Raw genomic sequence first — 72089 nt, 5'->3', positions numbered from 1 at the left:
GTCCACCGTCTACCTGCAGCTCTTTTTAGCTGATCGCTCCGAACATGCTGACTTCTTGCCCATCTACACAGATGGCTCGAGGTCAGAAATGTCTGTTGGATCTGCAGCTGTTTTCCCAGATGCCACGGTATCTGAGCAGATCTCCAACGAATGCAGTGTTTTCACTGCAGAGCTGCATGCGGTTGAGCTAGCCTTAGATCGCATACGAACCACCCACCACAAAAAACATATTATATATACCGATTCTCTGAGTTCATTGCAGGCTTTATCATCGATGAGGTATAACCCTCATCCTGTCCTCACTCGGATACAGCAGAAGCTGTACTTCCTTGTACAATCTCGATTTGATGTTCGTTTCTGCTGGATCCCAGGCCACATTGGGATCTCAGGAAATGATCTGGCAGACACTGCAGCCAAATCAGCAAACCTATTTAACTCTTGCCTGTTAGTCCCCTATACAGACTACAGGTCGGTAATTCGAAAGAAACTTGTATCCCAATGGCAACACTCATGGCATGGACAGATTACAAACAAGTTATATGAGATTAAGCCTGTAATTGAACATTGGCAGTCTAGTCTGCGCAGGAACCGAAAAGAGGAAGTTGTTCTATCTCGACTCCGCATAGGACATTGTCACTTGACACACTGCTATTTGCTGAGGGCAGACGATCGTCCTATGTGCAGAAATTGTGACACCATTTTAACAGTCCGTCATATTTTAATTGAATGTCCGTCCTTTTATAATGACCGCCGTTTATGTTTTAGCCATCTGTCTGAACCTTATACACTCAGACAGGTTTTATCGGACAATGACAACGTGTCAGCTATTTTTAAGTTTTTACAACTTATTAATCTAAATAATTCTATCTAAAATATTTTTATCGTTTTATGCTATATGAACGATTTATGTCGTATATTATTTTACAATAATATACAAATAATTTTAATATTATAGTTTTATATTCTACAACCTTTTGACTTGGCGCATTATAGCCTTAGATGCTAATGCGCCATAAAACCCTAAAACAAACAAACAAACAAACAAACTAAGGGGTCATCTCCCTCAGATAATTCAGAATTTCCTGCGCCACCGCTCTTTTCAGGTCCGTTATCAGAATGTACTGTCTACACCCCATATTCAGGAAGAAGGAGTACCACAGGGATCTATACTCAGCGCAACATTATTTGCAATTCGAGTCAGCAGCATAACTAGAGACATCCCCAAAACTGTGGAGGCTTATATGTACGCGGATGACCTCGCCATCTCCTGCCAATCTCAAAGCATGAACACCATTGAGCGTCAACTCCAACTTGCCATTAACAGAATTGAATCCTGGACGTCACGCAACGGATATCGACTAGCTGAACAAAAGTCTACCACCACTCACTTTTGTAAGAAACGTGCTGTCCACCACCATCCTGAATTACGGCTAAACAATTGTCCAATACCAGTAGTAAACAGCATCAGATTTCTCGGTCTGATATTAGATAGTAAGCTTAACTTCCAAGCACATATCACATATCTACGAACTACTTGTCTAAAACAGTTGAACATGCTTCGATCAGTCTCATCCATGTCGTGGGGAGCTCATCGGTACTCAGAGAGAGAGAGAGATAATCTTTAATGCCCTTCACGGCCAAAAAGCCAGGGGTTTACATTTTTACAACCTCCCGAAACTTCCGGGAAAATAGAACAATTAATTTACAAAAGCAGGTAATTTTACAAAAGAAAACATATTTTATACAAAGGAGAGAACTCCTTACGAGAGTTAGGTCTGATTGAGCTGACTTAACATCGAGATAAGAGCACCAGCTCAATCAGACAGGAACAGATGCAAGGTACACATGTCAATGCTGATTAGTCCTACTAGACATAATTTTTTTCCTGTAAGTCCAGTCAATAGCGAATTTGTTCAGGTCGGCGTCAAGTGCCTGGGTTTGCTTGAACATCTGCTGAGGGAGGAACCTGTCCGAGAGATGGAGTCGCGCTGAATGCGAGTAGAGCTCGGGATTGGCCCTAAGGGCAGCAGGGGGAATCCTCCAGCCACAGGTATCCCAGAATGAAAGTGTTGCGATTATGCCTGTTATCATCTTGACTGTTGCTAGGAGGCGTTGGTCTTCGACTAAGGTGGGAAGCCGTGGAATCCCGAGAGAGTTGGCAAGCTGCGTGGTGTGAATCAGAGCTGGAAGGTTGTGCTTCCTGTTGGCCCACTTTAGGAGCCAGAATTCTGTGGCAAAGAGTGGTTTCTTTATTGATGGTGCCGCTGACGCCCAAATTTCAGCAGCATAGAGTAAAGGTGGAAAGATGATTGCTCTTATGTACCTCACGGTTGTCTTTTTATCTCTGATATGAAGGAGATGCTGTTTTGCTATCCACCGGAGTCTTGAAGCACGTGTGAGGAGCATGTCTATGTGGGCGTTGAATCGAAGTTTGGAGTCGAATACAACGCCCAGATCACGATGGCTGGATGCAATTGGGATGAGGGTGTTGCCGACCGAAGGCTGGAGAGAAGAAGGAGTTTGCTTCAATGAATACACCATGAATTCGGACTTAGCAGGATTGATCTTGAGCCCGAACTGGCAGAGGTAAGATGTGACTGCAGTGAGAGTGTTGTTAATTTCGGTTTTTACCAGATCAAGGTCTTGACCAGTGATGATGGGAGTCAGTATCTTGATATCATCTGCATAGCTCAGTAGACATCGAGAATGTGCAACCAGTGGGAAGATAATAGATGAGAACAGAAGGCCGGAAAGGACCCCTCCTTGTGGGACTCCTGCGGTGACGGATCTAGTAAGGGTGCGATCTCCTGTATGAAGCTTTATAACTCTGTTATTCAGAAGAGAGGAGAGAAAGCATAATATGTTCCCTGTGATCTGGAAGTGGCATTCCAGGAGAGTGAGTAGTTGGTTTACTTGGACGGCATCAAATGCAGCCTCAATGTCTAAGTAAGTAACAGCTAGTTCGTGCCTTTTCTCGAATGCTGACAAGATAGTATTCGTTGTGGCTAGCAGATTTGTGATCGTTGATCTGTTTGGAAGGGAGTAGTGAATTTGGGCTGGATTACTGGGCATGATCTGCTTGGTGAGGATCGGGAGTAAGGTCTTCTCCAGGAGCTTCAGCAGGCTGGAGGAGTTGGAGATGGGTCGGAAATGTTTAGGTTTCGATGGCGACTGAACTTTGGCTAAAGGTTTGATAAGATAGTTTTCCCATTGCTGTGGGAAAATCTGGTTCGAGAGTAACTGGTTGAAGATATTAAAAGTGGCTGAATAATGTACGGACTTAGGCATTTGAGCATGAATTGGGGAACTCCATCATCACCAGCGGTTGACGAGGCAGGTAGAGAATTGATGGCGACGATCAGCTGTTGTTTTGTTATCTGAATGGTGCTCAACACTTCTTGCTGGGTGGGCTCTGTTAGTAGAGCCAGATCTGAGTTTAGCATAGGATTACGATTAAATCTTGTGACGAAATCGAGCCACACTTCAGCATCAAATTGCAGAGGAAAATGAAGGTTCACTTTCTTGTATGGAATTTTTCCTTTAGCCAGATCTCGGTTAACGTATAATTTGATTGCCTCAGATTTCATGCGATTAAATTGAGCCCGTGCCCTAGAATAAACGATGCGATCATTGACATTTTGCGACTGTTTCCATGTGCGATGGAGCTGTTGCTTCAGCTGGAAACTCATTTTGAGTTCTGAATTCCACCAAAGTCTTGTATATGGACTGATTGTGATTTTTTAGAGGCAGCATATTTGGCAACCGTGTTGATCCAGTTTGTGAGAATGTTCACAGCTATTTCTGGGTCACAAGTCTCTAAGGCCACCCAGGGAATGAGAGAGGCGGCTCTGATGCACTTATTTACGTCAAGTAAGTTGGGGCTAGTGATGTCAACCTTTTTTGTTGTCCTTCTGGTTTCTAATTTGGGGGCTGGCAGATATGCAGTCACATGTATTGGGACATGATCAGAGTCGAATGACGTTTCTGCAATGTAATCAAGGGTGCAAGGGATAGAGGCTAGAACTAGATCTAAGAGGTTATTCCCCCTGGTTGGAGCTTCATTAATAAGTTGTAGATCAGCACATCTCAAGTGTGCCAGAAGATCCTTTTTCATATTAGATAGCTGAGGAGGTAAATTGAAATCACCACAAACTACGTGAGAAGCTGTGGGATGCAGCTGATTGATTATCCAGTTGGAAACTTCAAGGATGATTTGCGGGGAAGGCGTTGGAGGTATGTACACCACACAGAGGTCAAACGTCACGAAGTTGTATCTTAACGTAACGAGGATTGCTTCATAGTTAGGGGAGTTACTGGATTTATTATCCAATAGCTTGAAAGTGGATTTCTTGTAAAATATTGCGACGCCTCCACCCTTGCGTGCAATCCGAGATGTGAATACGACCCCATAATCAGCTGGGGCAGCTGCTGCTAGGAATTCTTCATCGTCATTGAGCCAGGTTTCGGTGATGGCGAGCAGGTCAAAATATCCGGGGAGCAGAATTTGCTCCATAGTGTCAAGCTTGTTCCTAAGACTACGCACATTCTGATAAAATATGGTGCAGGCAGGTACTGTAGGTACTTTGATACGGACGGGTGGTCTCTGACATAGCATGACTCGATTCAGCGGGGTGTGTCTAGGACTGATGAGCACAGGGATCGGCATATTGGTGTTCCGTGTCTGTGGTTCTAGTTGCGGTAACGAGATCTGGGATTGTTATGAATCAGGGTACCATTGGTGGGAGTCCTTTCCATTACTTCTATATCGCTGCCCTTTATGCCCGAGAGATGGCATAACAAGAGCTCCAGCAGGCCAGATTTCAGGATTGAAGAGTGCTTCAAAATCTGCATCAGCCACATCGATCTTAAAGGAGGCGTAGGTGGGATATTTTGTGGATAGCTTGGTGACTCTACCATTCATTTTGAAAGCAGCAAGAAGGTGTTCCACATCATCAGCTGTGGTAGCAGGGGAGAGCCTACTAATGAAGACATTACGGATCCGCTTGCTCATCATTCCAGTGTTCGCAATTTGCATCTTGCTGAAGTGCAAATTGGTTCCTATAACTTTAAGATTGGGGCTCAGTTCCTTAACAGTTGGATTACGGGTCAGTGTTTGTTCTTTTGTTCGTTGGCTTGCAATCATTGCATACGTTGTAGTGTCTCTATGGGTCTTTACATTAGATGCAATCGTAGTCCCTGCATAATGGTTACCTCTCACGTTGTTTGAAGTGGAACTACAATTGCGATGTACTTCAGCAGCCAAAGCATTATCCGGATTTGAGCGCGAGGACCCCATATGTGAGTTTTGTGATCGCGAATAGGTGCGATTTGGCAGATTCTGCTCCTGATGAATTCTTTGGGTCTTCTGTGAGGCAGTATTTCCTGAGTATCCGTTGGCATCTGCTGTGATTTCAATGTATACTGGTCTAGTGCTACGTTCAGGGCACACAACTTCAGACTCACATGTTGTAAGAATGGGGGCTGGAGAGGGGTCATGTGGTAATAAAGATGGGGTGGTTTGGGTAGGAGCTCTCGGTTTCGCGTGAAAGTGTTCGTCCGGAGGCTGCTGCTCATGATGGTTAGTTTGAACAGCAAGATCACAAACCGATTGCTTCAGGTCCTCAAAATTTTTCCGCAACACCTCCAATGTTTTGTGTATGCATTCATTGTGTTCTCGTAGTCGCTTGTTTTCTAGCAGTAGGTCTGCGAGGATATTATGAATTGGCGACAGCTTTATACATAGAGTTGTCTCAATATTTGTGAGGAGCGAGACCAGGAGTGGACTGTGTTCGAGTGATGTTTGATTAATTATTGCGGAGATCTCTGTTGATAGGGTGTTATCCTGTTGGGAGCTACTAGATTTTTGCATGATGAGATCTGAATGGTCATTTTGTTCTTCCTGTAATGATTCGGGTGTCAATTCCACATGTGCATCTGGCGATGTCAATTTTTCCGTGTCTACCTCAGGTTCGGGTTGGGTCCTGTGCTCAGGTGAATCCGAAATTTGGTTAACGTCGTTAAACGTTTCACCAGTTGTTCCGAGTGAATGCATATAATTTTCTCCCTTACAGGGGGGACACTGCCAAACTTTCCGTCGCTGCTTTCCGAGCCTCTTTAGGTCCAACGCGAGACATTCGCTTCCGTATGTCTTGAGACAGGAAGTACATTTTATAGCTACGTCCGGAACAATTCCACAAATTACACAGCTTTCATTATTTGGGTGATCTTGCTTTAAAGGCATTTACTTCACCTCTACAAATCTCTGATCCGTTCACGCTTAGATTATGGTTCTCCCGTATATGACTCAGCGGCCCCGAGTGCCAAGCGATAGTGTCCAAGCGATTTTCCAAAGCGATATATAGTGCTCTTTCCCAATGATTTTGTTATATTTTCTTTCCAGTGCTTTTCTCATACTCATTTCTTTGTAAGTGGTTCTGTACTTAACAGATCCTAAGTAAGAACCCAGAAAGGAAAATTACCTTTCTTTTCCTAGTATATTTATTAATTTTTTGCACTAACAAACTAACCTCTCCAACCGCTTGGCCACTAGGTGGCACCGCTCCTGCCTCCACGTGGCGGGGCTGGAAGTCTGGGAGGAAAAGCGCTCACTCCCAGGGCTAAAAGGAGCAACAATGGACTGTGATACATGTCCACCACTAGAGCCGACAGGCTCTCAACATACTGAGACTCGAAGAATGGAAGACGATCCCAATCTGGCAAAAAGAATGAAAAAAGACTGTAACAAATCAGAACCACCAGCTTTTCTGATTGTACATTCTTTATCGACACAGCCGCTAAGCAGACTCTCTCCCTTTGTCATCCAGAGATGTCTGGAGAATGCAGCAGGTACACCGAAAATGGTGAAAAGGCTCCAATCAAGAGATCTCTTAATTGAGACCACTCAAGCAAAGCATTCAGAATTTTTATTAAAAATGACATCTATAAGCGGAATCCCAATCAAAGTCTCACCACATAACACCTTGAACTCCTCAAAAGGCCCCTCGACGTGGGCACCTGTACGTGGTGAGGGGACCTCCCAGTGACGCTGCTGGACTTCCAGACTAGCATCACTGGGATCCAACGCCCACAGCCTAGGTTCCGGGCTTACATCAATGGAATCCGGCGTGTTTGCCGTGCGCTGTGACCCGTGGAAATTCGGAAAGGGGGATCCTGGTGGTTGAGGGGCCCAGCTTCAATACACCACTTTGGCCCCTGCTTCGACAAGACGGGTGGTCCTGGAAGGCCCGGCTAGGATCAATCGGCTAGTAGGTTCGCCTGCGAGGGTCAACCGGGTCAATGCCACGCCCCTACCCTCATGGTCCGAGGGACAGGATTCAGGCTGGCGGCGGTGCGGGTATAGTGTCTGGGTAGCCCTGGCGTCCCACTCCCGAGCGCATTTATTGCATGCCGGGTAGTGGGCGTCCCTTTGGGCTCCGTGGTGGGTGGGGAGCCCGGGCACTGAACAACTAAATAACCTTCATGAATCCTGAGAAACTTACTTCTTCAGGGGCCCCAACCCGGTCCCTATCTGAAAATATAGACGGAGAGGCAGATATTATTGCAACAAAGAGGCAGCGAACTGAAACATCATCATAAGGGCCTGTCCCAAGATTCCTAATTATTCATTCCACCAGTGAAAAACCGATTGGTAAAATGTCGCCCTTTTTTATTCAAAAAGGGTTAGATGGGTTAGTAGGTTCTCCCAAATCAGTTAAGAGGCTCCGGTCTGGAGACCTCTTAATTGAAACAAAAAATGACAGGCAATCCGAACATCTACTCCGAGTAACATCAATCGGAGGAATCCCTATAACAGTGACACCACACAGAACACTCAATTATTCTAGAGGTGTCATTTCGGAGTGGGACCTTCTTGACGTATACGAGGAGGAAATCTGCTCCGAATTAAAACCACAGGGAGTCATTGCTGTCAAGAGAATCACTGCGCGAAGGGATGGAAAAATTGTTAAAACCAGGAGCGTAATCCTGACTTTTAACACTCCTAAACCTCCTGACGAGATTAAAGCTGGATACATCAACTGTTCAGTGCGTCCATACGTTCCGAACCCTTTACGGTGCTTTAAGTGCCAGAAGTATGGACATTCTCAAATGGCCTGCCGTGGAGTCCTTGCATGCGCTCGATGCGGTGCAAAGGACCACGAAACAACAGCTTGTTCAGCCGCAAAACCCACCTGTGTTAACTGTGAGGGCGGACATCCGGCCTACTCACGAGCATGCCAGAGGTGGAAAGAAGAAAAAGAAATTCAACGGCTGAAGGCAGAGCTAAATATATCATATCAGGAGGCAAGGAAATCGGTCAAACCCCTGAATATCAACAGACCTACCTACGCCCAGAAGGTAGCAGGGAGATGTTCCGTCGGAACTCAGACGGACATGACCATTCCTCCAAAGGAGTCTTTCACTCCCATCGCGCGGTATCTCTTAAGTTCGCAAAAACCTACACAGAAGGACCAATCAGCTGCCACTCCTATATCGGTACCTCCTAATGCTCCACAAATTACAAAGGTAGTTATGAAAGAAAAGAATAAGAAAGGGGAAGTCCCCCCTAGTACCCAAGAAAAGATGGATGTCGAGCAGAAGGAGGTACCCGAAGAGTCAGTCTTGGAACTCTTTGCGGAGGAGGAAATGGACACGGGACAGCGTCCTTTCTTCCCCAAAAAAGATAAATCCAAGACTGACAAAAGTAAGCCCTCAGCACCTCGGAAGCCGCCTGATGGACCCACCAAGCCAAAATAATGGCTAAATTCCTACAATGGAATTGTTGTGGATTCCGGCGAAATATAGATGACATCAAGGCCCTCCTGCAAAAGCACGAGCCAGTTTGCTTTTGCTTGCAGGAGACATATCTAAAGGCAAATGATGATCCCACCATGCACAACATCACAGTTTTTCGAAAGGATAGAATTGCGGACGGCTCTGTACATGGGGGAGTGGCTATCCTTGTGGTAACCATACCCCAGTGCAGCCCTTGCTAATTACAACCAGCATAGAGGCTGTTGCAATTCGCCTTTCAGTGGGATTCTTATTAACTGTATGCTCTATTTATTTGCCACCTGGGACTGACATCTCCCAGGCAGACCTTGATGATATTCTAACGCAGTTGCCTCCCCCTTTATTACTTCTCGGGGATATGAATGAACATAACACCCTGTGGGGTAGTGCTAGCATCAACGGAAGGGGACGAGTCATAGAGCGTATGCTCAATGACAATGACCTTTCCCTTCTAAATACTGGAACAAACACCTTTTTCCACATGCCTACCCGTACATTTTCTGCCATTGATCTCTCTATCTGCTCCCCTTCTCTGCTCCCTTCACTCACTTGGGAAGTGGAGGAGAATCCATACGGAAGTGATCACTTCCCTGTGATAACCTTGTTACACAGTGGGAGACCATGTCTTCCCTTCAGGTTACCACGGTGGAAGTTTGATCAGGCTGACTGGACTGCCTTCCAACATCAGGCAAATTTTAATCTTAGTACAGTCAGTCAAGAGCCTATCAATGATGCAGTTAAGTACATCACAGAAAATATTGTCCAAGCAGCTGCGAATACTGTTCCAAAAACATCTGCCCGGTTTCCACCATTTCCCAAACCCTGGTGGAATTCACAATGCACAGCAGCAAAAAAGGCTCAAAACAAAGCGTGGGGGATATTCCGCCGATATCCTACCACGACCAACCTTATAGCCTTTAAACGTGCACGAGCCAAAGCACGCTACATCCGTCGTCAGAGTCAAAAGGAATCGTGGATCCGTTTTACATCATCTATTAACCAGTCTACCAACTCTAAGGTAGTCTGGGATAAAATCCGGAAAATGAAGGGAAAATACACAGCGCACCCCTCATCGGTCCTTGAATATAATGGATGTACTAATGCAGACTTTACTGCAATAGCGAATGCTCTTGGGGAAACTTTTTCTAAAATCTCCGCAACATCATCTTACTCCCCAGAGTTTCTGGTCCTAAAGCGCAACGCTGAAAAACAGGCCCTTAAATTCACATCGAAGGGATCCCACCCATACAATGGGCCATTTAATATCCATGAGCTGAAAACAGCACTCGCCCGTACAAAGGCTACCGCTGTTGGACCAGATAACATCCATTATGAAATGATCAAACATCTTTCACCAGATTCCATGGACCGTCTGCTCCTCCTGTACAACAGAATCTTCCTCGAGGAGCACTTTCCGGAAACCTGGCGCAAGGCAACTATTCTTGCTTTTGCTAAGCCAGGAAAGGATCCTAAATATCCAAAAAACTAGCGTCCTATTGCTCTGACCAGCTGTCTGTGCAAAATATTGGAGAGAATGGTCAATGCTCGGCTCTTATGGTATTTAGAGTCGAATGACCTTCTCTCCCGCTTTCAGTGCGGCTTCCGAAGAAATAGGTCCACATTGGACCACTTAGTTAGACTGGAAACATCTATCCGAGATGCTTTCCTAAAAAGAGAACATTTGGTGTCGGTGTTCTTTGACATGGAAAAAGCGTACGACACAACTTGGAGATTTGGTATTTTAAGAGACCTATACAATCTCGGTCTGAGAGGCCACCTTCCCATTTTTATTAAAAATTTTTTATCCTGCCGTTATTTCCAAGTTCGTGTAGGATCCTCCCTTTCGCGGCCTTTTTGCCAAGAGGAGGGGGTACCACAAGGATCTGTCTTAAGTGTTACGCTTTTTGCCATTAAAATAAATTCTATTTCGGAACAACTTCCTCCAACTGTAAACAGTGCACTCTATGTCGATGACTTCAGCATATTCCCTCAATCATGCAATATGAGGGTTATTGAGAGACAACTGCAACAAGCTATTGACCGTGTTAACATCTGGGCCACGGCCAGTGGTTTCAGGTTCTCACCGGAGAAGACCGTTTGCGTCCATTTTTGTCGCAAACGTAACCTCCACCCTGAGCCTGAATTACGACTTGGACAAAGCACCATCCCAGTCGTATCAGAGGCAAAATCCTTGGGACTCATTTTTGACAAAAAGTTGACATTTGTTCAACACATTCGTCAGCTACGTACGAAGTGTACGAGAGGGCTTAACATCCTCCGCTCTCTCTCTTCTACCTCTTGGGGTGCAGACCGATGCACTCTACTACGTCTGTACCGTGCACTTGTACGCTCAAAATTAGATTATGGGTCTCAGGTGTATGCATCTGCCAGAAATAGCGCCGTTCGTTGGCTTGACCCCATCCATCACCAAGCCATTCGTATCGCTACTGGTGCATTCCGAACATCACCTGTCCAAAGTCTGTATGTCGAAGCAAATGAACCATCGTTGTCGCTTCGACGAATGCAGTTGTCTCTACAATATGCCTTCAAGCTGAAGTCCCTGCCGGACCATCCCACGTGGACATCCGTTTTCGAGCCACGATGGGAAAATCTTTATAACACACGGAGGACCGCCAATCGCCCATTCGGCATTCGTGTTCAAGAGCTACTCAATGAGCTTAACATCTCGGTAGACAAGGTCGCTCGATCACCAAAGGAGCCCCTTCCACCCTGGCATGCACAAACACCAGCATGTGACTTCTCGCTCAAACTTGCGACGAAGTCTAATACTCCAGCCTCTGTCTACCTTCAGCTCTATTCACAACACCGTGCAGAACATTCTGACTTCTTGCCAGTTTACACAGACGGCTCGAAGTCAGAATCGTATGTGGGATCTGCTGCTGTCTTTCCAAATAATACCGTATCAGAGCAGATACCCCGTGACTGCAGCATTTACACTGCAGAGCTGCATGCGATAGAGTTAGCTCTAGATCACATAAGAAAACACCGTTACCAACGGAGTATTATATATGCCGACTCAATGAGTGCACTACAGGCTTTACAGCGATGTCACGGCCCCGGGTGCCAAGCGTTTCCGTGGCCAAGCGATTCTTGCGTGTGTATAAAGCGATTTTCCTCCAAGTGACAGAGTTTTCCTTGTTTTTCTCTTAGAATTAAAATTTTCTGTTAAGTAGCTCTACTTACTTAAAAACACTAAGAAGAGAGCCCAGAAGAAGGCAAGTACCTTTTTCTTTAATTTAGCTAGCCGTACTAACTTACTAACTCTACGCTTGGCCACCAAGCGGCACTGCTCCTGCCTCCCCGTGGCGGGGCCGGTAACCTGGGTGGTAAAGGCAAACCCCCAGGGCAAAAAGGAGCGATCATGAATAAAAATCATTATCCAAACTTAGAGCCTTTGAGCTCAAGAGCGGAAGATTCTAAACCTGACCATGACTCAAGTCAACCTAAAAGACTGCGAAGAGAAGCAGAATGTCATGACGATTGCCCAAACTTCCTGGTGATCCATTCCCTATCTGCCCAACCTGTGGGAAAGTTGTCACCATTCTTAATTCAGAAAATCTTGGAGTCAATTGCTGGATCACCAAAAATGGTTAAAAGACTGCAATCCGGAGACCTTCTGATTGAAACAGCCACCTCCAAACATTCTGAGCGGCTGTTAAAAACAACAACATTTGGTGGGTTGACAGTAGAAATTACTCCCCACAAAACTCTAAATTCATCAAAAGGTGTCATCAACGAGTGGGACCTAATTACAGTCTCCGAAGAAGAACTACTCCAAGAACTCAGCAGTCAGAAAGTAGTAAATGTAAAACGGATCATGACGAAAAAAGATGGAAATCTTATTCCAACAAGATCCATCATTCTGACATTTAGCACTCCAGACTTACCATCCTGTATTAAAGCTGGTTATTTAAACTGCCGGATTCGACCATACATCCCGAATCCTGTTCGTTGCTTTAAATGTCAGAAATACGGCCATTCCCAGCAGGCTTGTCGCGGGGAAGCCACATGTCCCATCTGTGGCTCTAAAGATCACACCCAAGCGGATTGTTCAGTCAAAACTCCTGTTTGTCCAAATTGCAAAGGAAGCCATCCAGCCTTTTCCAAAACTTGTGAGCTATGGATAACAGGAAAGAAAATACAAAAATACAAAATTGAAAATAAAGTCACGTTTCCTGAGGCACGTAGACAAGTTATGTCGACCATGCCTAGTGGTCGTTCTTATGCAGCTCGAACTAGAAACTTTGTTTCTACTGCAGCTCAAACGGATGTATCAGTTCCGCCTAATACCTCTCTAGCGAATTGGCTTAAAGTTACACTTTCAACCTCTAAAAAAGATAATCCTCCGAAAAAAACTAGCGAAGCCACAAATACTCCAATCAGTATTCCTACTCATACCCCATTAGTCTCAGTTGAAAAAGAACAATTAAAATCTCACTCAGTCTCAAAAAAAATGGAATCGCCTACCAATAATATGGATGTAGATGAGCTGCTACGTAATGAGGAGCCCATTCTAGAACTCCATGCAGATGACACCATGGATATTGGACGCCCCACATTCCCAAAAAAAGACCGGAAGAAATGTCCCACGAACAAAAAACAGTCAGACGAATCATCCTCAGCTAAATCTAAATAATGAATAACATCATACAATGGAACTGCAGAGGACTAAGTAGTCATTCTGATGACTTAAGGGATTTACTAGCTCAATTCAATCCCATAGGTGTATGCCTACAGGAAACTTTCTTGTCACCCCAAATTTCACCAAAATTTTCAAATTATGTGATGTACAGACGAGATAGGAGTTCAAACTCTCCTGCTCGTGGCGGAGTAGCTATTCTTGTTAACTCCGACATTCCATCCAGGCCGATCCAATTGAGAACCACTCTAGAAGTTGTCGCAGCTCGTATTGCAGTTGGTATTTCAGTTACCCTTGTTTCCATCTATATTTCACCATCTCTACCATTTCCGCATTCAGAACTTGACAGCCTGATTTCACAACTCCCAACTCCAATTTGTCTCTTTGGTGACTTTAATGGACATCATCCATTGTGGGGGTCTACTACAATGGATAGAAGAGGCAAATTGATGGAGGAATTCATGAACAATAATGATCTTAATTTATTAAATTCTGGATCTCCTACTTACATACACCTAGCAACAGGATCTGTTTCTGCAATAGACTTGTCAATTTGTTCACCATCTATCTTTCCAATCATGACATGGTCAGTTTTAACCGATCCCTTTAACAGTGATCACTTTCCAATTATTTGCTCACTACAAACAAGAGTAACTCCGAATCCTGTTCAACGATCCAACTGGCAGTTTAAAAAGGCAAACTGGGGAGGGTATTCTGCAAAAATACTCTTAGACAGATGTTATGTTCAAAGGCAACATATTGATGAAGTAAATACTTATATAATCAATCAGATTCTCACTGCAGCTAATGGTTCCATTCCAAAATCCACGCCTTATCACAAACACAGAAATAACTGGTGGAATACAGAGTGTTCAATTGCCAAACAGGAAAAAAACCGTGCTTGGAATAATTTCCGTAAGTATCCCACCACTAGTAACCTAATTGCTTATAAAAAACTCAAAGCGAAAGCTAGACAAGTTAGGCGGAAAGCGAAACGGGATTCTTGGATTGCTTTTGCCTCAACCATTACCAAAGACACGGATACACGAGTCATCTGGAAAAGAATAGAGGCATTAAATGGCAAATTTACTCGGCTGCCCTCTCCGATACTTCATTGGAGAGGGAAAGACATTTCTACTCCTGAAGAAGTTGCAAATGCATTAGCAGAATCATTTGCAAAAGTATCAGCTTCTGCCACCTATGCGTCCACCTTCCAGAACATCAAAGCAGGTGCGGAACGATATAAAATCAACTTCTTCACGCGCCGCTCACTGCCGTACAACCAACCGTTTACATTAATAGAACTTCAAGAATCATTAAACAGATCTTCCAATAGCGCTGCAGGTCCAGATGGAGTTCATTACATTATGCTAAAGCATTTACTTGATGAAGACTTGAGAACTCTATTAATTTTTTATAATCGGATCTTCACCGAAAATGCCTATCCTTCTTCATGGCGTCATTCGGTCGTTATTGCCTTACCAAAACCAGGAAAAGATCCTTCCTGTGTTGAAAATTACAGGCCAATGTCTCTTACGAGCTGCATGGGAAAAATTTTCGAAAGGATGGTTCATACTAGGCTCACCTACATCCTGGAGTCAGAGAATCTTCTTCCAGAACAACAATATGGCTTTCGGAAAAATAGATCAACACTGGACGTGCTTATCAAAGCCGAATCTCATATCCGCAATGCCTTTGTCATGAAACAACATCTAGTCATGGTCAATTTAGATCTTGAAAAGGCATTTGATACAACATGGCGTCATGGTATTATTAGGGACCTTTACCATCTGGGGCTTCGGGGCCATTTGCCGAAAACAATTCAAAATTTCCTGCAATTGCGCTCTTTTCAAGTCCGATACAAAAACGTCCTCTCTACATCTCACATACAGGAAGAGGGAGTTCCGCAGGGATCAATACTCAGTCCAACACTGTTTTCAATCCGAGTTAGCACAATGACACGAGATATCCCAAAAACTGTTCAAACTTATATGTATGCAGATGATCTTACCATTTCCTGTCAATCTCAAAGTATGAATACCATTGAACGGCAGCTACAACTAGCCATAACCAAAATAGAGGCCTGGACTTCACGGAACGGTTACAGATTGTTAGAAAAGAAATGCACTGTCACTCACTTTTGTAAGAAGCGAGCTCTCCATCCGGAACCTGAATTACAAATAAACAATACTCCAATCCCAATTGTTAATACCGTTAAATTTCTTGGACTATTACTAGACCGGAAACTAAATTTCCAAGCTCACATCAGTTATTTGAGAACTTCTTGTTTAAAGCATTTAAATATACTTCGTTCGGTCTCATCTATGTCATGGGGAGCTGATCGCTGTACTTTGTTGCATCTTTATAGAAGTTTAATCCGTTCACGATTAGATTATGGTTGTCCAGTGTACGACTCTGCCAGGAGCACTACTTTAAAACGGCTAAATATGATCCACCACAGTGCTCTGAGGACTGCGCTGGGAGCTTTCAGGACTTCTCCTATCCAAAGTCTATATATTGAAGCGCATGATTCCCCATTACATCTGCGTAGAAAAACACTATTGCTTCGCTACGCTGCTAAGATCCAGAGTCTACCATCGCACCCAAGTTGGGAGTATCTCTATAATACTCATTGGGACGCCTTCTATGAGAGCAAACCAAATGAAAATAGACCCGCATCTATCAGGATAAAAGAGATTGTTCAGACTTGGAATATCAATTTAAATGAAATTTTCCAAGACACAACTACACCTGTTGCTCCTTGGACATATGTGTCTGTCTCTCAAGATACATCCTTCCTACAGTGGGGGAAAAATATACCTTCCTGCAATATCAGACAGTTACATTCAGCTCATGCTATGAACAACCATGCCTGTAAAATTTATACGGATGGTTCCAAAACTGAGAGTACGGTAGGTGCTGCTGCAGTTTTCCCTTTATGTACAATTTCAGCCACACTACCGCTTGCCTGCAGCGTCTTCACAGCCGAATTATATGCCATTAAGTTAGCGCTTAGTAAGATAATTGAGCTTTCCATCTCATCTGCCATAATTTACACAGATTCTTCTTAGTGCTGTTTCTGCCATAAGGAAGAATTCCTCCATTTCTCACCCTACATTGCAACAGATTCATTCCCAGCTATTCGTTTGCAGTGTGTCCAATCAGTCAGTCAGATTTTGCTGGATCCCTGGCCACTCAGGCATTCCGGGAAATGAAAGTGCTGACTTTGCCGCTAAACATCCGGAAACCGCTTTCTCACAACATCCTCAGGTTCCTTTCTCTGATTTTAAGTCTGTCATACGCAAAGCCTGCTACAATAAATGGTCACAGACCTGGAAAAGTGACAAAAACAATAAACTATACCAAATAAAAGAAGACCCAAAGCTGTGGCTGTCTGGCTTCCGAAGAAACAGACGAGAGGAAGTAGTACTGGCAAGACTGAGAATTGGACACACTCACCATACTCATCTCTTCCTATTATTGGGAGAAAGTCCACCACAGTGCTCATCCTGTCAGACGCAACTTACAGTCCGTCATTTTCTGGTTGATTGTCCCTTGCATTCAACCATCCGGTCAAACACTTTTCAGTCTCTCTCTTAATTGAATATATCACCTGATTTATCTCGCATCTTAGGAAATGAAGCAAATATTGAAGAACTTTTATTATATCTAAAACATATTGGTTTGTACAGAAGTATATAATTTAATCTCTCTAGCAATACGTTTTTTGTAAATTAACGATTAGGAGACACAATTTGGCCGTAGTAGCCCTTGTGTCGTTAAACCGAACAACAACAACAACAACAACAACAACAGCGATGTCACACACTAATCATCCAACCCTGTCCCGAATCCAGCAGATAATATACAGCCTCTTTGTAAGTGGATTCGATATCCGATTCTGCTGGATCCCCAGTCACATCGGGATTAGGGGAAATGATTTGGCTGACACTGCAGCCAAATCGGCAGCCCTGACGGATAATCTTGACCTGTTAGTCCCCTATACAGACTACAGGCAAGTGATCCGTAGTAACCTACAATCTCAGTGGCAGGATTCGTGGCATCGACTGATTACTACAAACAAACTATGTCGAATTAAGCCTATGATCCATCCATGGCGGGCCAGCTTACGCAGGGATCGCAAAGAGGAAGTTGTTCTTGCTCGGCTCCGCATAGGACACTGTCATCTAACACACTCCTTTTTGCTGAGGGCTGATGACCCTCCTATGTGCGAGCAGTGCGACACCATTTTATCCATCAAACATATTTTATGTGACTGTACCAATTTTAGAAATGCTCGTTATACCGCTTTTAACCATCTGACTGAGCCATATACACTCAGTCAGATTTTATCCGACAATGACCATGTGTCTGCTATTTTTAGTTTCCTAAAAACAGTAAACCTTTTTACTCGTATTTAAAAAAAAAAAAAAATCTTATTATTTTAAGGTTTACTATTGTTACTCGTTTACAGATATTTGTCTTTTACAGTTTACAATTGTTTTTATACTCTGACTTAGTGACCTAATTCATTAGGTCACTGAATGTTTTACTAATTTTGTTGACAAAGTTTTGGCGCATTATAGCCTAAGTTGCTGATGCGCCAATAAAACTCAACTAACTAACTAACTCCTCAAAAGGAGTAATAAGTGAGTGGGATTTGTTGAACGTAACTGAAGAGGAGATAGTCGTGGAATTAGCAGAACAGAAAGTAACTCAAGCAAGAAGAATTATGATAAAGAAGGATGACAAACTGGTTCCCACACGTAATATTATACTGACCTTTAGTTAGCCTTGGATCACATTCGAACTTCTCAATGCCAAAGGTCAATAATATACTCTGATTCTTTGAGTGTATTACAGGCTTTATTATCTTTGAGACGCAATTGTCATCCAGTTCTCTCTCGGGTTCAGCAGAAGATATATTCTCTTCATAAATATAAATTTGATATCCGGTTCTGCTGGATTCCTAGCCACATTGGGATAAAGGGAAATGATTTGGCTGACACTGCAGCCAAATCAGCAGCTCCCACTAACAATCGTTGCCTGTCAGTCCCCTATACAGACTAAAGGCAAATAATACACCAAAAGATATATTCCCAATGGCAAGAATTATGGCATAGAGAGAGAACAAATAAATTATACCAAATAAAGCCTCTAATACAAACATGGCAGTCCGGTCTGCGCAGGAATCGGAGCGAGGAAGTTGTTCTTGCCCGACTCCGCATAGGACACAGTCATCTGACACATTCGTTTCTGTTGAGGGCGGATGATCCTCCTATGTGCGAGCAATGCGACATCATTTTATCCGTTAAACATATTTTATGTCACTGTTCCAGTTTTAGTAATGCTCGTTTTATCGCTTTTAACCATCTGACTGAGCCTTATACACTCAGTCAGATTTTATCTGACAATGACCACGTGTCTGCTATTTTTAGTTTCCTGAAATCAGTAAACCTTTTTAATCATATTTAAAAAATCTTATTTTTACCTTGCTTACTGATATTCGTCTTTTACAATTTATATGTGGCTTTTATACCCTGACTTAGTGACCTAATTCGTTAGGTCACTGAAGGATTTTTACCATTTTCATGACAAGGTTTTGGCGCATTATAGCCTTAGTTGCTGATGCGCCAATAAAACTAAACCAACCAACCAACCAACTGACCTTTAGTACACCAAATTTGCCAACCTCAGTTAAAGCAGGCTACCTAAACTGCCGTATCCGCCCATACATTCCTAACCCTTTAAGATGTTTCAAGTGCCAAAAGTTTGGTCACTCCCAAACAACATGTAGAGGCGAAAATACTTGTCCTAACTGCGGGTCAAAAAACCATTCACAAACAGAGTGCACTGCAAAGGCTCCGGAATGTCCAAATTGCAAGAATGACCATCCAGCATACTCAAAATCATGCGAACTCTGGAAAATTGAAAAAAGAATACAAAAGTACAAGACTGAGAATAAGGTCACATATCAAGAAGCAAGAAAGCAAATAAAGTCAACTATCCCAAAAACCACGTACGCTACCATTACACTAAAATGCCAAGCTGTTTCAACCCAAACTGATGTATCAATTCCGCCCAATACATCCATTGCAGAATGGGCACGATCTGTGCTATCAACACCTCAACCTACCAGCAAACTCGTTGTAGTTGATGAAATAAGCAATACCCCTATCACAGTTCCGCCTAAAATAAAATCATGTGATAAAATGTGAAATAAATCACGAAGGCAACAAGCCACTGAATCACAAAAGGCAAACTCAAATAGAATGGACTCTGAAAATATAACTACACACGATGAAACAGTACTTGATCTTCATGCAGAAGATGATATGGAGACTGGATTTTCATCAGGTCAAACTGATGACGTAGAAGAGGGTACAGATTCCGGACGTCCCAATTTTCCTAGAAAAGATAAAATGAAAAACGACCGTCAAAAGCAACCCACTCACAAGAAACAGACAGACTCTCCTTCCCTCCTCAAACCCCGATAATGCAGAACATTGTTCAATGGAATTGTAGAGGTTTACGCAGCAATACCGATGACATCTATGATTTAATCTCCCGATATGGTCCTATAGCCGTTTGCATACAAGAGACTAATCTAACTCCACAAGTCACTCCATCAATCAGGGCCCCGGGTGCCAAGCGTTCCGTGGCCAAGCGATTCTAGTGCGTCTGTAAAAGCGTTTTTTCCTAAAGAGATTTTCAGCGAATAGATTCTATTTTTGTTTCAACAACCGTTTTTCTTGATTTCTCGATTAAAGTAGCTCTTTCGCACTACAAGAAGTAGGCAAAGGCCCAGGAAGGAAAACCACCTTTCTGTTTCTCTTTATATTAATACTAACTTCCTAACCCAGCCGCTTGGTCACCTTGTGGCACTGCTCCTGCCTCCCCGTGGCGGGGCCGGAAACCTGGGTGGTAAAGCAAACCCCCAGGGCCAAAAGGAGCAAAACATGGACTTTGAAAACTTTCCCCCGATTCAGACAGCAAATCCAAATTCAAAGGATTTGCACCAACCTAATGATGACAAAACCAACCGAAAGAGACTGAAGACGGATGATTCCCTAATAGAACATCCGAGTTTCCTGATCCTGCATTCCTTAGCGAACCAGGCCCTAGGCAATCTATCGCCATTCCTCATACAAAAGTGTCTGGAAAATGTAGCAGGTTCCCCCAAAATGGTGCGCCGTCTCAAATCTGGTGACCTGTTGGTTGAGACTACAAGCCCTAAACACTCAGAGTACCTTCTCAAGCTCACAACATTCAATGGAATCCCTGTTAAGGTGTCACCACACGCAACACTCAATACCTCCAAGGGTGTTATCTCAGAATGGGACCTAATGAATGTTTCAGAAGAGGAAATTGTCAACGAATTGCAGGATCAGAAGGTCATACAAGCGAAGAGAATCATGATTAAGAAAGATGGCGAACTTATTCCAACTCGCAGTATCATACTGACATTTAGCTCACCCAACCTACCATCATCAGTAAAAGCCGGGTATTTGAACTGCCGCATTCGCCCGTATATCCCAAACCCGCTAAGGTGTTATAAATGTCAAAAATTTGGACATTCCCAAACTGTCTGTAGAGGCGATGCCGTATGCCCTAACTGTGGATCGAAGGAACATGCCCAAGCTGATTGTAAATCGCAGTCCTCACTTTGCCCTAATTGTAAAGGCAATCACCCAGCTTTCTCAAAAACATGCGATCAGTGGAAATACGAGAAGAAAATTCAAAAATACAAGATAGAAAAGAAAGTCTCATTTTCCGAAGCCAGAAAACAATTACAGCAACTAATACCGATGCCAAAACGTACATATGCCGACGCTGCTCAAAAATTTCACTCAATATCAGTTCAAACAGATACATCAATCCCGCCAAGCATCTCTATTTCTGAATGGGCTCGAACTTTACTCTCTACTGTACCTCAGTCCTCAAAGCAACAGACTTCTAATAGATCTAATAACACACCAGTCACGATACCTCCTGTTACTCTTACAACTCCTGTAAGATCTAGTCAAACAGAAAACTCTGATCCCGGTAACAAGCAGCATGCTGAATCTTTCTTCATGGACACGAATGAGACTTGCTCTCATGAAGAAACGGAAACCATTCTGGAAATTCATCCAGAAGATGTAATAGACGCCAGACCAATATTTTCAAAGAGAGACAAAATAAAAATTGACCGACAGAAACAGACTTCCAAAAAGCAGACAGACACAGCTTCCTCATTTAAATCCAAACAATGAAAAACATCATCCAATGGAACTGTAGAGGCTTTCGCAGCAATATCGACGACATCCATGAGATAATTAAGCGTTATAAACCAATTGGAATCTGTTTACAAGAGACATATTTAACACCTCAGGTGTCTACTTCGATAAAAAATTACACTCTCTTTCGGCAAGACAGACCTGCTACTAATAATGCTCACGGAGGGGTAGCGATACTTATAGATGGAAGAGTACCCTGCAAACGCATTCAGTTACAAACCAATGTTGAAATTGTTGCCACACGAATAGCCATTGGCGTTACCCTAACACTTGCTTCAATCTACCTGCCACCCAGTCGCCCTTGTACCATACATGAACTTGAAGATCTCATTCAGCAGTTGCCAACCCCTTTCTGCTTATTGGGTGACTTCAATGGACACCATCCATTGTGGGGTTCTTCCAATACAGACGGACGGGGAAAAATCATCGAAATGCTTATTGAAAGACGGAATCTAACCATATTAAATACTGGTTCGCCAACTTACCTCCACCTCCCAACAGGAACAGTCTCTTCAATAGATCTCTCTATCTGCTCTCCAATCCTTTTCCCTAGTATCCAGTGGACAGCTCTGGATGATCCACTCAATAGTGACCACTACCCTATAATATGTAAAATTGAAACTTCACACTGCATACCTTCAGAAACTCACACAAAATGGAAATTTTCCAAGGCAGACTGGGCAAAGTATACCACTAACGTATCCTTCGACAATCAGATCATCAAATCTCATCCGATTGACACAGTTGCCGACCATATTACAAAACAGATTCTAGCAGCTGCATCCACCGCCATTCCGCAATCAAAGTCAAGCATTCGTAGAAACAGAAATTATTGGTGGAACGAGGATTGTAAGAATATAAAAAAAGACAAAAACCGTGCATGGAATTTATTCCGCAAACATCCTACCACCACTAATCTTATAAATTACAAGAAAATTAGAGCTAAAGCCCGTCATATTAGAAAGAAAGCAAAAAGAGACTCTTGGGTTCAATTCGCAACTACAATTAATAAAAATACTGATGTAAGAATTATTTGGAGGAAAATAAGACAATTAAATGGTAAATTTCCCCCTTTGTCGTCCCCACTTTTCACCGTGAATGGACAGGAGCTATCTACTCCTGCAGAGATTGCAAATGCTCTAGGGACGGTATTTTCACAGTTGTCTGACTCTACGGCATATGATCCATCATTTCAAAAGATTAAAGCTGTAGCAGAAAAATCCCATCCGAATTTTAGAACTACATCCTCTTTCCAATACAATACACCACTTACTTTGGTAGAACTTCAAGAAGCTTTATCCACCGCTAAAAACAGTGCTGCTGGCCCGGATGGAATATACTACATAATGTTACAACATCTAGACAATAAATCATTATCTTCGCTACTGACCTTCTACAATCGCATATTTATGGAGCATTCCTTCCCCAGCCTCTGGCGTCATGCTTTTGTACTGGCGATACCCAAACCAGGGAAAGATCATTCTATTCCGAACAATTACAGACCCATTTCGCTCACAAGCTGCCTAAGTAAAACCATAGAAAAAATGATACACCGTCGACTAACGTGGTATCTTGATTCCCAAAATATTATCTCTGACAATCAATTTGGTTTCCGAAAACACCGATCATCTCTAGATCTCATGATCAAAGCGGAAACAGACATCAGGAATGCGTTTATCAAAAACAAACATCTAGTAATGGTATGTCTCGACATAGAGAAGGCTTTTGACACCACTTGGCGGTTTGGTATCCTGAAAGATCTTCATTCCCTGGACCTGAGAGGACACTTACCGTACTTCATACAGAATTTCCTACAACACAGGACATTTCAAGTTCGCTATCGGCAAGTACTTTCGCAAACATTCATACAAGAAGAAGGAGTCCCGCAGGGCTCTGTACTCAGTGCAACCTTATTTGCAATTAGAATAAATCAGATGACAAAAAATATTCCAAAAGCTGTAAACTCTTACCTCTATGCTGATGATTTGACTGTGTCTTGCAGCTCGCAAAACATGAGCTTTATCGAAAGGCAGCTGCAAACATCTATAAATAACATTGAGTTATGGATGATACACAATGGTTACCGATTATCCTATCAGAAATCTAGAGTCATTCACTTTTGTAATAAACGAAAGATGCATCCAGATCCAGAGATACAACTAACAAATCATCCCATCACAGTGGTGAATAGCATTCGTCTCCTTGGTTTAATTTTTGATAATAAACTGAACTTCTTAGAATATATCACACATCTAAGGACTGCTTGCCAGAAAAAAATGAATTTATTAAGAATTATCTCTTCTACATCATGGGGTGCAGATCGGTACACCTTACTTCACTTGTACAGAGCCCTGATCAGATCTCGCCTTGATTATGGCGCCCCGGTGTATGATTCAGCTAGGGAAAGCGTGCTAGCACGTCTTGCCCCCATTCAACATTCTGCCCTCAGAATTGCTGTAGGCGCCTATAGAACATCGCCAGTGCAAAGTCTTTATGTCGAAGCCCATGAACCTCCGCTCAGCCTCAGGAGAAAGATGTTACTTTTGAACTATGCAGCCAAAATTCAAAGTCTGCCTTCTCACCCCAATTGGCCAATACTTAACAACCCACAGTTCTCAATGTACTACAGAAATAAACCTAGAGCAGTTCGACCTGCTGGCATCAGATTACAGGAACTATCACAAAATTGGAATATACATCTGGACAAAATCCTTCATGATCTGACCAGTTCAGATCCTCCATGGTCCTATATTAAAGCATCCTGTGACAGCTATTTCTTAAACTGGGGAAAACATTCGCTTGCAAATACCAATATACAGCAACTGCATGCCGCTCACACACAAAATTACCAAAATTTTACGCAAGTATACACTGATGGATCAAAGTCTGGTAGTAAAGTCGGTGCTGCAGCTGTCTTTCCCTTTAACACTATCTCTGTTTCACTTCCCATCGAATGCGGCAGTTATACAGCTGAATTATATGCTATCAAGCTTGCCTTAGAAAACATTCTCCACCTGTCCATCCAAAAAAGTGTAATATATAGTGACTCACAGAGTTCAATCTTGGCCTTGCAAAATTCCTCCTCAACAACACATCCCTTAATAAAATCTATAAAATCTCAACTAATGCATATCCATGATCACCAACAAGTTGTCATATTTTGCTGGATCCCAAGTCACACTGGGATATCAGGGAATGAAAAAGCAGACTATGCAGCCAAACATTCATCCAACATAGCATCACCAGGTTACTATGTCCCATATATGGACTACAGATCCCATATAAGAAATACATGCAAAGAACAATGGACTCTTCTATGGCAATCTCAACTGAATAACAAGCTCCGTGAAATAAAACCTGAACCACAGTTATGGGTTTCCAGTTTTTCTGTAAACAGAAAAGAAGAAGTCATCCTGGCCAGAGCCCGGATCGGGCACAGTCAGCTCACCCATATTTTTCTTCTTACAGGGAATGATCCTCCGCAGTGTATGCACTGCAACTCCGTTCTCACAATAAAGCACATACTCGTTGAATGTACCTTATACACTGATGCCCGAAAAGCTTCATACAGTAATCTCCAACAACCTTTGACACTCCAACAGTTCATAGGTAATGATGCAAATCTCCCGGAATTTTTCCGCTTCTTAAAACGCATAAATCTGTATAATTGTCTCTAACTGTTTTTTACAGACACCGTGAAATCCTCACCTCGTTTATAGGCGCAATATGGCCTAAGTAGCCCTTGCGCCAGAAATAACCATACCAATACCAATACCAATACCATCAATCAGAAATTTTACATTTTACAGAAAAGATAGAAACTCCTCATTATCCGCACGTGGAGGCGTCGCGATTCTAGTTGACTGTAAAATACCATCTAGAAACATTCCGCTTCAAACCCACTTAGAAGCCATTGCCGTACGTGTATCAGTTGGGCAAATTCTAACTCTAGTATCTCTGTACCTTCCACCTAACAAGATATGCACGTTTAAAGAACTAGAAGACCTTATAAGACAGATACCACCACCTTTTTGTATCTTTGGTGATTTCAACGCGCATCATCCATTGTGGGGATCAGACCACATGGACAGTAGAGGACACTTGATCGAGACGATACTAGACCAACTGAATCTAACATTACTGAACACTGGTGAAAATACTTATACTCACCTTCCCACTGGATCTATGTCAGTAATTGATTTAACACTCTGTTCTCCCATATTATACCCCAGTATAGAATGGACAGTATTAAACGACCCACACAACAGTGGTCACTTTTCAATCATATGCAGAATCCAAACGCTTCAAACATCATATCCTGATAATCGCTCAAAATGGAAATTCTCCAGAGCAGACTGGAAAAAGTTTTCAACCCGTCTTTCTTTTGATAGCCAATTGATCAAACTACAATCCATTGATGATGCCACAGAACATATTACCAGACAAATACTGACCACTGCCTCCGAAGCAATACCTCAAGCCTCCACATTTAAACACAAAAACCTTAAACACTGGTGGAATGAAGCTTGTACCAATGCCAAAAAGGAAAAAAATAAAGCTTGGAACCTGTTCCGGAAGTTCCCAACCACCAACAACCTAATTCAGTATAAAAGGCTAAAGTCCAAAGCTAGGCAAGTTAGAAGAAAAGCCAAAAAGGAATCGTGGATACAGTTTGCCTCCACTATAACAAAGGATACTAGCAGTCGTCTCATCTGGAAAAAAATTCGGCAATTAAATGGGAAATATCCACCTCTTCCTTCTCCCATCTTAATCAAAAATGGACAGGAAATTTCTTCTTGTCAAGAAATAGCTAACGTCCTTGCAGAGAACTTTTACCAAACATCTGCCACGTCAGCATATAGCAACTCCTTTCTTAAAATCAAAGCTTCAGCAGAAAGGTACAAAATAAACTTCCATACTTCCCAATATATTGACTATAATCAACCGTTTAACCTATTTGAACTGCAAACAGCATTAAAGAGATCACCTAACAGTACAGCTGGACCTGATGGTATATATTATGTAATGCTGAAACATATAAACAGTACAGCCTTGAACTTATTATTAATGTTCTATAACCGAATTTTTCTTGAGGGTACATATCCATCTTCCTGGCATCATTCCATCATTTTTGCCTTTCCTAAACCAGGAAAAGATCACACATTTCCAGAAAATTACCGACCTATTTCTCTAACTAGCTGCCTAAGTAAAATCCTAGAAAGAATGGTACACAGACGGCTTACCTGGGCTCTTGAAACTAAAGAACTGATGAACAACAATCAATTTGGTTTCCGACAAAACAGATCCACTTTAGCTCTAATGGTGAAAGCCGAGACCAACATCCGCAATGCTTACGTCAAAAATGAACATCTTGTAATGGTAAGTCTCGATATAGAAAAGGCTTTCGACACTACCTGGAGATACGGCATATTGAGAGAGCTTCATTCCATAGGATTGCGAGGGCACTTACCAGAATTAGTTAAAAATTTTCTTCAACATATAATCTTTCAGGTCCGCTATCAATCTGTACTTTCCCGGTCCTACACTCAAGAAGAAGGTATCCCGCAAGGATCAGTACTGAGCTCTACCCTTTTTTCACTCAGACTGAACACCATAACACACAACATCCCAAATACTGTAGAACTATATATGTATGCTGATGATCTGACTATATCTTGCCGTTCCCAAAATATACATACCATTGAAAGACAGCTGCAACTCTCTATAAGACCCACTAGACAGAATTGCATACTCAAGAGCCCGCGCCCAGTTCAATAGAAGCAAATCTGAAGCCATTAAAGCCTATATCGACAAAACAATCAAGATTGGGAAAGCACCGTTTAAGGCAAGGCATGATGAATTCCCTCAACAACTTAATCCAATTGAATGGCTAGACTACATCACAAGATTTAAGCCAAAGTCAGCATCAGACTTTAAAATTCACAACAGTTGTCAGCGAGATGTCCTCGCTTCCATCATCATCACAAAAAGAGAGCTTATCCAGGCCATCAATGATATCCCACCAACGTCTTGCACTGGATATGATGGGGTCCCACAATTCATTCTTAAGAGCGTTAGTGTATTCATCATTGATGCACTCCTAGGTATCTTCAATGGAATCCTCACAACGCAAAGTTTCCCAACAGCCTGGAATCAATATATTGTCCGACCAATCCCCAAAACACAAGGAGCGACATCAATTTCACAATTCAGGCCAATAATGAAAGCCTCATGTCTCCTCAAAGTCATGGAGAAGTGCCTTCTTCCTATCCTAACCAACCAGGTTCTACCATGTGAATCACCGTACATTCACTATGCCTTGAAACGCAGGTCCACCATTACAAACCTACTGCAAACCACCAACACCATTCTGGGGGCTCTACAAGATAGGGCTGAGATGGCAATTGTTTATCTGGATATCCAGTCTGCATTCGACAGTATAGACATCCAGCCCCTCCTGCAACTTTGTGAGGATGGATACCAGATAAAAGGCAATATACTGGAATTCTTGAAGTCGCTACTTACGACCAGGGTCCTTCACTTGAATGTGAATAAAAAATCTTTCACAAGGAAAGTTTGTGTAGGTGTACCCCAGGGCGGAGTTCTCTCAGGGCTCCTCTTTACGGCTGCCATCCACCCATTCCTGTGTCAGCAAACAGAATTTATCAGTTATGCAGACGACTTGAAGCTCCTCTATCGGATCAACGGGACCGCCCGACCCGATTCTGTTTCTGAAAACATTATCAACAGCCTCAAGAATCTGATTACATACTTGGCACAGTTCTCTCTTAAGATAAATCCAAAAAAATCTGCACAAATGGTATTTTCCCTCAAATCAAACCCATCGCAACTAAACCTGGAAATCCACGGAACCCCCATCACCCCAGTCATCAAGCACAAAGATCTCGGCGTTATATTCGACCCTAAACTCAGTTTCAAACACCATGTTGCAGACATTCACATGGCCCCGGGTGCCAAGCGTTCCGTGGCCAAGCGATTTGTAGTGCATTTCTAAAAGCGATTTCTGCAAAGAGTATTTGAGCAAACAGATTCTATTTTTTGTTTCAAAAACCGTTTTCTTGATTTCTTTGTATATCCGAGTAGCACTTTCACTCTATAAGAAGTAGGGAAAGGCCCAGAAAGGGAATCCACCTTTCTGTTTTTTTACTATAAATACTAATTACTAACCCAGCCGCTTAGTCACCTCGTGGCACTGCTCCTGCCTCCCCGTGGCGGGGCCGGTAACCTGGGTGGAAAAGATAATCCCCCAGGTCCAAAAGGAGCCATCATGGATTCTACAAATTTTCCGCCCTTAGAGCCTTCAAGCTCAAGACCAGAATATTGTAATGAAGACAAGGAAAATAGTCAACCCAAAAGGCTTCGAACAGAAACACAGTGTTCAGACATTCCCAATTTTTTGGTGATACACTCTCTGTCTACCCAGCCTGTGGGTAAGTTATCTCCGTTCGTGATTCAAAGACATCTAGAATCTATTGCAGGATCACCAAAAATGGTAAAGCGACTCCAATCCGGAGATCTCCTGATTGAAACAGCCACCACAAAACATTCGGAGTGGCTATTAAAGACAACGACATTTGGTGGGTTGCCAGTATCTGTTACTCCCCACAATACCTTAAATTCATCAAAAGGTGTCATCACAGAATGGGACTTAATTACTGTGTCTGAGGATGAATTAGTACAAGAACTTAGCAACCAAAAGGTAATCAGCGCTAAAAGAATAATGACAAAAAAAGATGGAAATCTCATTCCAACTCGTTCCATCATTTTAACTTTTAGTACTCCTGATTTGCCATCCTCAGTAAAAGCTGGATATTTAAACTGCCGAATTCGTCCATACATCCCAAGTCCTCTTCGCTGTTTTAAATGCCAGAAATATGCCCATTCACAGCAAGCATGCAGAGGTGACGCCATCTGTCCTATTTGTGGAGCAAAAGATCATACGCAGGCAGATTGTCCAGCCGCAATTCCCATCTGCCCCAACTGCAAAGGCAATCACCCCGCATTTTCTAAAACATGTGAAATGTGGAAAACAGGTAGGAATATCCAAAAATATAAAGTAGAACATAAAGTCACATATCCTGAGGCACGCAGACAAATAATGCTGACCATGCCAAGTCCATCTTATGCCTCTCGAACCCGAAGTTTTCATACAACTGCAATTCAAACAGATGTGTCGATACCGCCCAACGTCTCACTAGCTAATTGGGTTAAAGCAACCATATCAACCACAGGAAAAGAAAATTCTAAAACGAAAACCAGCAATGCCACCAACACCCCAATTAGTATCCCAAATGATACTGTGACAGTCTCAAATGACACAGAAAAATTCCCAATTGAGACTCGGACAGTTCCGCATAACAAAGAAAAACTAAAAACTGCTAAAGATAACAATAAACCTGAATCATCAGCCAGTAGTATGGAAGTAGATGTAAACACAGATCATGAAGAACCCATACTAGAACTTCACGCAAATGACACGATGGATACCGGACGCCCTACTTTCCGGAAAAAAGACCGAAAAAAATCCTCTTCAAACAAAAAACAGTCAGATGATTCATCCTCAACTAAACCAAAATGAACCAGAACATCTTACAATGGAATTGCAGAGGCTTTCGTTCCAACACAGACGATATTCAATACCTAATTAACCAATATTCTCCGGTTGCCTTTTGTTTACAGGAAACTTATCTAACCACACAAATTTCTCCTTCGATAAAGAACTATTGCATTTATCGAAGAGATCGAAATACTGCTAACGCTGCCCATGGTGGTGTCGCAATCCTAGTAAATTCAAAGATCCCATCTAAACCTATCCCACTCCAAACTGAAATAGAAGCTGTTGCTGTTCGTATAACTCTCCATGGTACAATAACACTAGTCTCAATCTATCTACCACCAAACTGTACTTACTCTTTAAAAGATCTTGAAGACCTCTTTATACAGATACCTCCACCTTTCTGTATATTAGGGGACTTTAACGGGCACCACCCATTATGGGGCTCTACTAAATTGGATAGACGAGGTAGACTAATTGAAAGTTTTTTGGAGGCACTAAATCTCACTGTACTCAATACAGGTGCACCGACACACGTACAGCTCCCAGCAGGACACACCTCAGCAATAGATCTCTCAATTTGTTCACCAGTACTAGTCCCAACCATAGAGTGGTATGTAATAAACGATCCCATGGGCAGTGACCACTTCCCAATAGTATGCAACTTTCTGAAAGCAAAGACTCCTTCATTTCAACCCTGCAGAAAGTGGAAATTTGTCCGAGCAGACTGGGTAAAATTTCAGTCATCAATCGACCTTGATGAGGAAAAAATCCGCCTCCAGCATATTGATAATGTGACAGAATACATCACGTCGCATCTTCTAAATGTGGCTAAAGACACGATACCACTATCAAATCCGCCGAGCCGAAAGCATTATAATTACTGGTGGAATGACAAATGCACCACAGCAAAGAGAGCAAAAAATAAAGCCTGGAATTTGTTTCGGCAGTGCCCAAGCACAGTCAATCTCATTAATTATAAGAAATTAAGGGCAAAAGCACGCTTTATACAAAAGCAAGCAAAGAAAGAATCCTGGATCCGTTTTGCATCCAGTTTCCACAGAAATACTGATCCCAAAATAATATGGAAAAGAATTAGACAGCTGTCTGGTAAGTTTCCTACCATACCTTCTCCAATCCTCTCCTGGAATGGGCAAGATATATCTAATCCTGTAGATATAGCCAATGCTTTGGGCAATATTTTTGCAGAAATCTCAGCAACATCAGCCTATACTAGCCCATTCCAAAGAATTAAAAACACTAAAGAAAAGCATGGTATTAATTTTGAAACTTCAAGCCTTCTCCCATATAATAAACCTCTGCAATATTCTGAACTGTTACATGTCATTAGAACAGCCCGCAATGGTGCTGCTGGACCAGATGGGATTTATTATGTCATGATACAGCATCTTAATGACAAAGCTTTGCGCCTCCTCCTAGTCTTTTACAATCGTATATTTTTAGAAAATGTTTTTCCAGTTTCTTGGCATCACTCTACAGTTTTGGCATTCCTAAAACCTGGAAAAGATCCATCGAACCCGTATAGCTATAGACCCATATCTCTCTCAAGCTGCCTCAGTAAAATCCTTGAGAAAATTATCCACAGAAGACTCATCTGGATCATTGAGTTGGAAGAGCTAATGAGCCATAGTCAATATGGCTTTCGTCAAAACAGGTCATGCTTAGACCTTATGGTCAAGGCTGAATTTGCCATACGTAATGCTTTTGTCAAACATGAACATCTAGTAATGGTTTCAATAGACATAGAGAAGGCATTTGATACCACCTGGAAGCATGGTATACTTAGTGATCTGTACTTTCTCGGACTACGCGGCAACCTTCCTATATTTATTAAGAACTTTCTACATACTAGATCATTTCAAGTTCGATACCAACATGCCCTCTCTTCAACTTTTATTCAGGAAGAAGGTGTTCCACAGGGATCAGTATTGAGTGCCACACTTTTTGCTATTAGAATTGATTCCATCACCAAACAGCTTCCAAACACAACTGAGACTTATCTATATGCAGATGACCTTTCCATCTCCTGCCATTCCCAAAACATGAGATCTATTGAAAGACAGCTTCAAATTTCACTAAATAAAATACAACAATGGGCCAGCCTCAACGGCTACCGACTCTCTCAGCAGAAAACAACTGCCATCCATTTTTGCAGACAACGAAAACTTCATCCGGATCCTGAACTTCAAATTTCCAATGTCTCCATCCCAATCGCTACTAACATCAGATTTCTAGGATTAATCCTTGACCACAAATTAAACTTCCTGGATCATATTAAAAATGTACGGACTTCCTGTCTGAAAAAGATAAACATACTCAGAGCTTTATCCGCCCGAACGTGGGGTGCAGATCGTACCTCCCTGCTTCGGTTGTACAAGGCATTAATCAGATCCCGTCTCGATTATGGTGCTCCAATCTATGATTCTGCCAGAAAGAGTGCATTACGCTGGCTTGATCCTATTCAACACAGTGCTTTGAGAATTGCAATTGGTGCGTTCAGAACGTCGCCAGCACATAGTCTCTACATAGAAGCTCACGAGCCCCCACTAACTTTACGCAGGAAAACACTGTTATTGAAATATGCTATTAAGATACAAAGTTGTGCCTCTCATCCCGTTCAGTCATACCTTTTAAACCCACCATTAGAAAACCTATACAGAAACAAACCCAGCATAGTTAAACCAGTTGGTCTTCGCCTTCTTGAACTGGCGCAGGTTTGGAATATTTCCATCCGGAAAGTACAGCAGATACCAACCTTTACTCAACCACCATGGGCTCCTCCTCCTCTTCCAACATGTGACACTTACCTCTGCCAATGGAGAAAGAATACTTTGCAAGCAACAAACTTCAAACAAATTCATGATGTTCACATTCAAAGAGATATTGATTTCTACCAAATTTATACAGATGGCTCTAAATCTAATTCAAATGTTGGAGCAGCTGCATTGTTTCCAAATACAGTTGTATCAGTATCCCTTCCATCAGATTTTAGTATATTTTCTGCTGAATTGTATGCAATAAAACTTGCTTTAGAAAATCTCTACTCTGACTGTTCTTTAAAATCTGTTATTTATACTGATTCCCTCAGCTCAATCATGTCGCTAAGTAATTGCGAAGATAAAGTTCACCCTGTTCTAGATGAAATCAGAAGCTTGTTACTACAAATCAAAAAACGTCACCAACTGGTCGCTTTTTGTTGGATTCCAGCCCATTCCGGTATTTTAGGCAATGAACTGGCTGATAAAGCTGCAAAAAATCCAACTACCTTTGATTTAACCAATATCCCTGTTCCAGCATCAGATTGTGTACTAACCGTTCATGCTGCTTGCCTATCACAATGGACAGCACTCTGGCACTCTCAGACTAATAATAAACTCTTTCAGTTTAAACAAGATCCGAAAATTTGGCGTTCCAGTGTCCGTACATCGAGACGAGAAGAAGTAGTCCTTTCAAGGGCAAGAATAGGTCATACTCATCTGACACATCTTTATTTACTCACAGGAGGTGATCCACCTCAGTGTACACATTGCTCTAACAACTTGACTGTTAGACATATTCTCATTGGCTGCCCCTACTATAAACAACACAGAGCTTCATCCTTGATCTCACTGATAAATAATCGTAAACCAATAACTCTTGAAAATCTCATTGGTGATAAGGCAAATATTTCTGAATTTTTTGACTTCCTCAAGCAAACTGGACTTTTTAATAATTTCTGATTTCAAATTTTCTTTTGATTTTATGGAAATTCCTCATCTCTTAAAATAATAAATGAATAGGCACATTATAGCCATAGATGCTTATGTGCCATTAAGCCTCCATAACAACAACAACAACAGGAGACATTCACAACAAGGTCTGCAGAGCAAGATGGCTTGCCAAACAACACCTCCTTCATGTCACAGAGCCTGAGTACACGCTCCAATACATATACCGGTTTCTGCAGCCAGCCATCACCTACGGGTCAGAAATCTGGGCGTCGGCAACGAAAACCATGCTAAAAACCATCGCATCTGATGAGTACTGGCTTATTCGGTGGGTCCTCTTCAAGCATAAACTGCCACCACTCATACATACTTCAGGTTTCCCCCAACTTCTAAATTACAGAAAAGTCTCCAAACGGATATTTGCCCTCCGCTTGCTTGTGTCAATTAAAATGATAGCGGGTGAAGTCAATACGCCAAATTTTTGGCAGATGTGCAATTGGAGGATCCCACCAAAACCCTTAAGAGCCCTCCCCTCTCTGCAGTCTGTGGCGTGGAGGCTCAGAATAGGGGATAGATTCCTGCCCATGGAGATGCTCCACAATGTCCAGGAGATGGATGTGGACTACAAAAAAGTTCATAGAGGACAAACCGTACAGAAGACGCATCATCAGGGACCAGCTTTCGTCTTCAACCGAGTGACTGCCATCCTCTTTTCATCGCTTTTCATGTTTCTTCATTTCACATGTTAATGTTAATTTTATATGTAAAATATGTAATTATACGTTTTATGTCCTAATATATGTTTTAAGTAATTTTTCCTGTATAAGTTATTTAATGTTAAACCCCTAGCATTGTCGCTGTCGTGGGTATTATTGCATCAGGCAATCATGTAACCAATCACTGCCTGCAATAAAGATATATATATAAATAAGTTGGAGGCATGGGCAATGCAAAATGGATATCGTTTATCAGATCAAAAAACAATTGCAGTTCACTTTTGCAAAAAACGTAAGCTACACCCAGAACCAGAACTCAGATTAAAAAACCATTTGATCCCTCTCACCAGTAATTTCCGTTTTTTAGGCCTAATATTGGATACCAAACTGAACTTTGTTTCACATATCACATACCTCCGAACTGTCTGTCTAAAGAAACTTAATATACTTAGGTCCATTTCTGCTATGACATGGGGAGCTGATAGATACACTCTATTACATTTGTATCGTGCTATTATCAGATCTCGTTTAGACTACGGTGCTATTGTATATGATTCAGCTAGGAAAAGCGCATTAATCAGACTTAATACCATCCAACACAGTGCCCTTCGAACTGCTCTGGGCGCATTTAGAACATCCCCTGTTCAGAGTCTGTATGTAGAGGCACACGAACCTCCACTTCACCTTCGAAGGAAAATGTTGCTTCTAAATTATGCAGCTAAAATTCAGAGCCTTCCAGACCATCCCATTCGACCATTCCTTTCCAACAATGAGTGGACAACGTTCTATAACAGTAAACCGAATGAAAATAGACCAACTGGCATGAGATTAAAAGATCTACTTCACACCTGGAATATTGATTTTGATAACATACAAACTTAAAGAGAGCGATATTCCTGATCCACCCTGGTCTGTAAATCTCCCTCACTGTGATACGCACTTTCAGCAATGGGGAAAGAACTCCCTGGCAAATGAAAATATCAAACAACTACATAAAGAATATGCCCTCAACAATATACAAAGCTACCAAATATATACAGATGGCTCAAAAACAGATTCTACAGTTGGTGTCGCAGCTGTCTTTCCATCTTTTACAGTCTCCATATCACTACCAGTTGAATGTAGCAGTTATACTGCTGAGTTATATGCAATTAAACTAGCCATACAGAATATTAACACTATCCACAATACTAGCAGTATAATATACACTGATTCAATGAGTGCAGTGTCTGCTTTGGCTAATCAGTTTTCAATATCACAACCAATCGAAAAACAAATCATTTGCTACTTAAACCACCTACGAAGTAGGAATCATAAAGTGAAATTCTGCTGGATCCCAGGGCATTCTGTTATCTTAGGCAATGAGAGAGCAGATCAAGCAGCCAAAAATCCAAACAGAACAACACCAGCAAATTATAAAGTTCCATATAGAGATTATTTGAAGCATATAAAAAAAGTCAATATGTTTCAGTGGACAGAAATATGGAAGGCACAAAGTAATAACAAGTTGCTCCAAATCAAAAAAGAACCGGCGTTATGGATTTCCAGCTTTAGACAAAACAGACAGGAAGAAGTTGTTCTAGCAAGACTAAGGATTGGACATACTCATCTAACCCATATGTTTCTACTCATGGGGGATGACCCACCTCGATGCACGCACTGTTCACTACCGCTTACAGTCAAGCATATACTTTTAGATTGTCCTCACTATTCTCCTTTCAGAAGAATTTTCCACTCTCAATCACAACTACAAAACCGTTGTCGCTTAACCACATGATTGGCAATAGTGCTGACCTAGCTACACTCTGTACGTTCCTGAAGAAAATACATATATATGAATTCCTATGATGCCAAAATAGAACATATTATATTACCTTAGAATAATAATGTAGGACCTGGCACATTTTGGCCTTAGCTGCCCTTGTGCCTTTAAACAACAACACCAATACCAATATGACTCAGCTAGGAAAAGCACATTAGATCGGCTAAATGTCATCCAGCACAGTGCCCTGAGGACTGCTCTGGGCGCATTCAGGACTTCTCCCATGCAAAGTCTTTATATTGAAGCCCACGAGCCTCCATTACATCTTCGTAGGAAAACATTATTGCTTTTCTATGCTTCTAAGATCCAGAGTCTTCCATCGCACCCCAGTTGGGAGTATCTTTATCACACTCGGTGGGATTCTTTTTATGAGAATAAGCCACATGAAAATCGTCCTGCTTCACTCAGGATCAAAGATCTTATTCAGAGTTGGAATATTAATTTAGCTGATATTTTTCAGAACACAACTGCACCTGTTCCACCCTGGACGTATGTTTGTGCCTCACATGATACATATTTTCTACAGTGGGGGAAGAATGTCATACCTCCCAATAACATAAGACAGTTGCACTCAGCCCATGCTACCCTTAACTCCGATGCATGTAAAATATATACCGATGGGTCAAAAACTGATAGTAAGGTAGGTGCTGCAGCTGTTTTTCCTACATGTACAATTTCAGCCGGCCCCGGGTGCCAAGCGATTATTAGTGTAGCCAAGCGATTTCCAAGCGATCTATATATTGTGTGCAAAGCAAATAGTTTTCTTTAGGTTTTAAACACAGTTTTCCTCATTTATTTGTATTGAGAAACTTTTGCACTACAAAAAGTAGGCAGAGTTCCAGGAAGGAAATTCACCTTTCTGTTTCTTGTTATCTTACTAATCAAACTAACTCAGCCGCTTGGTTACCCTTGTGGCACTGCTCCTGCCTCCCCGTGGCGGGGCCGGTAACCTGGAAAGAAAAGCTATCTTTCCGGGGCTAAAAGGAGCAAAATGATCTCTTCTACAGGACATAAAGATCCTAATATGGCTGCTCATGAGACAGAAGACTAACTCATGCAGTGCTAAACGTCAAAAAACTGACAGTTTACAAAGAAGGCATCCAATGCACCTTGTATTGCATTCTACTCAAGAACAGTCTCTTGGTAGTCTCTCGCCTTTTAAAATTCAGAAATACCTAGAAAATCTAATAGGATCTCCGAAAACAACTAAGCGTCTGAGATCGGGCGACTTGCTCGTTGAGGTCTCAGATGAACGGCAATCACAACGGCTCCAAAAACTGACATCCTTTGGAGGATTACCGATTACTTTCTCCCCTCATGCTACTCTAAACACCTCCAGGGGTGTGATAGCTGAGTGGGATCTCATAAATCTCTCAGAAGAAGAGTTGAAAAACGAATTGCAAGACCAGGGAATTGTGCATGTAAAGCGCATATACACAAAACGAGACAATGCTCTAGTTCCAACACGGAATATAATACTAACATTTGATAGCCCCAAACCTCCAACATCCATCAAAGCAGGTTATCTGAATTGTCAAATAAAATTATACATTCCTAACCCTACACGCTGTTTTAAATGCCAAACATTTGGGCATTCCCAAAACGTGTGTAGAGGTTTAGCCACTTGTGCCAACTGCGGTTCACGCGAGCACAATCACTCTGACTGCAAAGCAGAGCAGCACAAATGCTCAAATTGTAATGGCCCACATACTACCTACTCCAGAGATTGTCCCCTATGGAAAAAGGAAAAAAACATTCAACGGGTCAAAGCCGAAAAAAACATCTCGTACCAAGAAGCTAAAAAATCTGTACAGGCTCAATTTAACACTCGACCCAGCTTTGCTGAAATAGTCCAAAAACCAACTGTGGTAACAAGTACTGTGCAAAGAAGAATAACGACTGGTACTCAAACTGAGGTAACGTTTCCCCCAGACAGATCAATGTCAGATTGGGCTCGGTAAATTTTGGAAGCTGTGCCCCTTTCTGGTAAACAATATAAATCAAACAAGGCTGTTCACACACCAATCACTGTTCCGCATTCTACCAATAATCCAATGTACTCAAAAAGTGTTGATATTTCTAAAACTGATTCGATTGAAATGGAAGGAAACACTGACCGCGAAGATCCCGTTCTCGATCTCTTCCCAGAAGAAGAGATGGAAACAGGAAGACCGTACTTCCCAAAAATAAAATCTGGTCACCATAAGCCAACAGTACCTCGGACAGAAACCGAGGACCACACTTTACCCAAATAATGCCCAGTTTTCTTCAGTGGAATTGTAGAGGGTATCGCACCAACCTTGATGATATTCGGGATCTCCTTCTCCAGTATAACCCAGTTACCCTCTGCCTCCAAGAAACTAACTTAACAGCTTCTTTTGCTACCTCAATTAAACATCATGTTATCTACAGAAAAGATAGAGTTTCTCATTTAAGCAATTCGGCTCATGGAGGGGTTGCACTTGTAGTCAACTCCAATATCCCTTCCCGACCATTAATGTTACAAACAAATCTAGAAGCAGTAGCTGCTCGAATATCTTTTCCTTTTTCTTTTACCATTGTTTCCTTATATCTTTCCCCTAACCAAGACATTTCTTACACTGATCTTGAAACTGTTGTATCTCAGCTCCCTCCTCCCTTTTGCATCATGGGAGATTTTAACGCACATAATCCTCTATGGGGTGATAGAATACATGATAAACGAGGAAAAATACTAGAAAAGCTTTTAGATAAATTTAATCTGACTCTACTGAATACTGGTTTACCCACTTATTTTCATCTACCTTCTGGGTCAAGCTCAGCAATTGATCTCTCCATATGCTCACCAGTCCTTTTTCCGCTATTTGATTGGTCTGTTCATGACAGTCTACTGGGTAGTGACCATTATCCAATAGTCTGCCGTGTAGAATCAAATTCTCCACCTTGTCATAATCAAACTGCCAAATGGAACTTTGCCAAAGCTGATTGGGAAAAATATAGGCAACTAGCCACCCTGCAGAAAACAACTGTTTCAAATATGTCAATAAATAATGCGGTTGATTATGTAACAAATCAAATATTGCTGGCCACAGAAGCAGCAATACCAAGAGAGTGCACAGATCATAGAATAAGACCAAAACCCTGGTGGAACAATGAATGCAATCAAGCTAAACGAGAGAAAAATAAAGCCTGGAATAAATTTCGCAAAAACCCTACCGCTGCTAATCTAGTACACTTTAAGAAAGCCCGAGCCAATGCTAGACGCATTCAGCGTGCAAGTAAAAGAGAGTCATGGAAACGTTTTGCCTCAACTATTACACGGTCCACTAAAACACAAACCATCTGGAAAAATATTAGAAAAATGTATAATAAATATCCTCCTTCGCATCTATCAATACTGAATATAAACGGCAATGATGTTTCACTACCTCAAGACATAGCCAACACTCTCGGAGAATCCTTTGCTGAAACCTCTGCTGTATCCTCATACTCGCCAAACTTTCAGAAATTAAAGTCTCTTGCTGAAAAGCAGACCCTAAATTTTAACACAGACCACCATCAAATGTACAACTGTCCCTTTACCATAATTGAACTACAGCTTGCTCTTAACAGCTCGAAACACAGTGCTGCTGGACCTGACGGAATACACTATGTCATGTTGAAAGAGCTGAGCAAAAAGTCACTTTGTGTCTTACTCCAGCTATATAATCGGGTTTTCACAGAAGATACTTTCCCTGATAACTGGCGACACTCATATGTCATAGCATTATTAAAACCTGGCAAGGATCCAATCAACCCGCGTCACTATCGACCTATTGCCCTCACCAGCTGTATGGGGAAAATAATGGAAAAAATGGTAAATTCTCGACTCACCTGGGTGCTGAGCAAATACAACCTCATCAATTCATCGCAGTGCGGATTTCATACAGGTAGATCAACTTTAGACCTATTGATACAAATGGAAAACCAGATTCGCAATGCATTCTTAAGGAAGGAACATTTGACTACAGTTTATTTAGACGTTGAGAAAGCTTTTGACACAGCTTGGCGATAGGGAATTCTCCGTGATCTACATGCATTAGGTTTCAGAGGTAATATGCCAAGATTTATACAGAACTTTTTGAAGCAGCGATCCTTCCAGGTCCGTATTCAATCCACTCTTTCCCGAAAATTCATCAAAGAAGAAGGTGTTCCACAGGGCTCAGTTTTAAGTGCCACTCTATTCACTATAAAAATCAATTCAATTACCAAGGTCATTCCAGCCACTGTATTTACTACCTTATATGCAGATGATGTCAGTATATCTTGTCACTCACAGAACATGAGAATGATTGAGAGACAACTGCAAGGAGCTCTTAACAAGATTACAACGTGGGCCACAGATAACGGGTTCCGCATATCACCTGAAAAAACTGTTGCAGTTCATTTCTGTAGAAGACGTAATCTCCACCCTGACCCACTTCTAAAGCTGGGGAACCATGATATACCTGTTGTGCCTACCATTCGTTTCCTTGGATTAACTTTAGATAAAAAATTGACCTTTCTTGACCATATTAAAGAACTTAGAACCACCTGTTTCAAGAAACTAAACATTTTGAGAGTATTATCAGCTACAACATGGGGTGCTGACCGTCAAACACTCCTTCATTTATATCATGCTATTGTAAGATCAAGGTTAGACTATGCGTCACCAGTTTACAACTCTGCTAGACCTAGCATTTTGAGGGCTTTGGACCCTATTCACCATAGTGGCCTTCGCATTGCTCTTGGAGCCTACCGCACATCTCCTGTGCAGAGCCTGTACGCTGAAGCTCACGATCCCCCACTCTCTCTACGAAGGCAAATTTTACTGCTAAATTATGCCGTCAAAATAAAAAGCCAACCCCTGCATCCATCGTGGAAACATCTATTTACACCAGATTGGGAGAACTTGTATGCCGTTTATCCATCAATAAATCGACCCGCTGGCATACATCTTTGCTCACTACTTGATAGTTGGCAGCTTGACCTTTCTAAAATAGCCACCACTAGTTTCACGACTCCTCCATGGGCATTTTGCCCTGCCACCTGTGATCTGTCCCTTCAAGAATGGGGGAAAAGTACTCTTTCTTCACAGAATGTAAACCAGCTTCATAAATCTCTACTTGAGAAATATGAATCTTATACCATGATATACACAGACGGTTCCAAAACTGATCACCACGTCGGTGCTGCTGTTGTTCTTCCGTCATCAACAATCTCTAATCAGTTACCCTTAGAATGCAGTATCTTTACTGCTGAACTCCATGCCATTCAGATGGCGCTAGAAACTATAAAGTTGAAGCAGTTTACCCATAGTATTATTTTTACGGACTCTCTGAGTGCCCTTCTCGCTTTACAGCAACCAAGAAAGCATCATAACTACCTACTTGGCAATATTCAAAACTTGCTGGCTCATCTAGCTAAGAACACGAAAGTAATAAAATTTTGTTGGGTCGCTAGCCATGTTGGCATACCTGGCAATGAGAGTGCTGACCATGCAGCCAAATCTACTGTGCAACCAATTCATGACTTTTTCAAAATTCCTTTCACCGATTATAAAAGTCTTATAACAAAGCAAAGTATGATTCACTGGCAAACCATCTGGCAAAACCAAAAAGGCAACAAACTCCTTCGGATTAAACCGAAACTCCAGTCTTGGCCATCTAGTTTCCGCTCGAACCGAAAGGAAGAAGTCACACTTGCAAGATTACGAATAGGACATACACACCTTACTCACCTTTATCTTCTCTCTTCCTCAGACCCGCCTTCTTGTCCGAACTGCCATGCTCAAATCACAGTCCAGCACATCATTGTTGACTGCCCTCTCTATAATGGAGTACGGCAGACCACCTTCTTATCAAACTATGCAGCCCAAACCACACCTACTTTGGAACAAATATTAGGCGACAGATCTGATATTAATGCAGTTTTCACTTTCCTAAAAAGGATAAAATGCTATGGCAGAATATAATGCTTAAATCCTCACATAGTGCACATATCTCACTTTTAATAAAGCCTTTTGCCTCCTACCATTGCTTGGCGCATAATGGCCTATAGCTGCCGTTGCGCCGTAAAACATACAACAACAACAACAACAAGGAGGTACCCGAAGAGTCAGTCTTGGAACTCTTCGCGGAGGAGGAAATGGACACGGGACAGCGTCCATTCTTCCCCAAAAAGGACAAATCCAAGACTGATAAAAGTAAGCCCTCAGCACCTCGGAAGCCGCCTGATGGACCCACCCAGCCAAAATAATGGCTAAATTTCTACAATGGAATTGTCGTGGATTCCGGCGAAACATTGATGACATCAAGGCCCTCCTGCAAAAGCACGAGCCAGTTTGCTTTTGCTTGCAGGAGACATATCTAAAGGCAAATGACGATCCCACGATGCATAACACCACAATTTTTTGTAAGGATAGAATTGCGGATGGCTCTGTACACGGGGGATGGCTATCCTTGTGGGTAACCAGACCCCAGTGCAGCCCTTGCTAATTACAACCAGCATAGAGGCTGTCGCAATTCGCCTTTCAGTGGGATTTTTATTAACTGTGTGCTCCATTTATTTGCCGCCTGGAACTGACATCTCCCAGGCAGACCTTGATGATCTTCTAACGCAGCTGCCTCCCCCTTTCTTACTTCTCGGGGATTTTAACGGACACAATACCCTGTGGGGTAGTGCTAACATCAACGGAAGGGGACGAGTCATTGAGCGTATGCTCAATGACAATGACCTTTCCCTTCTAAATACTGGAACAAACACCTTCTTCCACACGCCTACCCGTACCTTTTCTGCCATTGATCTCTCTGTCTGCTCCCCTTCTCTACTCCCTTCACTCACTTGGGAAGTGGAGGAGAATCCATACGGAAGCGATCACTTCCCTGTGATAACCTTGTTACACAGTGGGAGACCATGTCTTCCTTTTAGGTTACCACGGTGGAAGTTTGATCAGGCTGACTGGACTGCCTTCCAACATCAGGCAAATTTCGGTCTTAGCACAGTCAGCCAAGCGGCGATCAATGATGCAGTAAAGTACATCACAGAAATCATCGTCCAAGCAGCTGCTAATGCTGTCCCAAAAACATCAGCCCGGTTTCCACCATTTCCCAAACCTTGGTGGAATTCACAATGCACAGCAGCAAAAAAGGCTCAAAACAAAGCGTGGGGGTTATTTCGCCGATATCCTACCACGAACAACCTTATAGCCTTCAAACGTGCACGAGCCAAAGCACGCTACATCCGTCGTCAGAGTCAAAAGGAATCGTGGATCCGTTTCACATCATCTATTAACCAGTCTACCAACTCTAAGGTAGTCTGGGATAAAATCCGGAAAATGAAGGGAAAATATACCTCCCACCCTTCTGCAATCCTAGATTATAATGGATGCGCTATTGCAGATCCAACTGCAATAGCCAATGCTCTTGGGGAAACATTCTCTAACATCTCTGCAACATCTTCGTATTCCCCAGAGTTCCTGGTCCTTAAACGTAAACTGGAAAAGGAAGCACTTAATTTTAAGACCAAGGGCCTCTATCCCTACAACGGGGCATTCACTATAGAGGAACTGAAAAGAGCCCTCACTCTCTTTCCAAAGCAAGTGCTGCTGGACCAGATGGCATCCATTATGAAATGATTAAACATCTTTCACCAAAATCTATGGATTGTCTGCTCCTTCTGTATAACAGAATCTTTACTGAGGGGCAGTTTCCGGATTCCTGGCGAAAGGCAATCGTTCTTGCCTTTCCTAAGCCAGGAAAGGATCCAAAAGTCACCACCAATTATCGTCCTATTGCTCTGACCAGCTGTCTGTGCAAAATCCTGGAGAGAATGGTTAATTCTCGTTTAATATGGTATCTCGAATCAAATGACCTTCTCTCCAACACCCAGTCCGGCTTCCGAAGGAACCGGTCCACCTTGGACCATCTTATTAGATTGGAAGCATCCATCCGGGATGCTTTCCTAAAACGCGAACACTTGGTGTCGGTGTTCTTTGACATGGAGAAAGCGTATGACACAACTTGGAGATTTGGCATATTAAAAGATCTGCTTAGCCTAGGCCTTAGGGGGCAACTCCCCATTTTTATTAAAAACTTTTCGGCCAATCGATCTTTCCAAGTTCGTGTGGGATCATCACTCTCTCGTCCCTTCAGCCAAGAGGAGGGAGTACCACAAGGATCAGTATTAAGTGTCACGATTTTTGCCAACAAAGTCAATTCCATCACAGAACAACTTCCTCCAACTGTAAACTGTGCCCTCTATGTTGATGACTTTAGCATATTTTGTCAGTCATGCAACATGAGGGTTATTGAAAGACAACTGCAGAAAGCCATTGATCACCTTAATTCCTGGGCACTTGCTAATGGCTTCAGGTTCTCGCCGGAGAAGGCCGTTTGCGTACACTTTTGTCGCAAGCGTAATCTTCATCCTGAACCTGAATTAAGGCTCGGACAAAATATTATTCCAGTAGTGTCAGACACAAAATTCTTGGGACTTGTGTTTGATAAAAAGCTGACCTTACTCGAACATATTCGTCAGCTTCGTACAAAATGCACGAGGGGACTCAATATTCTCGGCTCTCTCTCCTCAACGCGTTGGGGTTCAGATCGATGCACCCTACTACGGCTTTACCGTGCACTTGTACGACCCAAATTAGACTACGGGTCCCAGGTATACTCCTCAGCTAGAGATAGTGTCCTCCGATGGCTGGACCCACTCCACCATCAGGCTATCCGTATCGCTACTGGAGCTTTTCGAACATCTCCTGTCCAGAGCTTATACGTCGAAGCAAATGAACCATCGTTATCCCTTCGACGTAAGCAGTTGTCTTTAAACTATGCTTTAAAGTTGAAATCCCTGCCAGACCATCCTACGTGGGCATCCGTGTTTGAGCCACGTTGGGAAAACTTATATAATACCCGTCAGACTGCCAACCGACCTTTTGGTATTCGTGTCCAAGAGCTACTCAGAGAGTTTAACATCATGGTAGACAAGGTTGCACAAACACCAAAAGAAACTCTTCCACCATGGCATGCTCATACTCCATCGTGCGACTTTTCCCTTAAGAAATGGGTAAAGTCTGAGACCTCATCATCTGTCTACCAGCAGCTCTTTTCTGCACATCGAGCTGAGAACTCCGACTTCCTGGGCCCCGGGTGCCAAGCGAATGTGATCGAGCGTTTTCTCTGTGCTTAAAAAGTGATTATATAAAAGCGATTTAAAGTTATATTAAGTTACTGCCCTTAAGAAATTTATTTTTTATATCAGCTACTGTCACAAAAAGTACTTGTACAGAGCAAGAAAGAAAAGCTACCTTTCTTTATTTTTCATACTTCTTTTACTAACACTTAATACTCTACGCTTGGTCACACCGGGCACTGCTCCTGCCTCCTCGTGGCGGGGCCGGAAGTCTTGGCAGAAAAGCTCATCTGCCAAGGACTAAAAGGAGCAAACATGGATCAACATGCCTTTCCGCCTCTCGAGCCGACAAGCTCTCGGCCAGAGTTAGACCCTGACCATAATACGTCGCAACCCAAGAGGTTGAAAACCACTTCCTCAGCGACAAATTGTCCTGCATTTCTTATAATGCACTCTCTTGCAGATCAGCCTCTCAGTAAGCTCTCTCCGTTCCTTATCCAGAAACAACTGGAAAGTTTGGCAGGATCTCCTAAGACAGTCAGGAGATTACAATCAGGCGACCTGCTATTGGAAACAGCGAACAGTAGACATTCAGAGAAACTGCTAAAACTTACAAGTTTTGCTGGAATTCCAGTAAAGGTTTCTCCCCATGCCACCCTAAATACATCTAAGGGTGTTATATCCAGCTGGGATCTATTGAATGTCACGGAGGAGGAGTTAACACAAGAGCTTCAAGATCAAAATGTCACTGCTGTGAAAAGAATTATGGTGAAAAGAGAAAATATACTCACACCTACAAGGAATATTATTCTAACTTTTAACACGCCAAATCTACCACCATCGATAAAAGCAGGCTACCTACTCTGCCGCATTAGACCATATATTCCTAACCCATTGAGATGTTTTAAGTGCCAGAAGTATGGCCACTCTCAAACGGCATGCAGAGGAAACCAGGTTTGTCCTAATTGTGGGTCCGCTGACCACACCCAAACTGACTGCTTGGCAAAAGAAATGACTTGTCCCAACTGTAAGGGAAACCATCCTGCCTACTCAAGGACGTGCGATAGATGGAAAACTGAAAAGCAAATCGTTAAATATAAGATTGAAAATAAAGTGAGCTTTCAGGAAGCACGGAAATTAATTGCTCCCAGTATGAATAAACGTACGTACGCCAATATTACGCAAAAATATCAATCAGTAGCCACTCAAACTGATGTTACAGTCCCTTCTACCACCTCAATCTCTGACTGGGCTCGGACTGTTCTCTCTCAGCAACAGTCCAATGTCCCGAAACAGTTGAACCAGGCAAGTAATACTGCACTTACAGTACCAGCTACAACTTCTTCTCCTTCCCCAGTGATTTCTTCTATACCGAATAATCGCAACTCAAATTTAAAAAAGAATATCCAAGAAACGTCTATGGATACTATTGACTCATCCAGACAGGAAGAACCGATCTTAGAAATATATGCGGAAGAAGAAATGGACACCGGTCGACCATTATTCCCAAAAAAAGATAAACCAAGGCCTGAACGTCACAAGACAGTCACATTAAAAAAACAGTCAGAAGCAGCTTCTTCTACTAAACATCAGTAATGCCTTACATTCTACAATGGAATTGTAGAGGATTTCGTAGCAACCTTAACGATATTCAAGTCTTAATTAACCGCTACTCTCCAGTTGGTTTCTGTCTACAGGAAACCTATCTAACTCCGCAAATTTCCACCAACATAAAGAACTATGTAATCTATCGGCACGATCGTAATAATTCAAATACTGCCCGTGGGGGTGTGGCCATCTTAGTCAGCTCAAATATCCCGACCAAGCAAATTTTTTTGCAAACTACAATTGAAGTTGTCGCCGTACGTTTGATAACCCAGATTGCTTTAACACTGGTATCAGTCTATCTCCCACCAAGTCATACCTTCTCTTACCAAGACCTTGAAAACCTGCTAATGCAACTAGAACCCCCTGTCTGTCTCTTGGGTGATTTCAATGGCCACAACCCCTTATGGGGATCGACAAAATTAGATATCCATGGCCGCTTAATTGAAACCTTTCTGGATAAGGAAAACCTTACTGTTCTTAATACTGGTGCACCTACTCACATACAACTACCAACTGGACAAACCTCTGCAATCGATCTATCAATATGTTCCCCGATTCTGTATCCAATTATAGAATGGTCTGTTATAGACGATCCCATGGGCAGCGACCATTTTCCGATTATTTGCGACCTGCTCACTGCACAACCACCATTAATCATACCCTGCAGGAAATGGAAGTTCTCTCAAGCCAACTGGGTCAAATTTCAATCAGTTGTCACCCTGGATGAACAATATATACAAACACAGTCGATAGATGAAGCCACAGAGTATATCACTTCACATATAATATCTGCAGCTAAATGTTCGATTCCATTGTCGAATCCCCAGTCCCGACGGCACCTTAACTATTGGTGGAATCAAGAATGCACAATAGCTAAGAAGTTAAAAAATAAAGCGTGGAATTTATTTCGTAGATCCCCAACCACAGCTAATCTTATCAATTACAAGAAACTAAGAGCAAAAGCACGTCGCACTCAAAGAGAAGCAAAGAAGAATTCTTGGATTCGGTTTGCATCCACCATAAACAGAAACACTAACTCCAGGTTAATATGGAAGAAAATCAGGCAGATTTCTGGAAAATTTCCAACCACCCCTTCACCAATTCTTTCATGGAATGGGCAAGAACTATCTGCTCCTCAAGACATTGCAAATGCCTTGGCTAAAACTTTTGCCGAAGTTTCTGCGGCATCAAATTATTCTCCGGATTTCCAGAAAATAAAGACCCAGACTGAACAACGAGCCATCAACTTTCGAACTTCAGTTTTCTTTCCATATAATCAGCCTCTGCAATATCATGAACTTATACATGTCATTAAAACAACACGCAACAGTGCCGCTGGACCAGATGGAATCTCTTACATTATGTTACAACACCTTGGTGAGAGAAATTTACAAATACTGCTGGTCTATTATAATCGGATATTTATGGAAAACATTTATCCAAGCTCTTGGCATCATGCCACAGTTCTTGCCTTTTTGAAACCCGGTAAAGATCCTACCAGTCCTAACAGTTATAGACCTATTTCTCTATCCAGTTGCCTCGGTAAATTACTTGAAAAAATGATCCATAATCGCCTTGTTTGGATCATCGAAACGCAACAACTAATTAGCAATAATCAGCATGGCTTTCGAAAGAACAGGTCCTCCTTAGATCTCATGATCAAAGCTGAGTTTGCAATCCGTAATGCCTTTGTGAAAAACGAACATCTTGTTATGGTTTCCATAGACATAGAAAAGGCATTTGATACTACCTGGCGTCGTGGCATTCTCAGTGACCTCCATGCTCTAGGTCTACGAGGCAACCTTCCTATATTCATCAGGAACTTTCTCAGGACTCGTTCGTTCCAAGTTCAATACCGCAACTCGCTTTCTATGACATTTTTACAGGAAGAAGGAGTGCCACAAGGGTCCATACTTAGTGCAACCCTGTTTGCCCTAAGAATCGATTCCATCACAAAAGATCTTCCAAATACTGTTGAGACCTACCTTTATGCCGATGATCTCTCTATTTCTTGCCATTCTCTGAATATGAGATCCATTGAACGGCAGCTGCAGATATGTTTAAATAAAGTCCAAAGGTGGGCAGAGTTAAATGGCTATCATCTATCACAGCAGAAAACTGTTGCAATCCACTTTTGTAATCAACGGAAAATGCATACAAATCCCGAACTTCAGATGCAAAACTTTACTGTTCCAGTGACTAACAGCATCAAATTCTTGGGCTTAATCCTTGACAGGAAACTGAATTTCCTTGAGCACATTAAATCTGTGCGTATATCCTGCCTCAAAAAGCTGAACATACTAAGAGCTTTATCTGCCTTGTCTTGGGGAGCAGATCGTACATCTTTGTTGCTCTTATATAGAGCATTGATCAGATCCCGATTGGATTATGGTGCTCCTCTTTATGATTCCGCCCGTAAGAGTACATTGAAATGGCTGGATCCTATACAGCATAGCGCATTGCGGATTGCACTTGGTGCTTTCAGGACATCTCCTACTCATAGCTTGTACATTGAAGCTGATGAGCCCCCCCTTCACCTCCGCAGAAAAACGCTGCTTCTAAAGTATGCAGCCCGAATACAAAATTGTGGTCATCATCCTGTTCAGCCATACCTCTTTAATCCACCACTTCAAAACCTCTATAGAAATAAACCCAGTAAAATAAGACCAGCAGGCTTACGCCTCATTGAGTTAATGCAGAGTTGGAATGTTCAGATTTTCAACAGGCAACATTTAATGAATTACTCCCAACCGCCATGGATTCCGCCTCCTCAGTTATATTTCGATACTTATCTTGACAAATGGGGAAAGAATCGTCTACCAACACTCAATATGAAGCAACTCCATGCAAGCCATATTCAGAAATACGTTGATTTTTTGCCCATATATACTGATGGCTCCAAATCACATTCAGCCGTTGGAGCAGCGGCAGTATTTCCCTCTACTATCATCTCAGCTGCCCTTCCACCTGAGTACAGCAGCTTCTCCGCAGAACTTCATGCAATAAAATTAGCTTTAGAAAACCTGAATCTCAACCCATCTGTAAAATATGTTGTATACACAGACTCTCTCAGCTCAATAACTGCAATGCAAAACTCCTCCTACAAGGCTCATCCTGTGTTAAATCAAATCGGAAGACTCCTATTACAAATTGAAGAACGTCATCAATCAGTGACCTTTTGCTGGATCCCAGCACATTCGGGGATAAAGGGTAACGAACTTGCTGATGAAAATGCTAAAAATCCGTCAACCTTTGATTTAACCTCCAGTCCGGTTCCAGCCTCTGACTACTGTCACATCATACGAACAGCAGGTTTCGCGAAGTGGAAAGAGCTATGGCACACACAAAAGAATAATAAACTCTATCAGTTGAAACAGGATCCAAAGCATTGGCGCTCTAGCACCAAAACAGTGCGAAGAGAAGAAGTGGTTCTTGCACGGGCACGTATTGGACACACATATCTGACCCACCTCCATCTGCTCAGAGGCGAAGATCCCCCTCAATGTCCATACTGTTCAGAAAATTTAACAGTAAAACATATTCTGATAGACTGCCCTCAATATCAACAGGACAGAACATCCGTCCTCTGTTCCCTGAGAAATCTACGAGAACCAATGACATTGCAACATATTATTGGAGATGATGCAAACATCAACGAGTTTTTCTCTTATCTGAAAATAATTGGACTTTATGATAAATTCTAAAGTATCTCTGTAAACGCAACCAAGCTGTTATGCCTAAATTATGTTTTTAGCTATGCTTAAATTTTGTGTTTAGCATTTTCATGTGAATAGGCGCATTATAGCCACAGCAGCTTATGCGCCATTAAACCCCCATAACACACACACACACACCGACTTCCTGCCCGTCTACACAGACGGCTCGAAGTCTGAATCGTTCGTTGGATCTGCTGTTGTGTTTCCGGATACTATAATATCTCAGCAGATTCTTCCCGAATCCAGCATATACACTGCAGAGCTGCTTGCTATAGAATTAGCCTTGGATCACATTCGAACTTGTCAATGCCAAAGGTCAATAATATATTCTGATTCCCTGAGTGTATTACAGGCTTTATTATCTCTGAGACACAACTCTCATCCAGTTCTCTCTCGGGTTCAGCAGAAGATACATTCTCTTCATGAATACAAGTCTGATATTCGATTTTGCTGGATTCCTAGCCACATTGGGATAAAGGGAAATGATTTGGCCGACACTGCAGCCAAATCAACAGCTCACACTAATAATCGTTGCCTGTCAGTCCCCTATACAGACTACAGGCAAATAATACGAGAAAATATATATTCCCAATGGCAAGAACTATGGCATAGAGAGAGAACAAATAAATTATATCAAATAAAGCCTGTAATTGAAACATGGCAGTCCGGTCTGCGCAGGAATCGGAGCGAGGAAGTTGTTCTTGCCCGACTCTGCTTAGGACACACTCATTTGACACATTGTTTTCTGCTGAGGGCGGATGACCCTCGTATGTGCGAGTCTTGCGACACCATTTTAACTGGCCCCGGGTGCCAAGCGATTGTGATCGAGCGTTTTCTCTGTGATTAAAGTGTGATTATTCAAAAGCGATTTAGAGTTATATTAAGTTCCTGCCCTTAAATTTATTTATTTAAAATCAGCTACTGTTACAAAAGTACTTGTACAGAGCGAGAAAGAAAAGTTACCTTTCTTTATTTTTCTTGTATCTTTTACTAACACTTACTACTTTACGCTTGGTCACACCGGGCACTGCTCCTGCCTCCCCGTGGCGGGGCCGGAAATCTTGGCAGAAAAGCTAATCTGCCAAGGGCCAAAAGGAGCAAGCATGGACCAAAATACGTTTCCGCCTCTAGAGCCGACAAGCTCTCGGCCAGAGATAGACATTGACCATAACATGTCGCAACCCAAAAGGTTGAAAACCACTTCCTCAGCGACAATTTATCCTACATTCCTTATAATGCACTCTCTTGCAGATCAACCTCTGAGTAAGCTCTCTCCGTTCCCTATCCAGAAACACCTGGAAAGTCTGGCAGGATCTCCTAAGACAGTCAAGAGGCTACAATCAGGTGACCTTCTATTGGAAACAGTAAATTGTAAACATTCAGAGAAACTGCTAAAACTTACAAGCTTTGCTGGAATTCCAGTAAAAGTTTCTCCCCATGCTACCCTAAATACATCTAAGGGCGTTATATCCAGCTGGGATCTATTGAATGTCACGGAGGAGGAGATAACACAAGAGCTTCAAGATCAAAGTGTCATTGCTGTGAAAAGAATTATGGTGAAAAGAGAAAATATACTCACACCTACAAGGAATATTATTCTAACTTTTAACACGCCAAACCTACCATCATCGATAAAAGCAGGCTACTTACTCTGCCGCATTAGACCATATATTCCTAACCCATTGAGATGTTTTAAGTGCCAGAAGTATGGCCACTCTCAAACGGCGTGCAGAGGAAACCAGGTTTGTCCTAATTGTGGGTCCGCTGACCACACCCAAAGTGACTGCTTGGCAAAAGAAATGACTTGTCCCAACTGTAAAGGAAACCATCCTGCCTACTCAAGGACATGTGACAAATGGAAAACCGAAAAGCAAATCGTAAAATATAAGATAGAAAATAAAGTAAGCTTTCAAGAAGCACGGAAATTACTCACTCCCACTATAAATAAACGTACGTACGCCAATATTGCGCAAAAATATCAATCAGTAGCCACCCAAACTGATGTTACCGTCCCTTCAACCACCTCAATCTCTGACTGGGCTCGGACTGTTCTCTCTCAGCAACAGTCCAATGTCCCGAAACAGTTGAACCAGGCAAGTAATACTGCACTTACAGTACCAGCTACATCTCCTTCTCCTCCCCCAGTGATTTCTTCTATATCGAATAATCGTAACTCAAATTTAAAAAAGAATATCCAAGAAACATCTATGGATACTATTGAATCATCCAGACAAGAAGAACCGATCTTAGAAATATATGCGGAAGAAGAAATGGACACCGGTCGACCATTATTCCCAAAAAAAGACAAACCAAAGCCTGAACGTCACAAGACAGTCACATCAAAAAAACAGTCAGAAGCAGCTTCTTCTACTAAACATCAATAATGCCTTACATTCTACAATGGAATTGTAGAGGATTTCGTAGCAACCTTAACGATATTCAAGTCTTAATTAACCGCTATTCTCCAGTTGGTTTCTGTGTACAGGAAACCTATCTAACTCCGCAAATTTCCACCAACATAAAGAACTATGCCATCTATCGGCACGATCGTAATAATTCAAATGCTGCCCGTGGGGGCGTGGCCATCTTGGTCAGCTCAAAGATCCCTACCAAGCAAATTGTTTTGCAAACTACAATTGAAGTTGTAGCCGTACGCTTAATAACTCAGATTGCGTTAACACTAGCATCAGTCTATCTCCCACCAAGTCATACCTTCTCTTACCAAGATCTGGAAAACCTGCTAATGCAATTACCACCCCCTGTCTGTATGTTGGGTGATTTCAATAGCCACCATCCCTTATGGGGATCAACAAAATTAGATACACATGGCCGCCTAATTGAAACTTTTCTAGACAAGCAAAACCTTACTGTTCTTAATACTGGCGCACCCACTCACATACAATTACCAACTGGACAAATTTCTGCAATTGATCTATCAATATGTTCCCCGAATCTGTTTCCAATCATAGAATGGTCTGTTTTAGATGACCCCTTAAGCAGTGATCATTTTCCGATTATTTGTGATCTGCTCACTGCACAGCCACCAACAGTCAAACCCTGCAGGAAATGGAAGTTCTCTCAAGCCAACTGGGTCAAATTTCAATCAGTAGTCACCCTGGATGAACAATATATACGAACACAGTCAATAGATGAAGCCACAGAGTATATTACTTCACATATAATATCTGCAGCTAAAAGTTCAATTCCATTGTCGAATCCCCAATCCCGACGGCACCTTAACTATTGGTGGAATCAAGAATGCACAATAGCTAAGAAGTTAAAAAATAAAGCATGGAATTTATTCCGTAGATCCCCAACCACAGATAATCTTATCAATTACAAGAAACTAAGAGCGAAAGCACGTCGCACTCAAAGAGAAGCAAAGAAAAATTCTTGGATTCGGTTTGCATCTACCATAAACAGGAACACTAACTCCAGGTTAATATGGAAGAAAATCAGGCAGATTTCCGGAAAATTTCCAACCACCCCTTCACCAATTCTTTCATGGAATGGGCAAGAACTATCTGCTCCTCAAGACATTGCAAATGCCTTGGCAAAAACTTTTGCCGAAGTTTCTGCGGCATCAAATTACTCTCCGGATTTCCAGAAAATAAAGACCAAGACTGAACAACGAGCCATCAACTTTCGAACCTCAGTTTTCTTTCCATATAATCAGCCTCTTCAATATCATGAACTTATACATGTCATTAAAACAACACGCAACAGTGCCGCTGGACCAGATGGAATCTCTTACATTATGTTACAAAACCTTGGTGACAGAAATTTACAAATACTGCTGGTCTATTATAACCGGATATTTATGGAAAACATTTATCCCAGCTCTTGGCATCATGCCACAGTCCTTGCCTTTTTGAAACCTGGAAAAGACCCTACAATTCCATACAATTACCGACCAATTTCCCTCTCCAGTTGCCTCGGAAAATTACTTGAAAAAATTATTCATAATCGACTTGCATGGGCCATCGAAGCACAACATCTAATGAGTAATAATCAGCATGGCTTTCGTAAGAACAGGTCCTCCTTAGATCTCATGATCAAGGCAGAGTCTGCAATTCGCAATGCCTTCGTAAAAAATGAACATCTCGTTTTGGTGTCCATAGACATAGAGAAGGCATTTGACACTACCTGGCGTCATGGCATTCTCAGCGACCTCCATGCCCTTGGTCTACGAGGCAACCTTCCTATTTTCATCAGGAACTTTCTCCAGACTCGTTCGTTCCAAGTTCGATACCACAACTCGCTTTCTATGACATTCTTACAGGAAGAGGGAGTGCCACAAGGTTCAGTATTGAGTGCAACCCTCTTTGCCCTTAAAATTGATTCTATCACAAAGGAACTTCCAAATACAGTTGAGACCTATCTTTATGCGGATGACCTCTCCATATCTTGCCATTCTCAGAATATGAGATCCATTGAGCGGCAACTACAGTTATCCTTGAATAAGGTCCAAAGGTGGGCAGGACTCAATGGCTATCGTCTATCTCAGCAGAAAACTGTTGCAATCCACTTTTGTAATCAACGAAAAATGCATGCAGATCCTGAACTTCAGATGTCAAATTTTACCATTCCAGTGTCCAACAATATCAGATTCTTGGGATTAATCCTTGACAGAAAATTAAATTTCTTAGATCACATTAAATCGCTGCGTACTTCCTGCCTCAAAAAACTGAACATACTCAGAGCTTTATCTGCAATGTCTTGGGGAGCAGACCGTACATCTTTGCTTCTATTATATAGAGCATTGATCAGATCCCGTTTGGATTATGGTGCTCCAATCTACGATTCTGCTCGAAAGAGTACACTACGCTGGTTGGACCCTATACAGCATAGTGCATTGCGGATTGCCCTTGGCGCATTCAGAACATCTCCTACCCACAGTTTATACATTGAAGCACATGAGCCCCCTCTTTGTCTCCGCAGGAAAGCACTACTTCTTAAGTATGCAGCCCGAATACAAAGTTGCTGTCAGCATCCTATTGGGCCATATCTCTTTAATCCACCACTGCAAAACCTTTATAGAAATAAACCCAGTAAAATAAGACCGGCAGGCTTACGCCTAATTGAAGTAACACAGAATTGGAATATTCCTAATGTCAACAGGCTAGATGTAGTGAAATGCCCTCACCCACCTTGGACACCTCCTCCACAATTAACTTGTGATACTTATCTTCAAAAATGGGGAAAGAATCTTCTACCGTCACTCAACGTGAAACAACTCCATGCAAGCCATATTCAGAAATATGCTAATTTATTGCCAATATATACTGATGGCTCCAAATCACATTCAGCCGCTGGAGCCGCAGCAGTATTTCCCTCTACAATCATTTCTGCTTCCCTTCCACCTGAGTATAGCAGCTTCTCTGCAGAACTTCATGCAATAAAGTTAGCTTTAGAAAACCTGAATCGCTACCCATCTCTAAAATATATTGTATATACTGACTCTCTAAGCTCAATTACAGCAATACAAAACTTTTCTTACAAGGTTCATCCTATTTTAAACCAAATCAGAAGCCTCTTATTAAAAATTGAAGAACGTCATCAATCAGTGACCTTTTGTTGGATCCCAGCCCATTCGGGGATAAAAGGGAATGAACTGGCTGACAAAACTGCCAAAAATCCATCAACTTATGATTTAACCCATGCTCCTATTCCAATCTATGACTATAATAATATCATACAAGCAACATGTCTTGCACTGTGGAGAGAGCTATGGCACACCCAAAGCAATAATAAACTTTATCAGTTGAAACAGGATCCACAACTTTGGCGCTCTAGCACCAAAACAGTACGCAGAGAAGAAGTAGTGCTTGCACGAGCGCGGATAGGACATACATATCTGACACACCTTCACCTACTTACAGGAGAGGGTCCTCCTCATTGTCCACACTGTTCCTCACACTTATCAGTCAAACACATTCTCATTGACTGCCCTCACTACGATCAGGACAGAATATCCATCCTCCTTTCCCTAAAAAATCTTCCGGAACCGAAGACATTAAAAAATATTATAGGTGACGATGCAAACATCAACGAATTCTTTTCGTTTTTGAAAAAAATTGGATTGTATGATAAATTCTAAACCATCACTGTAATAAATCATAAATTGATTCTATCAGAAATTTGAATTTTAGCATTTTCCTATGAATAGGCGCACTATAGCCCCAGCAGCTCGTGCGCCATTAAACCCCCATCACAACAACAACAACCATTTTAACTGTAAAGCATATTTTAATAGATTGCGTTAATTTTACCCATGTTCGCAATATATATTTTACCGCTTTTACTCATCCGACTGAGCCTTATACACTCAGTCAGATTTTATCAGACAACGACCACGTGTCAGCAGTTTTTAAGTTTTTACAAGCTGTTAATATAAACAAACATATATAAATTGGATCATTTACTTTTAAACTTATACTGCTCTATATATAGAATAACAATCTGACGAGGTAACCTTTTTAAAGGTTACCAGAATTTATATTTTTTGATCTTTTAATTGATACTTGGCGCAGTATAATCTTAGTCGTTTTTGCGCCAATAAAACTAAAACCAAACCAAACTCAGTCAGATTTTATCCGAAAATGACCATGTGTCTGCTATTTTTAGCTTTTTGAAAGCAATAAACGTTTTTAATCGTATTTAAAATTTATGTTATTATTATTTCGTTTATTGATTTATCTTTGTTATTAGATCTGGACACGGTGGCCTAATTAATTAGGTCACTGAGATGTTAAATTTTTATATATTACCTGGTCTTGGCGCATTATAGCCTTAGATGCTAATGCGCCAATAAAACCAAACCAAACAAACAAACCTATCTTGACTACAAAACTAATATACGAAGAAAATGTCGGGAAGAATGGAAAATTTAATGGCAATCCCAAACGCATAATAAACTTCTCCAAATAAAACATGAACCGCAGTTATGGTCCTCCAGCTTCCGTGTAAACAGAAGGGACGAAGTGATCTTTACCAGAGCGCGGATTGGCCACAATCAACTTACCCACCATTATCTCCTGACGGATAATGACCCTCCGCAATGCATACAGTTCAACTCTCCTCTTACAATGAACCCCTCGACGTGCGCACCTGCACGTGGTGAGGGGACCTCCCAGTGATGCTACTGGTTTCCATATTAGCATTACTGGGATCAAACGCCCATACCTTGGTTCCAGGGTTACACCATTGGAATCCGGCGTGTGCAGCCGTGCGCCGCGACCCGTGGAAGTGGAAAGGGGGATCCTGGTGGTTGAGGGGACCAGCCTTAATACACCACTTTGGCCCTTGCTTCGACAAGACGGGCGGTCCCGGACCGGCTCGACTGGGATCAACCGGCGGGTGGTTTTATACTGCTATGGTCAACTGCGTTCCAATAAGTCTCCCGCCCTTTGGTCCTGGGACGGGATAAAGACTTATTGGTAACGTGGGTATGGTGTCCTATGCGAATTCGGGGTCCCATTCGTGTACGCAGTACCTGCTAGTTCACGAGTGGGCGCCCCCTCGTAGGGCTCCGTGGTGGGTGAGGTACTTAGGCATCAGACATTTTTCTTTACTCTCATGAGTAATTTAAATCCTTTTTCTGGGGCCCCAACAAGGCCCCTAATTAATCGATCAGATGAGAGTGACAGCAATTCTGCAAAAAGAGCCAGAACTGAGGATAAAACACCATCTATAACACCGCTTTTCCTCATTCTCCATTATACCGGGGAGCAGTCAATTGGGAAGATGTCACCCTTCTTTATCCAGAAAGGATTAGAAGGGCTGGCAGGATCACCAAAATCTGTAAAACGGCTGTGTTCTGGCGATCTCTTAATTGAAGCTTCAAATACAAAGCAAGCAAAAAGAATCCTGAATGCAACATCCATAGGGGGAATACCAATCATTGTAACACCCCACAGAACTTTGAACTCTTCACGAGAAATCATTTCAGAGTGGGATCTTCTTCATGTCTCTGAGGAAGAAATCTGCTCTGAACTAAAAGACCAAGGAGTGACGGCTGTCAAGAGAATATCAATGCGGAAGGATGGGAATCTCGTCCCTACTCGAGTTCTCATCATAACCTTAACACCCCATGGCCTCCATGTTCCATCAAGGCAGGCTATTTAAACTGCCCAGTGAGGCTTTACATCTCAAACCCACTGAGGTGTTTTAAATGCCAAAAATACGGCCATTCACAAACGGCTTGTCGTGGTAACCCTGCCTGTGCTCGATGTGGTTCGAAAGATCACGAGAGCAAGGAATGTTCAGCTTCCAAACCGATCTGTATAAATTGCCAAGGAGAGCACCCTGCCTACTCCAGAGCATGCAAGCGGTGGAAGGATGAAAAAGAGACCCAAAAACTAAAAACAGAGCTGAATATCTCCTACCCAGAGGCTAGAAGACGCATGCAACCAATAAATAGCGGGAAACCTTCATATACCCAGAAGGTTTCAGCGAAGTGCACTATCGGTACACAAACAGAGATGACTTTACCACCAAAAGAGTCATTCACTCCGATTGCACGCTATTTATTGAGTTCACAAAAGCCAACCAAAAAAACGCAGTCAGCTGCCACTCCTATATCCGTACCTCCTAGTGCTCCACCACTACCAAAACCAAATGGTAAAGAGCTAACAGATAAAACAGAAACAATGGATGTCGAGCACAAGGAGGTACCGGATGAATCAATCTTGGAACTCTTTGCGGAGGAAGAAATGGACACGGGACAGCGTCCATTCTTCCCCAAAAAAGATAAAGCCAAGACTGATAAAAGTAAGCCCTCAGCACCTCGGAAGCCGCCTGATGGCCCACCAAGCCAAAATAATGGATAAATTCCTACAATCGAATTGTCGTGGATTCCGGCGAAATACTGACGACATCAAGGCCCTCCTGCAAAAGCAGAGGCAGTTTGCTTTTGCTTGCAGGAGACTTATCTAAAAGCAAATTATGATCCCACCATTTATAACATCACAATCTTTCGGAAGGATAGAATTGCGGATGGTCCTGCTCATCGAGGATTCGATATCCTTGTGAGTAATCAGACCCCAGTTCAGCCGTTGCTAATTACAACCAGCATAGAATCTGTTGCAATTCGCCTTACAGTGGGATTTCTATTAACGGTCTGCTCTATTTATTTGCCACCTGGGACTGACATCTCCGAGGAAGACCTTGATGATCTTCTTGCGCGGTTGCTTCCCCCTTTTTTACTTCTCGGGGATTTTAATGGACGTAACACCCTGTGGGGTAGTGCTAACATGAATGGAAGGGGACGGGCCATAGAGCTTATGCTCAATGACAATGACCTTTCCATTCTAAATTCTGGAACAAACACCTTCTCCCACATGCCTACCCGTACTTTTTCTGCCATTGATCTCTCTATCTGCTCCCCTTCTCTACTCCCTTCACTCACTTGGGAAGTGGAGGAGAATCCATACGGAAGTGATCACTTCCCTGTGATAATCTTTTTACACAGTGGGAGACCGTGTCTTCCTGGCCCCGAGTGCCAAGCGAGTGATCTAGCGATTTACAAAGCGAATTTGAAAGCGTTTTTCTAAAGAGAAGTTGTTAAAGAGATTTTCAAAGGCTTTAGTTTCAAAGTTATTTATTTTCTGGCTCTTGTTAAATAAAGAAGGAAGCCTCCTACAAGAAAGGAAAGACACCTTTCTTTTGTATATATAATACTTTTCTAACACACTAACCACTAACCTTTATCGCTTGGTCACTGGTGGCACCGCTCCTGCCTCCACGTGGCGGGGCCGGTAACCTGGGGGATAAATCAACCCTCGGGGCTAAAAGGAGCAGTAATGGAAACGAATGAATTTCCACGTATAGAGCCCAAGAGTGCTCAATATGACAATCATGAACCCGACCATGACTTCTCTACCACGAAGAGAATGAAAAAAGATGCAGGCAGACAGGAATCACCAGGCTTCCTAATTATCCATTCTCTGTCGGCACAGCCTGTTAGTAAGCTCTCCCCTTTCATAATCCAACGATGTCTGGAACATGCAGCAGCATCACCAAAAATGGTGAAACGTCTCCAATCCGGGGACTTGCTAATAGAGACTTCTCTCCCAAGACATTCTGAACAACTATTGAAACTCACCACTTTAAGCGGAATTCCAATACAAGTAACTCCACATAACACCCTGAATTCGTCCAAGGGAGTGAATACTGAGTGGGATCTACTGAACGTGTCCGAAGAAGAAATAGTACAGAACTAAAGACACAAAATGTAACTCAAGCAAAAAAGAATCATGATACGAAAAGATGGTACCTTAGTCCCAACACGTAACATAATTCTAACATTCAATTCACCGAATCTACCAGCATCAGTCAAAGCAGGTTACCTAAATTGCCGTGTTCGGCCCTTTATCCCAAACCCCTTAAGATGCTACAAATGCCAGAAATTTGGACACTCCCAAACAGCAAGGCCCTGGGTGCCAAGCGTTCCGTGGCCAAGCGATTCTAGTGCGTTTTCCAAAGCGTTTTTCTACAGAGAACATTTGAGCGAACAGTTTCTATTTTAGTTTGAAAAACCGTTTTCTTGATTTCTATTGCATAGTAGCTCTCTCGCACTACAAGAAGTAGGCAGAAGCCCAGAAAGGGAAACCACCTTTCTGTTTTTTTCTATTAGTACTAACTTACTAACTCAGCCGCTTGGTCACCTCGTGGCACTGCTCCTGCCTCCCCGTGGCGGGGCCGGAAACCGGGGCGGTAAAGATAAACCCCCAGGGCCAAAAGGAGCTATCATGGATTCAAACAATTTTCCACCCTTAGAGCCTTCAAGCTCAAGACATGAATCCTCTCATGATATTAATCAACCAAAAAGGCTTCGAACTGAAGCACAGCGTCCAGACATCCCTAATTTTCTTGTGATACACTCTCTGTCCACGCAGCCCGTGGGCAAGTTATCACCATTTATGATTCAAAGACATCTAGAATCTATTGCAGGATCACCAAAAATGGTGAAGCGACTACAATCAGGAGATCTCCTGGTTGAAACAGCCACATCCAAACATTCTGAGTGGCTATTAAAAACAACTACATTTGCTGGATTACCAGTGCCTGTCACTCCTCACAATACCTTAAATTCATCTAAAGGAGTCATCACAGAATGGGACTTAATTACAGTGTCTGAGGAGGAATTAGTCCAAGAACTTAGCCATCAAAAGGTAATCGCTGCTAAAAGAATTATGACAAAAAAAGATGGAAATCTCATTCCAACTCGTTCCATCATTTTAACTTTTAGTACTCCTGATTTGCCTTCCTCAGTAAAAGCTGGATATTTAAATTGTCGAATTCGTCCATACATCCCAAATCCTCTTCGCTGTTTCAAATGCCAAAAATATGGCCATTCACAGCAGGCATGCAGAGGTGACGCCATCTGTCCTATTTGTGGAGCAAAAGATCATACACAGGCAGATTGTTCAGCCGCAATTCCCATTTGCCCCAACTGCAAAGGCAATCACCCCGCCTTTTCTAAATCATGTGAGATGTGGAAAACAGGTAGGACAATCCAAAAATACAAAGTAGAACATAAAGTCACATATCCTGAGGCACGCAGACAAATAATGTTGACCATGCCAAGTCCATCATATGCCTCTCGAACTCGCAGTTTTCATACAACTGCAATTCAAACAGATGTCTCAATACCGCCCAACGTCTCGCTAGCTAATTGGGTTAAAACAACCTTATCAACCACTGGAAAAGAAAATTCTAAAACAAAAACCAGCCATGCCACCAACACCCCAATTAGTATCCCAACTGATACTGTGACAGTCTCAAATGATGCAGAAAGATTGAAACCCAATAAAGACTCTAAGGAAACTGATCCACCAACCAACACTATGGAAGTGGATATACACCAAAATGATGAAGACCCTATTCTAGAACTCCATGCCAATGACACTATGGATACTGGACGTCCATTATTCCCAAAAAAAGACCGAAAAAAATGCCCTGCACATAAAAAACAGTCAGATGAATCATCTTCAGCCAAACCAAAATAATGCCTAACATCATACAGTGGAATTGTAGAGGACTAAGCAGCCATTCGGATGACATAAGAGATTTAATCTCTCAGTTTAACCCCATAGGTATATGCCTACAGGAAACATTCTTGTCACCCCAAATTTCGCCGAAATTCTCAAATTTTATGATATATAGACGAGACAGAAGCCCAGAGTCTCCTGCCCGTGGAGGAGTAGCCATTCTTGTAAATACTAACATACCGTCCAGACCGATCCAATTAAGAACCAGCCTAGAAGCTGTGGCAGCTCGGATTGCAGTTGGTATTTCAGTTACCATTGTTTCGATTTACATTCCACCATCTCTATCACTGGCCCAATCAGAACTTGACAACCTCATCGCACAACTTCCAACTCCAATTTGTCTTTTCGGTGACTTTAATGGCCACCATCCATTGTGGGGATCAGCTACAATGGACAGAAGAGGCAAGTTGATCGAGGAATTTATATATAATAATGACCTAAATTTATTAAACTCTGGATCTCCTACCTACATCCACCTACCTACAGGATCTACTTCTCAAATTGACTTGTCAGTTTGCTCACCTTCCATCTTTCCAATCATGACATGGTCTGTATTAACTGATCCTTTTAGCAGTGACCACTTTCCGATCATTTGCTCCTTACAAACAGGAGTAACACCAAATCCTGATAAACGATCCTCTTGGAAGTTTAAAAAGGCGAACTGGGATGGCTATTCTGCTCAAATACTTCTAGACAGATCTTACGTTAAAAAAGAACCTATTGATGATGTAAATACTTACATCACCAATCAGATTCTGACTGCAGCAAATACTTACATTCCAAAATCCAAGACATATCACAATCACCGAAATCACTGGTGGAATGCAGATTGCTTCACTGCCAAACAGGAAAAAAACCGAGCTTGGAATAATTTCCGTAAGAATCCCACCACTAATAACCTCATTGCTTATAAAAGGTTTAAAGCAAAAGCAAGGCAGATTAGACGGAAAGCGAAACGAGACTCGTGGATCGCTTTTGCCTCAACAATCACAAAAGACACCGACACACGCCTCATTTGGAAAAAAATACAGGCACTAAATGGGAAATTCTCTCGTATGCCCTCTCCAATACTTCATTGGAAAGGGAAAGACCTATCTACAGCTGAAGAAGTTGCTAATGCACTTGCTGAATCATTTGCTACAATCTCTGCTTCTGCCTCCTATGGGTCCACATTTCAGAACATCAAAACTAGTGCAGAACGATATAAAATCAACTTTTTCACGAACCGTTCTTTCCCGTACAACCAACCCTTTACATTCATAGAACTTCAAGAATCGTTAAACAGATCTTCAAACAGTGCTGCAGGCCCAGATGGAGTTCATTATGTTATGCTGAAACATTTAATTCAAGAAGATTTGAGTACCATGTTAATCTTTTATAATCGGATATTCTCCGAAAATGCCTATCCTTCCTCCTGGCGTCATTCTTTCATTATTGCTTTACCAAAACCAGGAAAAGATCATTCCTGTGTTGAAAACTATAGGCCAATATCTCTTACGAGCTGCCTGGGTAAAGTTTTCGAAAGAATGGTTCACACTAGGCTTACTTACATCCTGGAGTCACAAAATCTCCTTCCAGATCATCAGTATGGCTTTCGGAAGAATAGATCAACGCTGGACGTGCTTATCAAAGCCGAATCTCATATCCGCAATGCCTTTGTCATGAAACAACATCTTGTCATGGTCAACCTAGATCTTGAAAAGGCATTTGACACTACATGGCGTCATGGGATTATTATGGACCTTTACCACTTGGGGCTTAGGGGCCATTTGCCGAGAATAATTCAAAATTTTCTGCAATTGCGTTCTTTTCAGGTCCGATATAAAAATGTACTCTCTGCATCTCACATTCAGGAAGAAGGAGTCCCGCAGGGATCGATACTTAGTCCAACACTATTTTCAATCCGAGTTAGCAGCATAACACGAGACATCCCAAAAACTGTTGAAACTTACATGTACGCAGATGACCTTACAATTTCTTGTCGATCTCAAAGTATGAACACCATTGAACGGCAGCTCCAACTTGCTATTACCAAAATACAATCGTGGACTTCACGGAATGGCTACAAACTATCAGAAAAGAAATGCACTCTCACCCACTTTTGCAAGAAACGAACTCTCCATCCCGATCCGGAATTACAAATAAACAATATTCCAATCCCGCTTGTAAGTACCATTAAATTCCTTGGAGTGATATTAGATAGCAAGCTGAATTTTCAAGCTCACATCTCTCATTTAAGAAATACATGTCTAAAGCATCTGAATATACTGCGATCAGTCTCGGCTATGTCATGGGGCGCTGATCGGTATACACTATTGCACCTTTATAGAACTTTAATCCGGTCACGGCTAGATTATTGTTGTCCGGTGTATGACTCTGCCAGGAGCACTACTTTACAACGTCTAAATATTGTCCAGCACAGTGCTCTCAGGACTGCGTTGGGCGCTTTTAAGACTTCTCCAATCCAGAGTCTCTATATCGAAGCACACGATCCTCCATTACATCTTCGTAGGAAATCATTATTGCTCCACTATGCTGCTAAGATCCAGAGTCTTCCATCTCACCCCAGTTGGGAGTATCTTTATAATACTCGGTGGGATTTGATATATGACAGCAAGCCAAATGAAAACAGACCTGCTTCACTAAGGATTAAAGAGCTTTCTCAGAGTTGGAATATCAATTTAAGCGATATTTTTCAGAACACAACTGCTCCTGTTCCACCTTGGACATACGTTTCTTCCTCCCACGATACACATTTTTTGGAGTGGGGAAAGAATACTGTACCTTCCTTTAATATCAGGCAGTTGCACTTAGCTCACACTACTCTGAACTCCCATGCCTGTAAAGTCTATACTGACGGATCCAAAACAGCTACTGCGGTTGGTGCAGCTGCAGTTTTTCCTTCTCTAACGGTTACAGCTTCACTACCATTAGTCTGCAGCGTCTTCACAGCCGAATTATATGCCATCAAATTAGCACTCAGTAAAATTATTGAACTTTCCATCTCACCTGTCATAATTTACACTGACTCGCTCAGTGCTGTTTCTGCCATAAGGAAGAATTTTTCATCTTCTCATCCTACCTTGAAACACATTCATTCTCAGCTATTTTCCTGCAGTGTGTCTAATCAATCAATCAGTTTTTGCTGGATCCCTGGCCATTCTGGTATTCCGGGAAATGAAAGTGCGGATCTTGCAGCTAAAAATCCTCATCCAGCTGGCCCAGAACATCTTCAGGTTCCTTACACTGATTATAAGCCTGTTATTCGCAAAGCAAATTATGACAATTGGTCACAGATCTGGAAGAGTAACACCAACAATAAACTTTACCAGATAAAGCAAGAACCAAAGCTGTGGCTCTCAGGCTTTCGACAAAACAGACGAGAGGAAGTAGTACTGGCAAGACTCAGAATTGGACACACTCATCATACTCATCTGTTCCTGCTACTGGGAGAAGATCCACCCCAGTGTTCATCCTGTGACAGTCAACTTACTGTTAGGCATTTCCTCTTCGATTGTCCCCTATATTCAACCATACGGTCAAACACTTTTCAGTCAGCCTCTAGGTTGAACCTCTCACATGATTTAACTCATATCCTGGGAAATGAAGCAAACATAAATGAACTTGTAATATTTTTAAAACGTATTGGACTATATAGGAGTATTTAATTTAACACCAACAGTGCTATATTTCGACTAAATAAACTATGAACAGACACAATTTGGCCTCAGTAGCCCTTGTGTCGTTAAGCTAAATAACAACAACAACAACAACCAAACAGCATGCCGTGGCGTTTCAACATGCCCAAACTGTGGCTCCACATCTCATACCCAGTCAGAATGCAAAGCACAAACTCCTCAGTGTCCTAACTGCAGGGGAAGCCATCCAGCATACTCTAAAGAATGTGATCTCTGGAAGATAGGCAAGAAAATACAAAAATATAAGACTGAAAATAAAGTCTCCTATCAAGAAGCTAAGAAACAAATCAAACTGATCATGCCAAATAGCTCTTATGCCTCGGTTATCCACTCTCACCAATCAGTAGCATGTCAGACGGAAGTGTCACTCTCTCCAGATAAATCGATTGCAGACTGGGCTCGATCAGTTCTCACGACCCAGCCTACATCAAAGCAAACACAGTAGATCAATGTATGAATACACCCCTTACGGTTTCAACCCAGGTCATAACCCAAGTAACAGAAAAACTGCAAAAATCAGATCCTGTTGAGGCTAATCAACCACACTCAACAAGGATGGATACTGATGATACGATTACACAAGACCTTCTTGAATTACATGCAGATGGTGAAATGGAAGATTACAATAATTCAACACGCCCCAACTTCCCCAGAAAAGAAAAACCTAAGCTGGATCGTCACAAACAACCCACTTATAAAAAGCAGTCGGATTCATCTCCCTCTTACAAATCTAAATAATGGAACAGATCATCCAATGGAACTGTAGAGGCCTTCGCAGTAATATCGATGATATCCATGAATTAATTCACCACCACAAACCTCTTGCAATGTGCTTGCAGGAAACGAATTTGACACCTCAGATCTCAATCAAAATAAAAAATTATACTATGTTCAGACAAGACAGAGCTGGCACTAACAGTGCTCACGGAGGAGTAGCAATACTCGTGGATTCAAGCATCCCCTCCAGACGCATCCATTTACAAACCTCCTTGGAAGCTGTTGCCGCTCGCGTTGTAAATGGTATTACACTGACACTGGTTTCAATATATCTTCCACCAAATCATCAATATACCATTCAAGAAATCGAAGACCTTGTCTTGCAGTTACCATCTCCCTTTTGTATCCTAGGAGACTTTAATGCCCACCATCCAATATGGGGTTCCCCTATATCAGACAAACGAGGGAAGCTTATTGAAATGTTGATAGACAGGCAAAATTTAACTTTACTAAATACTGGCACTCCCACATATATCCATCTCCCTACAGATTCAACTTCTACAATAGACCTTAGCATTTGTTCCCCAATCCTCTTTCCAAGTATAGAGTGGGTAACTCTAAGCGATCCTTATAGCAGTGACCACTATCCCATAATCTGCAAAATTCAAACATCCTGTTCCTTCCCAACAGAAAATCCAATGAAATGGAAATTTTCAAGAGCTGACTGGACGAAATACAGAACACACATATCATTTGACAACTACATTATTCAGTCCTGTTCCATCGACAGTGTCACTGAGCACATCACAAATCAAATTCTGTCAGCTGCATCCGCTACCATTCCTCAATATCAAGTAAGAAATAGACGAAAGACAAATTACTGGTGGAATGAAGACTGCAGTCATGCGAAAAAAGAGAAAAACAAAGCGTGGAACCTTTTCCGCAAACACCCAACCACCTCCAATCTTATTAGTTATAAACGTCTCAGAGCAAAAGCCCGTTTCATCAGACGTAAAGCGAAAAAAGAAAATTGGATAAAATTCGCCTCATCAGTAAATAAAAATACTGATATCAGATTAATCTGGAGGAAAATAAAATGTTTAAGCAGTAAATTCCCTCCTTTATCCACCCCACTACTGAACTGGAATGGACAGGAGCTTACTACTCCTACAGAAATATCAAATGCACTCGGAACCACATTTTCTCAATTGTCCTCTTCTATCACCTATGATCAAACATTTCAAAAACTTAAAACAATTGCAGAGAAATCCAGACTAAATTTCACTGAGAATTCTGCATTATCTTATAATAAACCATTTACCATGCTTGAGCTGCAACAATCCCTTAACAACTCAAGGAACAGTGCTGCTGGCCCAGATGGGATATACTATGTAATGCTGCGAAATTTGGATCAGAGATCACTCTCACTACTGCTTATATTTTTCAATCGAATTTTTTCCGAACATACCTTCCCAAGTTCCTGGAGTCATTCTTATGTAATAGCAATTGCAAAGCCCGGTAAAGATCATTCTGTTCCGCAAAATTACAGACCAATATCCCTTACCAGCTGTCTAAGCAAAACCCTCGACAAAATGTTACATCGCCGTCTCACTTGGTTCCTGGAGTCCCAAAATTTGATTCACAACAACCAATTTGGATTCCGGAAAAATCGATCTTCATTGGATCTCATGATCAAAACCGAGACAAACATTAGAAATGCCTTCGTCAAGAAGGAACATCTCGTAATGGTCTGTCTTGACGTTGAGAAAGCCTTTGACACTACATGGCGATTCGGCCTCTTAAAAGATCTACATTCTCTTGGCCTGAGAGGTAATTTACCATACTTTATCAAAAATTTTCTACACCAGAGATCCTTTCAAGTTCGTTACCGGGGAATCCTCTCTAAGACCTTTACCCAAGAAGAAGGAATTCCGCAAGGGTCGGTTCTCAGTGCGACTTTATTTGCAATAAGAATGAACCATATAATTGAACTCATTCCGAAAACTGTAGATTCGTACCTTTTCGCAGATGATCTCTCAATATCCTGTCATTCTCAAAACATGCATTATATTGAACGCCAGCTACAAATATCAATTAATCGCATCGTGACATGGATGACACAAAATGGTTATAGACTCTCCAGCCAGAAATCTGCTGCCATACACTTCTGTAACAGACGCAATATGCATCCTGAGCCGGAGCTCCACTTGAATAACCATCCTCTTCCATCTAATTGTATTCGTCTACTAGGATTATTTTTTGACAGCACGCTAAACTTCCAAAAACACGTTGAATATCTCCGGACAAACTGTCAAAAGAAACTGAACATACTCAGAGTTTTATCAGCGACAACATGGGGAGCAGATCGTTACACCCTACTTCACCTATACAGAACCATAATTAGATCACGCCTGGACTACGGAGCGCCTGTTTTCGATTCTGCTAGGGAGAGTGTTTTATCTCGCCTCAACCCTATCCAACATTCAGCTCTTAGATCAGCAATAGGTGCATTCAGAACATCCCCAGTGCAAAGTTTATATATAGAAGCCCATGAGCCTCCTCTAAATATCAGGAGAAAGATGTTGCTGTTAAACTATGCAATCAAGATCCAAAGCCAGAGAACCCATCCTAATTGGTCAATACTTCATGATCCGCTGTATATGACCCTGTATAGAAATAAACCACAGACAGTTCGGCCTGCTGGTATTAGGCTAAAACATCTAACAGAAGATTGTGATATACACTTTGATAAAATCTTGCAAGATCTTATAGATCCTAACCCTCCATTGTTTATCATCATGCCATGTTGTGACAAGTATTTCCACCAGTGGGGTAAACACTTTCTATCAGACGTTACCATCCAACAGCTACACATTGAACATGCTCAACATTATCCCGACTTCACTAAAATATATACAGATGGATCGAAGTCTGAGAGTGGATCGGGTGCAGCAGTGGTACTCCCTGATAAAATAATTTCTCAATCTCTTCCGACAGAGTGTAGTAGCTACACAACTGAATTATTTGCCATAAACCTTGCATTAGAAAACGTCTTCCATATGTCAACTCAAAAGAGCATAATATACACAGACTCACAAGGTTCCATATTAGCATTGCAAAACAATTCCCCGCCTACTCACCCGATATTAAAGCTCATCAAAACACAGTTGACTCGTCTTAGAGAGCATCAGCAAAAGGTTATCTTCTGCTGGATCCCAGGCCATACCGGAATACCAGGGAATGAAATTGCAGATGATGCTGCCAAAAATCCATCCAACCAAGCCCCAATGAATTCGCTAGTTCCCGTCACAGATTATAAAATGAATATACAAAGAATATGTAAGGATCAATGGACTCTTCAGTGGCAAACACAACTCCATAATAAACTACGCCAAATAAAACCCTTACCAAAATTATGGGCTTCAAGCTTTATAGCAAACAGACAAGAAGAAGTAATTCTAGCCAGAGCCAGAATCGGTCATACTCATTTAACCCATCTGTTTCTTTTGTCAGGAAATGATCCTCCCCAGTGTAATCATTGTCATACACCACTCACAGTCAAACACATACTTCTGGACTGTACTCTTTATAATAATGCCCGATTTATGTCTTTCAGTTCTCTGTCAAATTTAAAGGAATGTTTGTCACTTCGCCATATCATAGGCGAAAATTCAAATCTCGCAGAATTCTTCTCCTTTCTGAAACGAATAAGATTGTACAACCGTATTTAACTGCTTCCAAATCAACAAACGCAGACAGTATGCATCACTTCCATAAGTGCAATATGGCCTAAGTAGCCATTGCACTTTAAACCCCAACAACAACAACAACAACAACAACAACCGTGTCTTCCTTTTAGGTTACCACGGTGGAAGTTTGATCAGGCTGACTGGAATGCCTTCCAACATCAGGCAAATTTTGACCTCAGTACAGTCAGTCAGGAGCCTATCAGTGATGCAGTAACGTACATCACAGAAATCACTGTCCAAGCAGCTGCGAATGCGTCCCAAAAACATCTGCCCGGTTTCCACCATTTCCCAAACCTTGGTGGAATTCACAATGCACAGCAGCAAAAAAGGCTCAAAACAAAGCATGGGGGATATTCCATCGATATCCTACCACTGGTAATCTAATAGCCTTCAAGCGTGCACGAGCCAAAGCACGCTACATTCGCCGTCAGAGTCAAAACGAATCTTGAATCCGTTTTACGTCATCTATTAACCAGGCTACCATTTCTAAGGTAGTCTGGGATAAAATCCGGAAAATGAAGGGAAAATATACATCCCACCCTTCCTCAATCCTAGATTATAATGGATGCGCTATTGCAGATCCAACTGCAATAGCCAATGCTCTTGGGGAAACATTCTCTAACATCTCTGCAACATCTTCGTATTCCCCAGAGTTCCTGGTCCTAAAACATAAAATCGAAAAACGGGCACTTAATTTCACGTCCAAGGGCCTCTATCCCTACAACGGGGCATTGACTATAGAGGAACTGAAAAGAGCCCTCACTCTTTCCAAAGCAAGTGCTGTTGGACCAGATGGCATCCATTATGAGAGGATTAAACATCTTTCACCAAAATCTATGGATT

This window comes from Mastigoproctus giganteus, chromosome 4, assembly GCF_048544385.1.
Source record: "Mastigoproctus giganteus isolate SK-2022 chromosome 4, ASM4854438v1, whole genome shotgun sequence".
Lineage (NCBI taxonomy): Eukaryota > Metazoa > Arthropoda > Arachnida > Uropygi > Thelyphonidae > Mastigoproctus > Mastigoproctus giganteus.
Note: the sequence above shows the minus strand (reverse complement) of the source record.